Below are 72,089 nucleotides of genomic sequence, written 5' to 3'. Positions count from 1 at the left end.
TAGCTTACAGCCTTAATGAGGATGTACAATAGCAACTTGTGAAGCAAGTTGTTTGTACAGTAGCTTGTAAACTTGATTCGACATCCTGATAAAGTGCAAAATCAGTTTTCTTTATTTTGGCAGAGCTCCTGTGATTATTAATCCACTTTCTCATTTATATTCATATCATTTGGAGATCGAAGAGGGACCTACTGCAAAGTAGCAGGCACATTTCTACTGCAGGTTGGGTGAACCGGAACACCTAAAGCACAGCTTTATTTCGGTACTCGTGCAAGAGAATCTTGCCGCATGCAGCTGAAAATATAGCCCTCTTGTTCCTGTTTCCAGTCATCCCTCTTTATCTGCTCTGTTATTTTACATTTCTCCATATAACATCTCCTCAGTATTGTTATTTTGCCAGTTGGAGTAAACTCCGATCTAGAAACATAGAAACATAGAAATTAGGTGCAGGAGTAGGCCATTCGGCCCTTCGAGCCTGCACCGCCATTCAATATGATCATGGCTGATCATCCAAGTCAGTATCCTGTACCTGCCTTCTCTCCATACCCCCTGACCCCTTTAGCCACAAGGGCCACATCTAACTGCCTCTTAAATATAGCTAATGAACTGGCCTCAACTACCCTCTGTGGCAGACAGTTCCAGAGATTCACCACTCTCTGTGTGAAAAATGTTCTCCTCATCTCGGTTTTAAAGGATTTTCCCCTTATCCTTAAGCTGTGACCCCTTGTCCTGGACTCCCCCAACATCGGGAACAATCTTCCTGCATCTAGCCTGTCCAACCCCTTAAGAATTTTGTAAGTTTCTATAAGATCCCCTCTCAATCTCCTAAATTCTAGAGAGTATAAACCAAGTCTATCCAGTCTTTCTTCATAAGACAGTCCTGACATCCCAGGAATCAGTCTGGTGAACCTTCTCTGCACTCCCTCTATGGCAATAATGTCCTTCCTCAGATTTGGAGACCAAAACTGTACGCAATACTCCAGGTGTGGTCTCACCAAGAGACCCTGTACAACTGCAGTAGAACCTCCCTGCTGCTATACTCAAATCCTCTTGCTATGAAAGCCAACATACCATTTGCTTTCTACTGCCTGCTGCACCTGCATGCCTACCTTCTGCCTGCTGCACCTGCATGCCTACCTTCCATGACTGGTGTACCAGGTCACCCAGTTCTCGCTGCATCTCCCCCTTTCCCAATCGACCACCGTTTAGATAATAGTCTGCTTTCCCGCTTTTGCCACCAAAATGGATAACCTCACATTTATCCACATTATACTGCAACTGCCAAACATTTGCCCACTCACCCAGCCCATCCAAGGCACCTTGCAGTCTCCTAGCATCCTCCTCATACCTAACACTGCCCCCCAGCTTAGTGTCATCCGCAAACTTGGAGATATTGCCTTCAATTCCCTCATCCAGATCATTAATATATATTGTAAATAGCTGGGGTCCCAGTACTGAGCCTTGCGGTACCCCACTAGTCACTGCCTGCCATTGTGAAAAGGACCCGTTTACTCCTACTCTTTGCTTCCTGTTTGCCAGCCAGTTCTCTATCCACATCAATACTGAACCCCCAATGCCATGTGCTTTAAGTTTGTATACTAATCTCTTATGTGGGACCTTGTCGAAAGCCTTCTGGAAGTCCAGATACACCACATCCACTGGTTCTCCCCTATCCACGCTATTAGTTACATCCTCGAAAAATTCTATAAGATTCGTCAGACATGATTTACCTTTCGTAAATCCATGCTGACTTTGTCCAATGATTTCACCACTTTCTAAATGTGCTGCTATCCCATCTTTAATAACTGACTCTAGCAGTTTCCCCACTACCGATGTTAGACTAACTGGTCTGTAATTCCCCGTTTTCTCTCTCCCTCCCTTCTTAAAAAGTGGGGTTACGTTTGCTACCCGCCAATCCTCTGGAACTACTCCAGAATCTAAAGAGTTTTGAAAGATTATTACTAATGCATCCACTATTTCTGGAGCTACTTCCTTAAGTACTCTGGGATGCAGCCTATCTGGCCCTGGGGATTTATCGGCCTTTAATCCATTCAATTTACCCAACACCACTTCCCGACTAACCTGGATTTCACTCAATTCCTCCACCTCCTTTGACCCGTGGGCCCCTGCTATTTCCGGCAGATCATTTATGTCTTCCTTAGTGAAGACGGAACCAAAGTAGTTATTCAATTGGTCCGCCATATCCTGGTTCCCCATGATCAACTCACCTGTTTCTGACTGCAAGGGACCTACATTTGTTTTAACTAATCTCTTTCTTTTCACATATTTATAAAAACTTTTGCAGTCAGTTTTTATGTTCCCTGCTAGTTTTCTTTCATAATCCATTTTTCCTTTCTTAATTAAGCCCTTCGTCCTCCTCTGCTGGTCTCTGAATTTCTCCCAGTCCTCCGGTATGCTGCTTTTTCTGGCTAGTTTGTACGCATCATCCTTTGCTTTGATACTATTCCTGATTTCCCTTGTTATCCATGGATGCACTACCTTCCCTGATTTATTCTTTTGCCAAACTGGGATGAACAATTTTTGTAGTTCATCCATGCAGTCTTTAAATGCCTTCCATTGCATATCCACCGTCAACCCTTTTAGAATTAATTGCCAGTCAATCTTGGCCAATTCACGTCTCATACCCTCAAAGTTACATTTCTTTAAGTTCAAAACCATTGTTTCTGAATTAACAATGTCACTCTCCATCCTAATGAAGAACTCAACCATATTATGGTCACTCTTGCCCAAGGGGCCACGCACAACAAGACTACTAACTAACCCTTCCTCATTACTCAATACCCAGTCTAAAATAGCCAGCTCTCTCGTTGGTTCCTCTACATGTTGATTTAGATAACTATCCCGCATACATTCCAAGAAATCCTCTTCCTCAGCACCCCTGCCAATTTGATTCACCCAATCTATATGTAGATTGAAGTCACCCATTATAACTGCTTTGCCTTTGTCGCAAGCATTTCTAATTTCCTGTTTGATACCATCTCTAACTTCACTACTACTGTTAGGTGGCCTGTACACAACACCCACCAAAGTTTTGTCATTTTGTAGAGTTAAACCATACAGATTAGCATAACAATTAGTTACTGGAACTCCAGAGTGCAGCAACATTTGATTTCAGTTACATAGTATGTCTTCTGTGATATTCATATGATGATGTTTTTCCTTTGTAAATGAGCAATTGTGCAGATTGAAAGATGCTATCTCCAGTCATCCATATGTTATGGCAGATGGTGATCTCTGGTACAGACATAATTCTCTAGAAACCTGATTTGCCATTGAATAGGAAACCAGTATAAATTTAACACAAACTCATTTCTTGGCAATTAAGAACAAGTTTGATTGAATTTGTAATAAAATTATAAAAACTGGAAATATTCAGTACATCAGACAGGATCTGCAGAGGGAGAAACATATTTAACATTATAGGTTAATGATCTTTCTTCAACACAGAATTGTGGTCAAGGAAAGAGCGTTCACGTCACGGCCCTGTTTCCACCAATCTTTCCACCACCACGAACAATAAGCACAAGAAACGCAAGACAGACACCATTGTATGCAGATGCCGAGAAGTGTGTTCAGCTCTGCCTTCTAATCTTGTGTGTGGACCCGATAAGAAGAAGAACACAGAATTAAGGCCAGTTCTGAAGAAAGATTAATTGACATGAAATGGTAATGCTGTTTCTCTCTCCATAGGTGTTGTTTGAACTGCTGACAATTTCCAAAACTCTTTTATTTCAGTTTACCAGCATCTGAAATATTTTTCTTTTTGAATCAGTCCTGAATATGATTTCTATCATAGGCCAAACCCATTCAAAAAATCTTAGATATATAAAATAGCTCATTTAATAGAATTGCATTTGTCCCTAATACTACTGAAAATTATGTAAAATATTGTAAAATTAACAGTTATAAATGTCCTTGGGAAATTTGTAATAATTGTTTGTTATTTTACTTTGCTATTAATTAGAATTCTGTTTTATTTTACATTGCTGAAGTCTATTAGTACTAAAATGTGGAGTTAGATAAATAAATGTCTCTTTGAGTCAAAGAATCATATTGCAGAGATAAATGCCATTTGGCTCACCATGTCAATGTCAATTATTATCACTATTATATTAAAGTAAAAAATGTTTGTAGAAACATTTTGTCATAATAATCTAACAGTATATGTTATGCTGTAGATTTTAAAGCAGATGGGTTTCAATTATTGATAGATAAATCATGTACCACCTTATGTAAATTTTGTATGTTATTTCATAACATTTTATAAGAGCACAGACTGACAATTTGTAATCTTTGTTTCTACGAGTGCAGTAAGAGATGATATAACAAATATGGAGACATATTTATAATGGGAGTGCTCTGATTCCTGTGAGGGTTTACGTAACAATCAGATGGAGAGTTACAGCAGAAAGATGGAGGTAGACAATAGACAATAGGTGCAGGAGTAGGCCTTCGAGCCAGCATCGCCATTCAATATGATCATGGCTGATCATCTCCAATCAGTACCCTGTTCCTGCCTTCTCCCCATATCCCCTGACTCTGCTATCTTTAAGAGCCCTATCTAGCTCTCAAATGTATCCAGAGAACAACCCTCTGAGGCAGAGAATTCCACAGACTCACAACTCTCTGGTGAAAAAGTGTTTCCTCGTCTCCATTCTAAATGACTTACTCCTTATTCTTAAACAGTGTCCCCTGGTTCTGGACTCCCCCAACATCGGGAACATGTTTCCTGCCTCTAGCGTGACCAATCCCTTAATAATCTTATATGTTTTAATAAGAAATCCCCTCTCATCCTTCTAAATTGCAGAGTATACAAGCCCAGCCCCTCCATTCTCTCAGCATATGATAGTCCCGCCATCCTGGGAATTAATCTTGTAAACCAACGCTGCACTCCCTCAAACTTATGCTAAACTCCCGCAATAGCAAGAATGTCCTCCCTCAAATTAGGGAACTAAAACTGCACACAATACTCCAGGTGTGGTCTCACTAGGGCCCTGTACAGCTGCAGAAGGACCTATTTGCTCCTATACTCAACTCCTCTTGTTATGAAGGCCAACATGCCTTTTGCTTTCTTCACTGCCTGCTGTACCTGCATGGTTACTTTCATTGACTGATGAACAAAGACGTCCAGATCCCGTTGTACTTCCCCTTTTCCCAACTTGATATCATTTACATAATAATCTGCCATCCTGTTTTTGCTACCAAAGTGGATAACTTCACATTTATCCACATTAAACTGCATCTGCCCACTCACCCAACCTGTCCAAGTCACCCTGCATTCTCATAGCATCCTCCTCACAGTTCACACTGCCATCTGCAAATTTGCTAATGTTACTTTGAATCCCTTCATCTAAATCCTTGATGTATATTGTAAATAGCTGCGGTCCCAGCACCGAGCCTTGCGGTACCCCAATAGCCACTGCCTGCCATTCTGAAAGGGACCCATTATCCCTACTCTTTGTTTCTTGTCTGCCAACCAAATTGTTATCCATGTCAGCACTCTACCCCCAATACCATGTGCTTTAATTTTGCCCACTAATCTCCTATGTGGGATCTTATCAAATGCATTCTTAAAGTCCAGGTACACTACATCCATTGGCTCTCCCTTGTCCATTTCCTAGTTACATCCTCAAAAAATTCCAGAAGATTAATCAAGCATGATTTCCCCTTCGTAAATCCATGCCGACTCCTGTTACTGCTATCCAAATGTGCCGCTATCTCATCTTTTATGATTGACTCCAGCATCTTCCCCACCACCAATGTCAGGCTAACTGGTCTATAATTCCCTGTTTTCTCTCTCCCGCCTTTCTCTCTCCCGTGGAGAAGGCGTTTGCAGGTTTTGCAAAAATGTACACCGTTAAAGTAGTTTTAAATGATAAAAAATTGATACGTAACAATTGTTTGAAGAAAAAAATCTAATTCAGAAATATTGTATGAATTATAAGAGGGCCTCTGAGCTTGAATGATTTCCATATGCCATCTGGTGCCCCTGGTTATAAGCTCAACTGAGCACTACCTTCGTCTAATGATTGCAAATGGGCAATTATTGTACTGCAGCTCACTACGTTTGAAAGCTGTCAAACCTAAAGGAGGACTTAGTAATTAATCCATCATAGGGGCAGTTAAAGATATTATTTTCTGGCGATAATGGAATCTGTTTCTGTAATTTATTCCAATACATGCATATTGTGGTCAAGTGTTGAATTTTTGTGAAGACCAGTATCCATATGCTGAAGAATATAACTGAGTGTTATAAATAATGTATCAGTGCCATTGAAAAGCACTTAGAAGTATTGATCATTTACTTTAAATCCTAAGTGATTCACTAGAACAATTTTATTAAGGCAATGATTCTTGTATGGGTGAAACTTGAAATGTATTAGTACAAATTTTAAAATTAAGTTTGTAAATCATCCAGATGAGAAGCTGAAGAGCGAGAGAGCAGAATTCAAAAGAAACTTCAGAGAACTTCAGAGAAAGTGAGGAAGGATCGTTGTGGTGCCGTACTTCAATTCAATTCAACTTTAATGTCATCGCACAAATACAAGTATGAGTACAACGAAATGCAGTTTTGCGTCAGTCCGTAGTAGTTGTGCATAAAGAAATAAAAAAAATAGAAAGAGGGAAGATACAGAATAATCAAAAAATACAGAATAATTAAATAATGGGGACGGAGGGACCGGAGAAATCTATCGGCGGGACTCCGAGTTCAGCAGTGTGATTGTATTGTTGTAGAAGCTGTTCCTCATCCTACTAGTACGTGACCTGAGGCTCCTGTACCGCCTCCCTGATGGGAGGAGGGCAAACAGTCCATGGTTGGGGTGTGAGGGGTCTTTGATGATCTTCCCAGCCCGTCTCAGACACCGCTTTCGGTGGAGGGCATCCATGGCAGGGAGCGGGGCACCGATGATGTGCTGCGCGGTTTTCACCACCCGTTGTAGTGCCTTTCTGTCCGCAGCAGTGCAGCTGCTGTACCATACCGTGAAGCAGGTGGTCAGGATACTCTCTATGGTACAGCGGTAAAAGTTGGTCAGGATCCGGGGGGGACAGGTGGGCTTTCTTGAGCCTCCTCAGGAAGTAAAGGCGCTGCTGTGCCTTTTTGATCAGCTTGGAGGTGTTGAGGGACCAGGACAAATCCTCCGAGATATGTACTCCGAGGAATTTATAGCTGGAGACGCGCTCCACCTCAGTCCCGTTTATATGGATGGGGGTATGACTGCCTCCTCTGGTCTGCCTGAAGTCAACAATAATCTCCTTTGTCTTCTTGGAGTTGAGGACGAGGTACTGTTCATAGTCTGCCAATTGTGGACAACACATTTATCCCATGCCTTTTCTTTGTGTCCAATAACTAATTCTCAATCCATGTCAGTGTATTACTGACAATTCCCATGCGTTCTGACATGTCTAGCCAATGTCCTATGTGGATCTTATTGAAAAACCTCTAAAAATGGAAAAACACTATAGTCATTGATTCTCCCTTATCTATTCTGCAAATCACATCCTCATATATCCCAGGTTTGTCAAATGGATATTTTGATTCATAAATCCATGTACCTTTGCATAATTCTATTATTCTTTTTAACATCCTTAACTCTAGATGACAAAAATTTCCCCTAGCTGATGTTAGCCTAACAGGTCAGTAATTCTATTCTGTTCCTTCTCTCTTTCTTAAATAACAGGGTGACATTTAATGCTCCCTATTTCACAGGAGCAATTAGAATGTTAGAACGTAATATCCAAAAATCTCTAAAGTTAATCCTTTTAAACAGCAAGCAAGATCAGCTTCATCATCAGAGCGACTTATGACGTGCTTCCATCACCAAAGAACCTCCATCAGTGGTACGGCGAGGATCCAACCTGTGCCCTCTGCCCAACTCCAGCGACCCTCAAACACATCATGGTAGGCTGCAAGACCAGCCTCACGCAAGGGAGATACACGTGGCGGCATAATCAGGTACTAAAAAGCCTGGCATCAGCCATTGAGAACAGGCGGTGTGCGACCAACTCCTTGCCTCCGAGAGCAAGCAACCCCCCTCCCCCCCCTCCCCTAAGGGCACCAACCTTTGTCCGAGAAGGACAGAAAACATCTAAACATCCTTCCACCAGATCAGAAGAAGGAAACCTATGCAGGGCCCGTGACTGGAGGATGCTGGCGGACATCGGCGGACAACTAATTTTTCCACCTGAAATTGCTTCACCAACCTCAGGCCAGACTTGGTGTTCTGGTCCCCTTCACAGAAGACTGCTTACATCATAGAGCTCACAGTACCATGGGAGAACTCTGTTGAGGAGGCCTATGAGCGTAAGAAGCTGCGCTACGCAGAGCTTGCAGCAGAGGTAACGCAGCGTAGTTGGAACGCCAAAGTCTATCCAGTTGAAGTGGGATGCAGAGGATTTGTTGCGTCATCTACCATCAGACTGCTGAAGGAGCTTGGAATCCACAGTTAGGCTCTGCGGAAGACCTTAAGATCACTCTCCGAGGCGGCTGAAAGAAGCAGCCGGTGGATTTGGCTCAAGCGGAAAGACCCATGCGGGGCCCCAAGTACATCAGGGTGAATTTTGCAGTGGGCCGCCCTTGTGGAGGGTGTATAGTGTTAAAAGGCCAAAACACACAGTGATGCAAGGGTACACTACTGATGATGTGTCCTGTGCCCAACTGTCCTGAAGGTTACCCAGGCCAAGATATACGTATTCCCCCTCGCCCCCCACCGATGTTGAGTATCTACCACTCTCAACAATCAACGAATGTCGTGAAATGCTCCCCACCTATTGGCACAAGGTACTTCTTAACATCTTGTCCTGTGTACTTGATTCTGGGATGTGACTAAATGAGTCCTTGGGATTTATCAGTGTTGAAGAACACCATCTTCTTTTGACTTACACAACCTGGACATCCTTCGTCTCCACCAATACAAACAATTTTTTTTAGAAAGGACTCGACCTGAAACATCACCCATTCCTGTTCTCCAGAGTTGCTGCCTGTCCCACTGAGTTACTCCAGCATTTTGTGTCTACCTTCGATTTAAACCAGCACCTGCAGTTCTTTCCTACATAAACAATTTCTTTGTTCTTGCCACTCCTTCCCTTCTCTTCAACATGAAACACATTTGTCTTTCCCATTTCTCCAGTCTTGATGGACGATTATTTACATGAAATTATGTTTCTCCCTTCCCATATGCTGCCTGATTTGCAGAGTAGTTGCAGTTACCCCTGTGGTTATATCTATTTAAAAGGTACTGTATAGATGTCAGAAAATGGGCATGCAAGCAAGTGACAAGGCCTAGAAACCTTCACTGCCTTCAGCGTGTTGCTAGGTTTCTCATGAACGCAGGCAATTGTCATGCTTGCCTTCATTGGTCAAGGCAGGGCAATGAATACAGGAATTGGGATGTCATGTTATGACTATAGAAACATAGAAAAATAGGTGCAGGAGTAAGCCCTTCAAGCCAGCACCACCATTCAATATGATCATGGCTGATCATCTAAAATCAATTCCCCTTTCCTGCTTTTTTCCCCATACCCCTTGATTCCTTTAACCCTAAGAGTTAAATCTAACTCTTTCTTGAAAACACCCAGTGAATTGGCCTCCACTGCCTTCTGTGGCAGAGAATTCCACAGTTTCGCAAATCTCTGGGTGACACGTTTTTCCTCATCTCAGTCCTAAATGGTCTGCACCTTATTCTTAAACTGCGAACCCTGGTTCTGGACACCCCCAACATTGGGAACATTTTTCCTACATCTAGCCTGTCCAATCCTTTAAGACTTTTATATGTTTCTATAAGATATCCTCTCATCCTTCTAAATTCCAGTGAATACAAGCCCATTCGACCCATTCTTTCATCATATGTCAGTCCCGCCATCCTGGGAATTAACCTGGTGAACATAGGCTGCACTCCCTCAATAGCTATAATGTCCTTCCTCAAATTAGGAGACCAAAATTGCGCACAATACTCCAGATGCGGTCTCTCCAGGGCCATGTACAACTGCAGTAGGACCTCCTTGCTCCTAAACTCAAATCCTCTCGCAATGAAGGCTAACATGCCATTAGCTATCTTCACTACCCGCTGTACCTACATGCTTACTTTCAATGACCAATGTACAAGCACACCCAGGTCTCATTGCACCTCTCCTTTTCCTAATCTGATAACATTCAGATAATAATCTGCCTTCCTGTTCTTTCCACCTAAGTGGATAACCTCACTTTTATCCACATTATACTGCATCTGTCATGCATCTGCCCACTCACCAAACCTATCCAAGTCAACCTGCAGCCTCGTAGCATCCTCCTCGCAGATCACACTGCCACCCAGCTTTGTGTCATCTGCAAACTTGGAGATGTTACATTTAATTCCCTCGTCTAAATCGTTAATATATTATTGTAAATATTGCGGCACCCCACTATGCCTGCCATTCTGAAAACGTCCCGTTAATTACTACTCTTTGCTTCCTGTCGGCCAACAGTTCTCTATCCATGTCAATACCCTACCTCGCAATTTTGGACTAATTTTGCACACTACTCTCTTGTGTGGGACCTGGTCAAAGGATTTTTGAAAGTCCAGATACACCACATCCACTGGCTCTCCCTTATCCATTCTACTTGTTACATCCTCAAAAACTTCCAGAAGATTACGCAAGCATGATTTCCTCTTCAAAATACATGCTGACTTTGACTGATCGTGTCACTGCTTTCAAAATGGGCTGCTATTACATCTTTAATAATCGACTCAAGCATCTTCCCCACTACTAATGTAAGGCTAATTGGTCCATATTTACCCGTTTTCTCTCTCCCTTTCTTAAAAAGTGAAGTTACATTGGCTATCCTCCAGCCCACAGGAACTGTTCCTGAGTCTATAGAACATTGGAAAATGATCACCAATGCAACCACGATTTCTAGGGCCACCTCCTTGAATATACAAGTCATTGATGAGACCACAGTATCAGGTAGATAGGCTGGTAAAGAAGGCGTATGCTATGATTGTCTTCATTAGTTTGGCATTGACAATGGGAGTCAGGAGGTCATGTTCTAACTATAACATTTTTGTTGGATTTGGAGTGGGTGTGTAAATCTGTTCGCCCCATTGCAGGAAGGATGTGGATGCATTGGAAAGGTTACAGAAGAGATTCATCAGAATGCTGCCTGGATTAGAGGGTATACTGTACCTATCCTGACCCCAGTACTTCTCTTCTGACAGTTACTCACTGATAAGACTGTCCAGTCCGCTTACCCTAAATCTAAGGGTTCTTTCCCTCTGCAAGCTTTATGGTTTCTGAGCCTTAAAAACTATTGCTGCTGTCTGACTACCATAGGGAATGTTTCTTTAAAGGCTGATGCCCTTCTTACATTGATGCTCAACAAAGCTGCTTTGGTGTGAATCACACAGCTCCCACTTGCACACCCATTTCTGAGCAAATCACATTATGGCACTTTAGATTTTGGGGGCTAATGTCATAATATTTTGCAGTGAATCTGAATGGATATCAATTCTAACATGCACGATTTCAGTGTATGGAATATGGATGAAATACATTTTCTTAGCATTTTTCTTTTATTATTAAATGTTGTTGACAGCATTTTTTAATTGAATTGAATACATTTTATGAGCCAAATATGTATACATACAAGGAATTTGTATGTATATATATTTTAATTTGTGTGAGTGTGCCTAATAGTTTGAGAAAGCTAGATATCAAAGCTAATTAATGCAGAATCGTCCCTGGGTCTGTGATCATGAAACTGATTGTTTCCTCTTTACATTGTCAAGCTGCTTTAAGTCTCTAATCCAGCGAGGTCAACAAGCACAAGTGAATCCAAATATTTAAAAAAAATCATTGTAACCAGCTGTTTCCAGAAAAAATAACGATTGCTGATATTACAACGTTTAAGAAAGAATTGCAGATGCTAGAAAATCGAAGGTAGACAAAATGCTGGAGAAACTCATCATCAGTGGCGAAACTTTGCCTATTTCCTTCACTCCATAGTTGCTGCCTCACCTGCTGAGTTTCTCTACCATTTTTGTCTACCTTCGCTGATATTACAATGATTGCTTTTGAAACTGATGGGATAAATTAGGTCTTTGCAATTTGAGTATTTGAAGGCATGGAAATGATAGCAGTTACAATGATATTCCACTTGAGCAGTTTACAATCCAACAGATCTAACCAAGTATCACTTGCCTGGCTTTGTCACATTCTCACCTCTTTCACAGCTTTTTCCCTTCTACAACAATCAGTCTGAAACAACTTGACTGGAAACCATTTTTACTCCCTCTGCAGATTGTTGGGTAATTGCTGGTGTATCGCTCAAGATTCCAGCATCTGAAGATCTTGTGTCTCCATTGATATAAATCTCTTTTTCATGGTACATTTTATTGATTACTATAAAGAGCTTTGGCATTTATTGCGCCATTAAAATATGGGCTTTATTTAAAATATGCTTTAACCAATTCTTTAATGTTAGCAATTGGATTTTATTATAAACTCAGCTGCTTATATTGAGTTACTGTCATGCAATTATGGTGGCACAGTGGCACAGCGGCAGAGTTGTTGCCTTCCAGCGCCAGAGACCCGGATTCGATGCTGATTACGGGTGCTGTCTGTATGGTGTTTGTATGTTCTCCTTGTGACCCGCTCCAAAGACGTATGGGTTTGTAGGTTAATTCTAGGAATCATGGCCAAAGGGCCTGTTTCCATGCTGTATCTCTAAAGTTCCAATATTAATTATCCATTACAGCCTAGGTTTTAATATGTATGCATTATGGGTGAGTGGATAATGGGGGTGGAGATTTAGGACAGAACAAAATATTTGTTTTCATCAGAGCTGAACTGATGCACCACCACAGGTACACAAGGAACATATCTATAACAGTGCATTCTACATGCCTGGCCCACATATGAAGGAGTGTAACCAATTATTGGCACTACATTTTAGGATAAGTATCGTAAAGTATAGATAGAGAGTACAGTATCATGGATTTTATAGAAGACTCCAAGGGTTAAATTTTGAAAACAATTATATAAACGAGGAAAATATGAAGATTAAGGGGTAGTTAGATCAATGTTTTATGACGTTAGGGTGAAATTATATGGTAGATAGAGAATCTAATTTTGATTAAAAAATACAACAAAGTACTGGAGTAATTCTGCAGGTTCGGCAGCATCCCTGGAGAAAATGGATAGGTGACATTTCGGGTCGGGACCCTGCTTCAGACTTGCATACCAGCATCTGCAGTTCTTTGTTTCTACAATCTATTTCTGTTATTTATTAGGGAGTTACAGTAAATGTTGGGTTCAGTCTGGGGCTGGCGAACATAATCTATTAATGCAAGTTCAGAATTATAGTTAGAATGAACTCTACACAGAATTGTAGTTAGAATGCACTTTGCCAACAAAGGGCGGAAGAGTTTATAAATCTTGCAATGTATAAAAAATGATCCCACAATGATAGTTTATCCTCTGAGTTTCCTGGATTTTGTTAACCAAATGTATTAATTGCCAGATTGGGTTCAACTGGTCAGAACATAGGTTGACCATGATCTTATTGCAATGTGCAACGGGTTGTGAGAAAGAGAGCCTACCTCTATTGCTTTGATTCTAAATAAAAACATAGGAGGATCATCAAGCTATCTGACAATGGAATGAGCCTAACCTTGGAATATCCCACAAGGTTAGCCATTTGGAATATACTAGACTAAGTGGGACCCATTAGGTCCCAGCTTCACACGGCGGGGCTGGTCCCCCAACGCAATATTCCACCTCTCCACCAATTCCAATATTGCTGGCCATGGGGGAGGGGGCTGGGGCTTTCTGGAGCGCTAGCATGGTGTTGTGGGTCAAGTCAAGCACAATCAGTGCAGGGCAAACAATCCATTTCAAATCAATCCATTTCAAGTCAAGTCAAGTCAATCCATTTCAAGTCAATCCATTTCAAATCATGTCAAGTCAATCCATTTCAAGTCAAGTCAATCCATTTCAAGTCAATCCAAGTCAATCCATTTGAAGTCAAGTCAAGTCAGGTCAATCCCTTTCATCAAGTCAAGTCAATCCATTTCAAGTCAAGTCAATCCATTTCAAGTCGATCCATGTCAAGTCAAGTCAATCCATTTCAAGTCAAGTCAATTCATTTCAAGTCACACACACACCCTCTACCTCACACACACCCATAGCCTCTACCTCACACACACCCTCCACCCCACACACAGAGACTCACTGTCACTCTCACTCTCTCTCACACACACACACAGACACACACACAGACTCACACGCCACATATATGACAGTAATCTTTCTTGAATCTACTCACACAGCTGAGCGCGGCCTCTGCACTGTGGGGTTTCCATAGTCAGCGGCACTTCCGCTATCAGCGTGACCTCTGCACTTACGCAATCAGCGTGACCTCTGGACTTAGCGGAACTTACGCAATCAGAGTTACGGAATGGTTGGGACATTTGGATTAAACACAGTGGGGCTAAGGAACCATTTATTCCTTGCAAACACAGTGGGGGCTGACAAACCATTTATTCCTTGCAAACACAGCGGGGGCTGAGAAACCATTTATTGCAAGAACATTAAGAGCTAACCAATCATAATTTATTGCAACCACATTGCGGGGTAACAAAGCATTTATTGCAAGTACATAAAGGGTTAACCAATCATTATTTATTGCAACCACATTGTGGGGTAGCAAAGCACTTATTGCAAGCACATAGTAGACACAGCAGAATCACAATTGTGGCCTCTCCCTCACGATCTTCCAGAGTGACTGACACATTCAGGCATCTGGGGTTTTAGACTTCTGCCCCTCACCCCCCCGGAAGGGGCATTACCTTCATCATGGTGATTGACAAGCGAGAGGACCAATCAGCTGATCTCAAGATTTATTAAACATTCATTACTTTTTTATTTTTCAGCGATCGAAAAAATCCTTGGAGGAGGACTATGAGTAAGATGGCCAAAAACCATAGCGATATACAGTAGCATTTTTTTCTAAAATCAATTAACAGCATAGACAGGAAGTGATAAAGATGAGACTTTTAGTTATATAGATATGGGTCATTGTTTTTGAATAAGCTTTTGCATCATTTCTTATTTTACAGGACGGTAACAATGCAGTAAATAATTCATTACAGGAACATGGTTTATAAGTCCCTATAAAACAAAATAGGTGATTTATGCAGTGTGATTGTAGCAAAAATTACATGCCAGACTGAAATAATTTAAAACATTATTTAAAAATGTAAGCAGATTGTTACCTTGTTTTGGGGAATATGGAATGTCTAAGCTTGCATTAAGAATAATTCTACTTTTATGGTGACTTGGACCTGAAATGACTCTCTTGGCCTCTGAATGTCATGAATGTGTCATTGTACTATAATTGAAGTGTCACAGTTGATTCATCATCAACAATGTTACTCACTGGAAAAAGCCATAAAAACACTGAAATTACTGGTTTGGAATAAAGAACGTCAGAATGTGTTTTCATGAGTCTTCCATTTGGAAAATTCTCAATGATGTGCTTAGATTTGTTTGCCTGAGGTGCATGATTGTGGCATGGAATACAACTTTACTGGCCAACAATTCTTTTCCCTTCACGGATGAATCGGGTAACATGTTGGTGACTATATCTGAAAGAGAAAACTGAAGTGTAATGGGTCTGTCCCACTTAGGCGATTTATTTCGGCGACTGTCGGCGACTGTCATAATCGTAGCAAGCCGCTGAAAAAACGGCGACTGGACCCCTCTACGACAATATCTATGACAATGTCTACAACAACCTACCACCTAGTCGACGTCAAGCTACGGCAAGCTACCGACAACTGGCTACCCTAATGGCTACGTGGGCGTCTACCTACGACCACGCCTACGACAACCTACGTCCACCCGCGACAAGCTACGACAAGGTACGACCCTGCCGGCGACAACTGAAGACAACTTAAGACAATTCAGTTGCTGGTACCTGTCGCCGGTTGACGTCGGTTGACGTAGGTAGTCGCCAATGGCATTCACCAAAGTAAGCACTGGTGACAACATACATCATCCTGGTGACACCCTACAACAGCACCCAAGTCAGGAGAATTTAAGCCATGCTCATTGGTGTAAAATCCAGTGGCGACCAGAAAAACAATAGATTCTTTGGGCGACTGAGGAGACTACTCACGACCATACAGGTGACACCCCGGAGACCATGTGGCAACAGCCTAGTCACTTGTAGTCGCATAAAAAATCACCTAAGTGGGACAGGCCCTTAAGTGTCAGTTAAGAATATGAATACTGTGTTGTGTCAGATTTAGTCGGGTCCTTGATTTCCACCAATTTTCTAAAGCTAATATGAAACCACAATTAAAATTATCTGCGGAGTCCAATATATTGTTCCCCTGCCACATTTTGCCTTCAATGCCTGAATGTAAGCATTGCTAAGTAAACTGGGATCTAATGTTTGTTTTTATTTAAACCCGTTAAATCATATTGGGTTGTTGAAAAAATATCCCGTCACATTTATTGCATATACAGAATAACAAAACCAGGTGGTATATTTCAGTCTACAGGACCCTGCATCTTTTTGCATTCTAATGCTCTTAAACAAATTGCATTCTCCATGCTTTAGGGTTGTTTGCTGAGTGGTTCTTGAGATGTGGCTGAACTTAGAGAAGCCAGTAAGTGTGTATATAGAGGAAGAGGAAATTAGGTACTTATTGATGTATTTGGTTGTGACAATGTGAGGTATTTTCAATTAAGAATGTGGGGATCTTACTCTTATCCCTTGCATTTCCAGGTTCAACGATGAATTTGCTTTTACTCTTTAAATTTTAAGGATTGGACTCCATTTCTCTATGAGAATTCAACACAATGAAAAGTCTACTTCATTCCTTTGTTTTAACCCAAGATGAATATCAATTGGTATAGCTCCGAAATAGGTTCCAAGATGAAATATAAGCACAGCGAAAATTCCAATTGAGTTCAGTTGTTTTACGAGTACCCTAAGACCATTATGTAGAAGAGGTATTTGTTCAAGTTGCATTTACTAGATAAATGTAGTGTCAGTGATTTCACTTTGCATAATGCTGAAGTATGTTGTAAATCTAGAGCAATGGTCCAGCCTGTTTCCATATAGAAATGATTTGAGATCCACTGATGGGAAAAAATACTTCTTCATGCTAAGGTTGTCATTATAATGCAAATGGTACTTAAAAATAAAACCTAATGGACCATTTTTCGTTTGATGTGGAATAGCAAATAAATTCAATGTTCTCATCCATGCCACAAGGTGAGGTGCAGAAAGTTTATATTTAGATTAAAAACAAAATCAGCATTGAAGTTGGATTAACGTATGATGATCGTTTGACGGCAGTAGGCCTCTATTCACTGGAATTTTGATGGATAGGGGAGGACCACATTGAAACTTATCGAATAGTGAAAGACTTGGATAGGGCGGATGCAGAGAGAATATTTCAACGAGTGGGAGAATCTGGGACAAGGGGGTATAGCCTCAGCATAAAAGGGCGTATCAGCTATAGCATCAGCTATTTCTTCTGTAATGTGTTTTTTTTTTATCATGGAGGCTTTTTTTGAAAAATCCTAACCTTCCTCAGTGAAACTCTCACTACAATATAATTTCACATGAGTCCAAATGCCTCCATACATTGGTCCCCCCGCCTCAAACCCACCATACTGTGTAAAAAAACTTTAACCTTTCCCCTTCTCACCTTAAAGCTATTCCCTCTAGTTATTGAAATTTGCACTCTGGGAAAAAGGTTCTGACTATCTACCATATCTATGCCTCTCATCATTTTACATACTTCCATCAGGTCTCTCCTCAACCTCCAGCATTCCAGAGAAAACCCCAGTTATACAACTAACCACAATTTGAAACTCGTTCTCTGATGTTTGGTTAGGTAGGATAGGATGCAACATTCTGACACAATGACACTGACAGAGCAGGGGCCATGTATTTCCAAGTCACTTTTGCACCCCTGACCAAGTTGCCTACAAATATTAAATGCATACAGCTTCTACCTCTCAGTTTGATGATTTGTTTCACATATTACAAACATAACCAAATACAAGTTTCAGAGCATTGCACTTTATTCCATCACCACAATGAGCTAAAGCTGTTAACTGAAGTAATCCTTTGGCTTAGTTCTTAGTGAATGCCCATTACTGTATGCTTTGAGGGTCCCTCTCTCAAGATACAATCTACGAGATAATTTGTAGAATAATTTGTCTTCAAACAAAAAGTCATGTACTAACATTAACTGAAGTATTTTGCTTCACAGGTATGCTGAGATAAATGGAAATAAATAAAATGGAGGTCTATGTTAAAGGTAAAACTGACATATGAATGTTTTTGCATTTGAAGAACGGTCTCAACCCAAAACATTACGCATGCCTTTTCTCCAGAGATGCTGCCTAACCTGCTAAGTACTCCAGCTTTTTGTGTCTATCTTGTGACATGTCAGATCTTGCAGGAAAATTATTGGCTTGTTAATGTCTCACGCCATTATTAATGTTACAAATCAAATGATGTTTAAGTAATTCTGATATATTCTTTAAGTTGCAAATCTCTGGAACTTGCAGGTTGATTTTTGCCTTTTCTCTGTTTGCTTGACACAAACCCATCTTCCCCTTAATCGCTCTCTAATTTTTAAGACATTGTTTTCTTTCCGTATGCTATGGGTCTGCACTAAGACCTATTTAGGTTCCAGTGTCACAGAAATTTCAGATTCTGCATTATCAGGCCTTTAGACCAAAGGGACAGGTTGCCAAATCTCGTCCCATTTTTGAACTCCACCTCACCCCAGAATCTCTAATTGCTCTCTGGTAAATCCTGAGCTAACTGTCTGTCTACACAATCCCAGGCCTGAGAATCAGATGTTCGTACAACAGAAACCAAAACAATAACGCCCTTGAACTGCAATTCATAAATTGATATGTTCTGAACAAAAGAGTTTGGTAACTAAATGCTTTTGTGGTTTGATGCAAATGCATTAAATGCATTGTTTATTTAGTGAAATCTGTTTACTGCCACAGTGACCAGAGGTGTAACACAATAGTCGGTGCTGAGACTTGCTGTTATGTACATTTACAACCTAGATGCGAATGCGGGAGGTATGATTAGTACATTTGTAAATGACATGAAGATTGGTGATGATATTTATTGCAATGAATGTAGTCTTTGTCTAAAAAACAATATTGAACAGCCAGTAAGTTGGGCAAAGAAATGCCAGATGGAATTCAATCCTAAAAAAAAGTGAATGATAGGAAGATAAATAATGGCCAGGAAATACACTGTGAATGATAGGAAGAACTGAGGAGCAGAGAGCATCCTTACCAACTGTATCACAGTATGGTATGGCAACTGCTCTGTCTCCAACCGGAAAGCACTGCAGAGGGTGGTGAAAATTGCCCAACGCATCACCAGTTCCTCGCTCCCCTCCATTGAGTCTGTCCAAAGCAAGCGTTGTCTGCGAAGGGTGCTCAGCATCGCTAAGGACTGCTCTCACCCCAACCATGGACTGCATACCCTCCTACCATCCGGGAGGTGCTACAGGTCTCTCCGTTGCCAGACCAGCAAGCCCAGGAACAGCTTTTTCCCTGCGGCTGTCACACTACTCAACAATGTACCTCGGTGACTGCCAATTACCCCCCCCCGGACACTCCTCCCACAGGAAAAACACTATAACTGTATGCATGTAAATAGATTTATTTATTGAAATCATATTCTATGTCGCTCTTCCAGGGAGATGCTAACTGCATTTCGTTGTCTCTGCACTGTACACTGACAATCTATCTATTATATAAAACTCAAATCCGTCCGCCTGCCTGCAGTACGGATCCCTTCCTGCCTTTCGATTCGTTCCCGCCGTGCGATGTCACAATGCCCGATGCTCGCGGACATCCAATCGGAATGGATCCATTTGCATGTACGGCTTTCCGGCCGCATTTCTTCCTTTGATGCTCCGCAACTCCGAAACCGGACGCAGAATCGCCGACGTTTTTTTGCATTTCGGTAGAGATTTCGCTTTTCTTTCAAAGTATCCGCTCCTCATTACATTTCGTCGTGTTTAGGTACACTTTTTTAATCAAATCCTTCACCCCCCCCCCACCACCTCAAAATTTCAAAAAGAAACTGGATTCTCACCCACACAAGCAGAACCAGCCCATGGTGAATGTTCCATCGTGTGATGTCACAATGCCCAATGTTCACATATGTCCAATCGGAATGGATTCATTTACATATGCCTTTGCAGGAGCCCAGCCCATGGTGAACGTTCCATCGTGTGATGTCACAATGCCCAATGCTCAAATACATTGTTGCCATAGAGAACGCTCAGTGATTATTCAAATTCTTCACTAACTGTCATTCTGGTTTTGCTTGTGAAGTGAAAAGCCCTGAATTGCATTTGTCTGATGCAGGAAGATTGTTCCAGATGTTGGGGAAGTCCAGGACACGCGGGACACAGTTTAAGGATAAAGGGGAAATCCTTTAGTACTGAGATGAGGGAAACATTTTTCATACAGATAGTGGTGAGTCTCTGGAACTCTCTGCCACAGAAGGTAGTGGAGGCCAGTTCATTGGCTATATTTAAGAGGGAGTTAGATGTGGCCCTTGTAGCTAAAGGGATCAGGGGGTATGGAGAGGGGGGAGCTGTGAGGAGGATGCTAGGAGACTGCAAGGTGACTTGGATAGGCTGGGTGAGTGGGCAAATGTTTGGCAGATGCAGTATAATGTGGATAAATGTGATGTTATCCATTTTGGTGACAAAAACGGGAAAGCAGACTATTATCTAAATGGTGGCCGATTGGGAAAGGGGGAGATGCAGCGAGACCTGGGTGTCATGGTACACCAGTCATTGAGGGTAGGCATGCAGGTGCAGCAGGCAGTAAAGAAAGCCAATGGTATGTTAGCTTTCATTGCAAAAGGATTTGAGTATAGGAGCAGGGAGGTTCTACTGCAGTTGTACAGGGTCTTGGTGAGACCACACCTGGATTATTGCGTACAGTTTTGGTCTCCAAATGTGAGGAAGGACATTATTGCCATAGAGGGAGTGCAGAGACGGTTCACCAGACTGATTCCTGGGATGTCAGGACTGTCTTATGAAGAAAGACTGGATAGACTTGGTTTATACTCTCTAGAATTTAAGAGACTGAGTGGGGATCTTATAGAAACTTACAAAATTCTTAAGGGGTTGGACAGGCTACATGCAGGAAGATTGTTCCCGATGTTAGGGAAGTCCAGGACAAGGGGTCACAGCTTAAGGATAAGGGGGAAATCCTTTAAAACCGAGATGAGAAGAACTTTTTTCAAACAGAGAGTGGTGAATCTCTGGAACTCTCTGCCACAGAGGGTAGTCGAGGCCAGTTCATTGGCTATATTTAAGAGGGAGTTAGATGTGGCCCTTGTGGCTAAGGGGATCAGGGGGTATGGAGAGAAGGCAGGTACGGGATACTGAGTTGGATGATCAGCCATGATCATATTGAATGGCGGTGCAGGCTTGAAGGGCCGAATGGCCTACTACTGCACTTAATTTCTATGTTACCCTCTCCTCACCCCTCTCCCTCTCCTCACCCCTCTCCCTCACCCCTCTCCCTCTCTCCCCTCACCCCCCTTCCCTCTCTACCCCACCCCCTTCCCTCTCTCCACACCGCCCCCTTCCCCCTACCCCTCTCCTCCTCCCTCTCACTCCCCACTCTTTCCCGTCTCACCCTACACCCCTCTCCCCTCCTTTCCCCTCCCCCCCACCCCCCCCCTCCCCCCACATCTCTCTCCCCATCCCCCTCTCTCACCCCCTACCCCGCTCTCCTTTCCCTCCCAAGTCATGTTTCCTCCTCCTCCTCTCCCCTCCCCTCCCCTCCTCTTCTCACCCCCCCCCCCCCTCCCCCCACCTGTGAGTTTGGGGGGTGGTTAATTTGAGTGTGATGCCGCAGCCTCTACTCCCCCTCCCCACCCCCCCCCCCCCCACGCAAACGCTGTTGGGGAAACAGACCCAACGGGTCTGCACTTGGTCTAGTGACAATTAAAGAACCTGAATCTAAATCTGAGAAATCTTTGTGTACATTTTCAAATATGTCAGAAGTAGATACAGTGTGCAAAAGGGCATACATGATATTTGCCTTCATTAGCTGGGACAAAAGATAAAAGCAGGGAGTTCATGGCAAAACTACGTAACAACAAAAGAAAACTAGAATGCATGAAAAACTCTGTTCTGCCTTTAATTTGTTAATGGCTATCTCCTCTGGGCATAGTTGCCCTTCTGCCAGTTCCACATGGCCTAAAATTTCCATTATTTTAAAAATGTAACTAGTTTAGTTTTTAGAGATAAGAGTTTTTCATAAATTCATAAGTGATAGGAATGGAATTAGGTCATTTGGCCCATCAAATCTACTATGCCATTCAATCATGGCTGATCTATCTCTCCATCCTAACCCCATTCTCCTGCCTTCTCCCCAAAACCCCAGACATCCGGGGCGGCACAGTGGTGCAGCAGGAAAGTTGCTACCTTACAGAGCCATAAACTGGGTTAGATTTTGACCACGGGTGCTGTCTGTACAATGTTTGTATGTTCTCCTGTGAACGTGTGGGATTACCTTGGGTGCTCTGGTTTCCTCCTACACTCCAATGACATGCAGGTTTGTAGGGTAATTAACTTTGGTAAAGATTGTAAATTGTCCCCTGTATGTAGGATAGAGCTAGTGTATGGGAATCGCTGGTTGGCACGGACGGTGGGCCGAAGGGTCTGTTTCCATGCTGTATCTCTAAATTAAAACTACTCTCTCTTTAAATAAATAAATGATTTATCTTCCAGTGCCTTGGATTAAGGAATTCCTGAGATTCATCACTCGCTGCACAAAGAAACGCCGATGCTCAGCTTTAAATAACTGTCCCTTATCTTGTTTCAGAAGGAACTGCAGATGCTGGAAAAATCGAAGGTAGACAAAAATGCTGGAGAAACTCAGGGGATGAGGCAGCATCTATGGAGCAAAGGAATAGGTGACGTTTCTGGTCGAGAACCTTCTTCAGACTGATGTGGGGGTGGGGGGGGCGGGAAGAAGAAAGGAAGAGGCTGAGATAGTAGGCTGTGGGAGAGCCGGGAAGGGGACGGGAAGGAGGGAGAAAGCAAGCACCTCCTGAAATTGGAGGTCAATGTTCATACCGCTGGAGTGTAAACTACCCAAGCAAAATATGAGGTGCTGCTCCTCCAATTTGCGGTGGGACACACTCTGGCCATGGAGGAGACCGAGGACAGAAAGATCGGATTTGGAATGGGAGTGGGAGTTGAAGTGCTGAGCCACTGGGAGATCAGGTTGGTTAATGCGAACTGTGCGGAGGTATTGGGTGAAGCGATCTCCAAGCCTGCGCTTTTGTCTCACCGATGTAGAGCAGTTGGCGGATGCGATAGATGAGGTTGGAGGAGGTGCAGGTGAACCTCTGCCTCACCTGGAAAGACTGCTTGGGTCCTTGGATGGAGTCGAGGGGGGATGTAAAGCGACAAGTATAGAATTCCTGCGGTTGCAAGGGATAGTACCAGGGGAGGGGGGTGGTTTGACCAAGGAGTTACGGAGGGAGCAGTCTCTGTGGAAAGCCGAAAGGGGAGGAGATGGGAAGGCACACAAAAATACTGGAGAAACTCAGCGGGTGCAGCAGCATCTATGGAGCGAAGGAAAAGGCAACGTTTCGGTCCAAAACCCTTCATCAGAGATGGGAAGATGTGGCCAGTGGTGGGGTCCACCCCCACATCATTCTCTTATCTTGTAACTATATTCCCTCATTCAAAACGCTCCCATTAGTGGAAACATCTCTGATTCTAGCCTGTCATGAACCTAAGGATCTTTTATATTTCAGTAAGAACACCCTCACTTATCTGAGATCCAATTTCATTTGTCATTCATGACATACCAACCTTCTTCTCCCCAGCATTAGTCTGATCAACCTCTTCTGGATTTTCTCCATACCGGTATTGTACTAAGTAAGGGGATCAAATTCATACACAGTACTCCAGGTGCAGCACGCAACACCCTGTACATCTGCAGCAATACCTTCCTATTACCAAATTCCAACTCACGTGCAATAATGCCATTACCTTACTACACATTTCTGCTAACCTTTTGAACAAGAACACCTCGATCCATTTGTATTCAACTAATTTGCAATTTCTCCTTGCTTGGATAAAAATCTGCCTTCTAACTCTCTTTTACAGAAGAGCATAATCTCACCATTTCCCACATTAAACTCCACTTGCCAGTTTCCCACCCATTGTCGCAACCTCATTATATATTTTGCTAAATGCAAATATGCTCATCACAGCATTATCTCCCACCTGTTTTTATATCATTTGCAAACCTGGATACCACACTCTACCTCTCCCTCCAAGTCAATAATATAGATAATAAATATTTGTATTCTCTATCTCTATCCATATTGTACATGCGCTGTTCCGGTTTGAAAAATAATCTTTATTTTGATATTCTGTATTCTAGTTGATAACCAATTCCACTGGCGGTGAGGAGACGAGAACCGCCAGGAATTTGTTGGTGATGGAATGTTTCAAGGAGAGAGCGGATAGACTGGGTATGTTTTCTTTAGAGTGGAAATGGGTAAGAGCGAACCTACCTGAGGAGCACAAATTCATGAGGGACACAAATGTTAGTTAATGAAAAATGTTTCCATAAGTAGAGGTGTCCACCACAGAAGGCATGTTTAAGGTAAGGGGTGGAACATTTAGAGGGGATTTGGAAAATAACCCCATTATATCTATTGCTAAATTCAATCTCTGCACACAGAGGGTAGTTGAAATCTGGAATGCACTGCCTGATGGAGGCAGATAAGCCCAAAATAATTATTAAGCTATATATCATGGTATGGAAGGCTAAGAGCTGAGAGCTGAGAAATTGTATTAGTACAGATGGGGACTTGATAGCCAGCATGGACATAGTAAGTTGAAGAGCCTATTTCCATGGTGTTAACGACTGTGATCCAGAAAGGAATATATGTATCAAATATTTTGAATTATTGCAATTAATAAAAGTTAATAATGCATTTCACAATTTCCCCCATCTTGTCAGCATTTCAGCTACAATTGTATAGTGCTCAACTTACAAATTAGGCAAAGGTTCGGTCTATATTTCATGATTATCAGACAGTTGTTGCCTTTGTCGAATAGTAGCTGCACTCGGAATGACAGGTTGAATGGCATGTTGAGCATTTGTACTCTTTCTATTAGATTTCAAAGCACTCATCATTATTAATTTGTCCATCAACTGTGATTAATGAGTCATGAAGCAATCATGAGCACTGCTAACCTTTTTTTTTTAACAGAACCCCTAAGCAGGTCTCTTTAGCATTGAGGAATATTACATTATATATCTGGCAACTGTTCAAACCTGTCTGTATCTGCCCATAGTAATTTGCCTATTGCTTGTCTTTCAGTTAGGGTATAAAATGTGTGATAAATTTCAAAGTAACGAATATCACTTTTGATGACATGATACCCCACTGATGAAGATCAGAAAGAAAGTGGGATCGAACATATTCTAATTAATCCTTATAGGGTCATACTATTAAGCAGTTGAAAGTCCATTTATCAATAGTAAATAAAAATGCAGCCATTGGTCAATGCTTCTTGAGAAAGGCTGCTTATTTTATGATTGGCAAGAAAAAAAAATATTAGTCATGAGAGCATAATTATTGCCCCTGATCATTTTGGCAACATGAACCATTTCTACTGGTGAGGCATTTGCACACTTCTCAGGTATACAGGATGAACTGTGATGCAGTAAATTAAAGTTATGATATTGATAACGATAATAGTGAAAGAAATAGCTAATTTGGCTCCCTTATTGCTGGATATTATTTTGTGCAACAGATTCAGTTCATGTAAAATAGAGATGATTTTTAATATCTCTGATCTAATGTTCTCACTGTTGTCACACTGGGGACATGGATTGAAGATTAGTTGTGTTTTTATAACTTGTGTTATTAGTTGTGCATCGGTCTGAGCCAAACGTATTCTTTTGACATTTTGTATAGATTGTTCATCTTTTAACTCCATCTTCCAAGAGCACATCAAATCAATTTGATCAAAGTAACATCTGCACTTCTTCTTCAGAAGATCTATTTCTTGATGTGACACACGTGCTGGAATCATGAGTAAGAAATCAACTGCTGGAGCAACTCCACATGTCAGGCAGAATCTATGGAGGAGATCTATAAGATCTGTGGAGGATCCTATAGAGGTGTATAAAATCACGGGAGGAATAAATTGGGTAGATGCACACAATCTCTTGCTCAGAGTAGGGGAATTGAGGAGCAGAGGACATAGGTTCAATGTTATGATGAAAAGATTTAATAGGAATCTGAGGGGTAATTTTTTCATGCAAAGGGTAGTGGGTGTATGGAACAAGAGGAGGTAGTTGAGGCTGGGAACTATCCCAACATTTAAGAAACAGTTAGACAGATACATGGATAAGGCAAGTTTGGAGGGATATGGACCAAACGCACCCAGGTGGGACTAGTGTAGCTGGGACATGTTGTTCGGTGTGGGCAAGTTGGACTGAAGGGCCTGTTTCCACACTATCTCTCTATGATTCTATGAAACAGACAGGCAGAGGAGACAGCTGATAATGAGTGGTGGGGCGGGAACAAAGCCTGGCAAGTGACAAGTGGAAGGTACACAAAATTGCTGGAGAAACTCAGCGGGTGCAGCAGCATCTATGGAGCGAAGGAAATAGGCGACGTTTCGGGCCGAAACCCTTCTTCAGACTGATGGCAAGTGACAAGTGGATACTGGTGAGGGGGTGGGATTTGGCAGATGAGTGGAGTAAGTCACAAAGACTAAAGATCGAATGGAAACAAAAGAGTGTCAGATAGGAGAGAAGATGGGTGAAATATAAAGCTAGAAGGAGGTGAAACGGTGTTGAGAGAACACAATTTGTTTGAAGGAGATTGCAATGTACAACAAGATACACCACACTATAACTGCAGAATTGTAGAGAAAATACAGCCTGCTTTGTTCTGTTGTTGGATTTCAAGGGGGTATCCAGTGGCAGTGCACATCCAGGAATTCTCCAGTGGTGCTTCGATTTCATGATTGGGAATCGTGTTTGGGACTTGTGCTTTTGTGCAGGCATTCCATAACTTGCATTACGAAGATAGGAAATGGTGCTGGAGAAAGTGATTGCTTTGGTGCTTCTTGAGTGAATCACACATCCTGATTATGTATTTTCTTTAGTTTGGAGATACAGTGCGGAAACAGGCCCTTCGGCCCACTGACTCCGCACCGCCCAGCGATCTCTGTACATCAACACTATCCTACACACACTAGGGACAATTTTTAATTATACCAAGCCAATTAACCTACAAACTTTTACGTCTTTGGAGTGTGAGATAAAACCGGAGATGCCGAAAAGAAACCCCATGCAAGCCATGGGGAGAACGTACAAACTCCGTATAGACTAGCTCCCATAGTCAGGATCAAACCCAGATCTCTGGAGCTGAAAGGCAGCAACTATACCAAGCTGCGCCATCATGATATTATTCCAAAACATGTTGGGAATTCTATTTATGTTGAATATTATTTTAAAGGCAAGCTGTTATATATTATGTGAAATAGCTATGTGAATATGTAAAAGCAGCACTGGACATTTGGCAACCCCATTTTTCCAGTTTACCTGAGCCATGTGGGTCCAATAACATCAATCCCCACACCTCCACAGGGTTTGCTTCCCAATTGAAATTCATCCCGAAGACCAGGTGAATTATACTGAGTTCCAGAGGGAAGTGATATCTCCAGCATACCGTTAATCTTTTAAGATCCAACGTTTCAAATGAGGATGTGCCTCAAGGAATCTAAGGTTCTTCTACAAGGCAAAAACAGAACCAAACAGACTTCTTCGAATAGTATTCAGAATAACCTTTACAACATGTCTGGATCTGCTGATCCATGAATTTTACAACTTTGTCAAAATTTTATGTCACATCTTCTTACCAGATATCAAGGGACAACTTTAGTGATCCGTCATGCTTCAGTGCGGACTTGTACAGATCACTGATGCATTATTGAACTAGAACAGTGAATTCATTACTGTCATTGGACTACAGCAACCAACATCGGTACTTCCTTTCACTTCTATCAATAAAGTTACAAGATTCACTAGATACTGAGCACATTTGACAATATTCATGTGGTTACACTTTGCTATTTTCCATCTGTGTACAGAAAGGTTATCTTTGCAATAACCATGGGGGCATTATTATGTGCATTAAATCGTTTTTTATTCTGCCAGCTTGAATAATTTCTCTGCTACGCTAGTCAATAATACGGAGGCCAAGAAGATTACAGGTAAGGGTATTGAAGGATTTAAGATAAAAGTGCCATATAACATCACTGATTAGCTTGTGCAGAGTAATAGTTGATGGAAGTTCTCGTATGGATTTGGATAAATCTGCTATTTGAATCCCCAAATTGAATTTTTAAAGATAACTAGGCAGGTTGGCACACTGGATAAGTACTACAGAATAGTGTGGACGTGTTGAGTTTGAGTTCAGTTTATTATCTTGTGTAACGAGGTACAGTGAAAAGCTTTTGTCGCGTGCTAACCAGTCAGCGGAAAGACAACACCCGATTACAATCGAGCCATCCAGTGTACAGATACATGATAAACGGAATAACGAGAATAATGTTTAGTGCAAGATAACGGCAGTTAAATCCGATCAAAGATAGTCCGATGGTGTCCAATGAGGTAGATAGTGGTTCAGGACTGCTCTATAGTTGTTGGTAGGATAGTTCAGTTGCCTGATAACAGCTGGGAAGAAATTGTCCCTGAATCTGGAGGTGAGCTTATTCACACTTCTATACCTTTTGCCCAATTGGAGAGGGGAGAAGAGGGAGTGGCCCATGTGCGACTCGTCCTTGGTTATGCTGGTGTGCCAAGGCAGCATGAGATATAAGTTGAGTCAATGGAAAGGAGGTTGCTTTGTGTTTATTATCATGGTATGATATCATAACCAGATACATTTTCTGCAGACATCCTGTTATTATGATAGAATATTCAGAAAACTTCTCTGTGGATTTTCACCTTGTCATGGTGGAGAAGCTTGTGTGGACCTGAGATCCTGAGAGCGATGCCGTCTAGAGCTATGCTCCTGGTAGGGCCACGCATGGTGGTTAGGTCAAGCGGGAGGTCTCTGACAAAGCAATCAAACCAAGACCTCAACGGTGGAACAGGCGGAGGATGATGGCTGACCTTAGTGGAGCGTCACAATGGCTGGGAAGGCAGATGAAGGCTGTAGTCGTCTCCGGTCGTCTTGGACTCCATGCCACTGGATCCTGACCAAGATCTGTGGGGTGGCTGTCTGTGCACCAGTCTCCCCACGTTAAACAAAGTCACGCACAGGCCTCCATATAGGGAATAGCACCCTTGAGACACCCATGGTCAGTCATGACCGAAGGGGGCCTAAGAAAAAAAAGATTCAGGAAAAATAGGCATAGCAAAAAGACAAAGTCCCGAGTCAGAAAACTTGACTGAGTGAAAGTCAGTACAATGCATGTTTTAAATAATTTATTTAAATGTCTTGTACCATCAATTGACAGTCATTTCAAGCTGAGCAAAATGTCTTTGGAAAATCGAACATTGCCATTACTGTGCCCAGCCTGGCTGTATATCAACAGCCAGAAATGCCATTTGGTTTGTTTGCATTTTGACATTTTTTGCCAGGCATGTGGATGGGCTGTTGGATGCATTCACTGGGCTTCCAAATTAAGTACAGTACTTGTCTTTCTCTTTCTTATATTGTTTATTCTCATGAATGTTTACGATGACAGAACATATTTTATGAGCTGATGGAGCCTAATGATACGTTTGATCAACATATCACAACAGGTGTTGCCAACATGTGATGCACAGGTAAAGGGCCTGTCCCACTGTACAATCAATCAATCAATCAGTTTTATTCGTCACATTGCACATAAAGTGCAAGTGAAATGAATTTGCCAGCAGCGGTACAATGCGAAAGAACACACAAAAACACAATAACATTTTAACACAAACATCCACCACAGCATTCATCACCGTGGTGGAAGGCACAAAAATTTGCCAGTCCTGCTCCATTGTCCCTCGTGGCCGGGACCTCCACCCTCCGCAGTTGCCGCTGCGGGCGTCCAGATGATAAACGTCAAGGTAAGTCCTGAATCGGTGCCTCCCCCACCGGAGACCGTGGCTTCAGATTGGTGTAGGCCGCAGGCCAGCGGTCGGTGGTTTAGAGTTCGCGCCGCAGCCAGAAGCACCGCAGACTGCAGGGCCGGCAGTCGAAGTCGAAGCTCCAGGGATCCCCAGCGAGGAACCCCGCTCCCGATGGTAAGTCCATGCCGCGCCCGCGGTAAAAGTAGTGTGAAAGCTTCTTCCTCTCCCGGGTCGCCAACATGAGATCCCGGGCTGTATACGCCATGCCAGCTGGAGCTGTGCAGACCGCGGTTTCAGGCTGCCGACTGCCCCGGTCCAGCGAAACGGAGCGCTCCCCTCTGGTGAGCCGCAGCGAGGGCTCGCCCGCTCCACGCCGAAAGTCCGCGCTGCGCCCACCGCTGAAGCCCCGGGCGCGTCTCCAGGAAAGGCCGCACCGATCGTCGTTGTTAGGCCACGGGAGAGGCGACCTGGAAAAAGTCGCCTCTCCATGGAGGAGGCGACCAAAGCAGTTTCCCCCTCACCCCCCCCTCCCCCCCACTACCCCCAACACAAAACACACAAAGAAACATTAAAAACATACATTTAAACACACTAAAAAAATTAAAAAAGGTGAAAAAAACTGACACGCTGCTGGCAAGGCGCGGTAATTCAAGGTAATTCGGGCGAGGTAATTCAAGAACTCTCCCGAGTTAAAAAAATAATCAAACTCATGGTAAGCATGTAGAATGTACGTAGCGGGTATGTCGGAGCTCGGGACGTCTCTTAACGGCTCGTAATGCTAACGGCAGGTACTCGGGAAATGCGCTAAGCTCGTGAAGACTTGTGAAACATTTTCAACATGTTGAAAAATTTCCACAAGAGCCCCGAGTACTTACTGTTACTGTAATTCTCCGAGTTTGAATCAGGGGAAACTAGGGAGAACTCTTGAATTAGCTTGTACAGTAGGACAGGCCCTTACCTGGGATGACTGCATATTTAATATAATGAGCTAATCTTGCTTGTAGAGCAAAGATAGCCTTTGTGCTCATGACTACATTATTTTATTTATCTCTCAGTCTCTCATCATAATGTGTTCAGTATTTACAACAAATCTATATGTTATAAACAGGGGACTGAGTATTTACAGTAAAGGGAGGACTATTTCAGATAGTTGGAAAGGGAAGATACTCTAAACCAGGCAAGGTTACATGGCCTTATTTAGTCTTTTCACTGACTGGATAGCATGCAACAACATTGCTTTTCACTGTACCTGGATACAGGTGATAAAATAAAATAAACTAAAGTAAACTTTCATGAAAATGATGCATAAATGCATTCATGTTTGTAATCCCACCGCAACTGTGGAATTCCAAAACTAACTGACCATTTTTAGCTGAGAGTTTCCCAATTCTGCTATAACTGACAATTCTCTGGATTTTACACTGGAAAGTTAGCACTTGGAACCTTCAGTGAGTTGCAGTGAGACCTAGAGCAAGAAGTCCTTTCATTTCAAAGGAAAGAAATAGTTATGAGGAATAACTGTAAGTATTAGATTTTTTTCTGAATTAACTGACATACCAGGACTGCACTGGAAAAAGGAATCAAGGCAGCGAAACGTGCCTATGCAGAGAAAATCCAGGGACACCTCTGTGACACAGGAGACACTAGGAGGATGTGGAAGGGAATCCAAACACTGACGGGGTACAAGGCAAGGCAGCAGGTAACTGACACCGACACTTCTCTTCCAGATAAACTGAACAATTTCTTTGCACGTTTTAATGCGGCTAACACCACACCCAAGGGGAGAGCCAGCCCCTGCTTACAAGTTGACCAGCCAGTCCTGATCATAGACAAATGGACACATGGAGAACCCTGTCCAAGGTCAACCCGTGGAAAGCAGTCGGACCCGACAACATCCCAGGACGTGTGCTCAAGGAATGTGCTGACGAGTTAGCAGATGTGCTAACAGACATCTTCAACATCTCCCTTAGTCAAGCCATTGTCCCCACATGCCTCAAAACTTCCACAATAATGCCAATAGCAAAGAAATCAGTTGTGGCCTGCCCAAATGATTAGCGCCCTGTCGCCCTGACCCCCATAGTAATGAAGTGCTTTGAACACCTGGTAAAACTTCACATTACTGCCAGCCTCCCCTCATGGTTAGACCCCTTCCAGTTCGCCTATCGCCCCAACCGTTCTACAGAGGATGCCATCTCTACCCCGCTGTACACAGTACTCACTCATCTGGAAAGCAAAATCACCTACGCCAGAATCCTGTACATTGACCAGCCCAGCCTTTAACACCATCATCCCACAGAGACTTGTGGAGAAACCAACCCTGCTGGGCCTCAACACCACCCTGTGTCACTGGATCTTGGACTTTCTGACTGAAAGACCGCAGTCAGTCCGTGTTGGCAAGAACACCTCGGGCTCGATCATGCTGAGCACTGGCTCCCCTCAAGGCTGTGTGCTCAGCCTGCTGTTCACATGCTCACACATGACTGTGCTGCCAGATTCAGGGACAATAAGATCATAAAATTTGCAGACAACAGTGGTGGGACTCATCAGCGGAGATGATGAATCAATGTACAGGGAGGAAGGGAAACAACTAGTGGACTGGTGCGGCAACAACAATTTAGCATTCAACTTCGACAAAACAAAGGAGATGATTGTCGACTTCAGGAGGGCGCAGCCAAAACACACACCCCTCAACATCAGTGGCACCACGGTGGAGAGAGTGGAGAGCATAAAGTTCCTCGGAGTGCAAATTACAGACAGTCTCACCTGGTCCAGGAACAACACTGGGATTGTCAAACGGGCCCATCAGCGACTGCACTACCTGAGGAAACTCAAACAGGCCTCACTCCCCACCAACATCCTCAGGACTTTTTACAGGGGTACGGTGGAGTCTGTACTCACGTACTGCATGAACACGTGGTACTCCAACTGTAACTGCTCAGACAGGAAGGCTCTGCAGAGGGTAGTGAGGGGAGCAGAAAGGATCATTGGCGTCTCCCTACCCTCGGTACAAGAACTGTTCCAGAGCCGCTGTCTGAAAAAAGCTCTGAGAATAGCTAAGGACAAACTGCACCCACTCCACACACACCTGGATCTCCTGCCATCAGGCAAGAGATACCGTAGCATCAAAGCCCGGACTACCAGACTGCTAAACAGCTTCCTGCCACAGTCTGTGAGGCTGCTAAACAGTCACTCCACCTGATTCTGCTGCTTTGCACTGACAATTTAATAACTGTGGCACTGGCCACTCAAATCAGCTGCCCTGGACATTTTAATGACTGTTTTTACTGTATTTTAATGTTGCTGTTTTTACCTGCTTTTAATTATTTATACTGTTTCATCAGGGGCTGGATTGTTTTTACTGTTATGTGTGAAATGTTTAAGTTTTATGTGCGATGCTCCGGTATTCCCTGGGAAACGTCTTCTCATTTTGCACTGCACAATTGTTGTTTTGCAAGATAACAATAAAGGTTGATTGATTGATTGATTGATTGATTGGTCAGTTTTTAATTTAAAAAAAAAATGTTTTGTTGATTTATAATAAACTAACATATTTAATATTTCTAAACATTCAGTACTTTTGACAGGGGTCGCTGCTGGCCAAGGCAGCTATCAATTTTTTTTTTCAAATACGTTATTGGTGGGTGGAGTGCTGGACATCGCTCCCACATAGTGGCATCACATCATGCAAAGCACTGCCACACTGCTGTGCATGTACACAGAACATAGAACAGTACAGCTACAGGCTCTTTGGTCTACAATGTCTGTGCGGAATATAATGTCAAGATAAACATCTCATCTGCCTGCGCACGATCCATATTCCCACCATTCCCCGCATTTCCGCCTACCTATCAAAAAGCCTCTTAAATGCCACCATCGTATTTGCTTCCACCTCCACCCCTGACAGCGTCTTCCAGGCCCTCATCCCCCTCTTTGAAAAAAAAAAATTACCCAGCACATCTCCTGTCACCTTTGCCATCCTCACCTTAAAACTCCGATTTAGGATTGGCATAGGTTTGTGGAGCCAGTTCAAAATGGCAGTAGATTGGTGGTGAGTGCAGATATGTTTACAGCTTGCAGCAAGTTGTAATTTCACAAAACAGATTTCAGTCCTATCATTCAAATAGATAATTACTATTTTCTAAAGTGTTTTAAGATTGCTTTGATTTGTGATGTTACATTAAAACAGAAAACACTCTTCCTCTGTCTGTCCCTCCACAGGCTTCGTGCTAAGTGAAAATTGCCATTCAATCTGTCAGTTGCACAGCTTGGTGGCAGTTGCTTTGAAACCATGACAGCCAATTGACAATGGACACGGTTTCCATATTGAGTAAAGCAAAGGAGAAAAACATTCTCAACTGCAAAACCAGGGAACCTTTTCATGGTTTGCTTAGTCCAAAATATTCTTGGATGGCATATCCCCTAATGGCATTCAGCTGGTCTACCATCTGGAGAGATTTGATATACAGACTTTGGTATAGTCTTTGGATAGTTGCCCACATGTTGCAGTTGTACAAGAGTTGAACATTTTAACTCCCCTTCCACATGAAGTGAGGCCGCATGCAAATTGGAGAAACAACATCTCATATGTCGCTTGGGCAGCTTACAACCCAGTGGTATGACTTGATTTTTCTAATCTGTCAGTTCCATTTTTCACATCCATATAGCCCTTCATTGTCACCTCTTCCACAGCCAACAATGGACATCAGTGCCATAGTGGACCCAAAACATCATACTACTTTCCTTTTCTCAAGAGAGGCTGGAGTGCGATCCACTGTGGCAGAGTTCTGTTCCAGAGATTCACCATCTTCTGCATCTTTGTGAAAAAAGTTTTATTGAGATCACCCACCTTTCCTTGGTCATCAGTGCCAGCTCTGATTTGTTCTGAACCTTTTCATAACTCCAGTTTCCCTCCTTGACTCTCAGTCTGAAGAAGGGCATTCAATTGACCCAACTCAACACCAACTATCCCCTTCCTTTTCTCAAGAGATGCTGTGGCGTGACCACTGAGTTGCTCCAGCATTTGTGTGTCCACTTCCCTTCACAATCTTCCTGTACAAGATGTTAATGAGGATCCCCTCTGCACTAAATAGAGAGTATAAACCAAGTCTATCCAGTAGTGCTCAGGAATTTTGGTCTCTGCACTCCCTTATGAAATAATGCCATTTGGAGACCAAAACTGTAAGCTGGGAAGAATGCAGCAAGAATGAATTACACCAGGATGCCTGCTTGACAAGTCATGACTGGGGAGGTCTGAATTATATCGGCCACCATTTAGAGTGCTTTCCCGTTTGCCAAAATGGCTAGGACATTTTTATTTCTGGTAGAGCTTGAAGTGATATGGAGGGCCTTCAATTCCCTCATCCAGATCATATTGTAAAAAAGCACTGAGCCTTGAGACTGGCCATGAAAAGGAATAGGGTGACGAATGCACACAGGATTTTTCCCTAGAGTGTTGGGGAATCAAGAATTGGAGGACATAGGCTTAAGGAGAAAGGAAAAACATTTAATAGGAACCTGAGGGGCAACCTTTTTCAAATAAGGGCTTGCATGTATAAAGAATGAATTGCCAGAGGAAGTGGTTATGGGAATATCTGTCCTCAAAATATTTTAAATATATTTGTACACGTATGTGAATAGGGAAGGAATAGACAATAGACAATAGGTGCAGGAGTAGGCCATTCGGCCCTTAGAGCCAGCACCGCAATTCAATGTGATCATGACTGATATTCCCCAATCAGTACCCCGTTCCTGTCTTCTCCCGATAACCCCTGACTCCGCTATCTTTAAGAGCCCGATCTAGTTCTCTCTTGAAAGTATCCAGAGAACTGACCTCCATCTGAGGCAGAGAATTCCACAGACTCACAACTCTCTGTGAGATAAAGTGTTTCCTTGTCTCCGTTCTAAATGGCTTACCCTTATTCTTAAACTGTGGCCCCTGGTTCTGGACTAACCTAATACAGGGTATCGGGAACAGGGAATGGGTCAAACAATGGGACTCACTGAGATGGGCACTTGGTCCAATGGATGAGTTGGGCAGAAAGGTGTGATTTTGTGTTGTATAACTCTGTAACAATGAATGTAAGTGGAAAGTTTTCACTTATTCAGCACCTGAAAAAAAATGACTTGTTTTATAATTAATCAATGCTTCTTGAATGTTAGAAAATAATAACCAAAGAATTTCGATTGATTAGTAGGACTGGATGTTACAATCCCTATGATTTCACTACAATTGTCATTCTTGGGTATGACCACTAGGTGAATTTGCTAACAATCAGACACATCTTCAGTTGTGTTCCTCAACATCACTTGGTGTTTCGGCCTTTTATCACAAGACACCCTCAGTCGAGGCAGGCTCACCACAGGTTGATCAGACCTGGGTGTGTGTCTTATTGTTTGCCTCTAGATGGTCACGTGGCAGCCCAGACAGCATCTTTCCTCTTCAGCCACAGCCAGTGACTGCTCCGTTCGGCGGCATTGGTAAGTTTTTTTATTGCCCTCCTTTGTACCTGCCCTTTGACTCCTACTTCCCTCAAGAGCCTTGCGGTGGAACTGGCTACAAAGCCCCTGCACCCCACCTCCACTGGACACACCCCTACATTCCAACCTCTCTCCTCTGCCTCTGCTGCAAGGTTTGAATATCAAAGCTTTTTCCTTTCATAAGCATCGTCCACAGCCTCTTCCCATGGGACCGTCAGCTCAATGATTAAAACACGCCGACAGGAGTTGGACCAGAGAACAAGGTCTGGTCGCAGGTTGGTAACTGCGATTTCAACTGGGAACGATAGCCTCTGGCCCAGGTCAGCACGCATTTCCCAGTCCCTGGCTGCATTCAGTGGGCATGAGTAGAGAGGCGAGGGGTTAGTCCTCCGTTTCTCTCCTTCCCGGATGAAGGATGGTATTTGCGGAAATGTTATCTGGGCATTGATAGGCATAGCGTTGGTGGTAACTCTCTTGCACTCGAGTTCAGCTGCCAAACACCTCAGCACTTGGTTGTGTCGCCAGGTGTATCTGCCTTGTGTTAGGCTGGTCTTACAACCGACCAGGATGTGCTTGAGGTTTGCTGGAACTGCACACAGGGGGCAGGCTGGATCCTCTCCCAGCCAAAGATTTAGGTTTGTGGGAGAGGGAAGGACGTCATATGTGGCTCTGATAATAAAGCTCAACTTATTTGACTCCATGGTCCACAGCTCTCTCCATGTGATCTTCCTCCGCTCAACGCCATCCCACGTCATCCAGCGGCCTTGTTTGGCTTGGGATATGGCTTTGGCACACCTGGCTGCTTCTTCCTGGTGGCACACCTCCTCCACCACCAGGTGCCGACGTTCAGCTGGAGTAGCCTTTTGCCAGGTAGGTTTCATTGCTCCCAGGCCAAAGCCCCCTCGGCCTTGTTGGACATGGCCCACTATGTCCCGGTGTTGGAGGGCGGATTTTGCGTCCTGTACCACTGCTACTGGAGTCCATTTCTTCCCTGTTGCTAGGGTTGGAGTGCCACCTCTTATTATTGGGTCCATGGATACTGTTAGTGTCATGTCCAGCCTCACTTTGGCACATTTGTATTCCTCCACCAGGCTTGAGACTGGCAATGAGAGGGCTCCATTCCCATAGAGCCCTATGCTGCTGAGGCATCTTGGTAGCCCAAGCCACTTCCTCACTTGTGAGTTCACCAGTCTCTCCAGCTGGTTGACATGGACAAAGTGACATCGTAGATGGTAATTGGCCACATGAGTCGGGGCAGTCGACCGAATTGAAGGCACCAAAGCTTCAGCTTCCCGGGGAGAGCAGTGTTGTTGATTTGCTTGAGGCCACTGATTGTATCCTGCCTGAGTTGTTCCACTTGCTCTGTATCCTTGAGGTATGCGGTGTACCATCGCCCGAGAAAAAATCTCATAAACATACTCTTCAAATCTTGTTACAATTCATTTGTCTCCAATCAGGCCACCATCATTTTCACAGCTTTCTAATTTAGCTACCTCTTCAATGGGGAAACATTTCCCACTATTTACCTCATCAATGCCCCACATAGTTTTATATATTGTAGCGGTGCCTGCTGGCGCACGCAGGTATCGAACCCGGCGTTCGGAAGCCGTGGTCACGTGACTCGGGAGGGGCTGCTTGTTTTCGTGTGGTTTTGCATCCACGCGGCAGTTCAGTGCTGACCACCGTTGTGGCCAGATGTGTTGTGAGAGCCTGTGAACTGAGAAGTTATTTTCTGAGTAAAAATACGTTTGAAAACTCAGTAGTCGTTCTTGCGACCGCCAACTTGTTGACCCCGACCTGCCTGGCCGTCATTAGACAAGCAGATCATGCAGGAGGATTACGTTCCCGCAGAATCGGCCGGCACATGGCAGGGCACACCGGGCTTCAAATTGCCATTGTTTTGGCCCGATCAACCTCAGGTGTGGTTCGCCCACGTTGAGGCACAGTTTCACCTCCATTGTATCATAGCAGATGATACCATGTACTTCCATGTGGTGGGAGCTTTGCCACAGGACTGTGCCTCGAGGCTGTTGCCTTACATCAGGGACCCGCCGACCATCGCCAAATACGAAGGACTGAAGGCCCTGCTGCTCCACACTTTTGGTCTCAGTCACAGAGACAGGGCAGCGAAGATACTACACATGGACAGTGTCGGCGATCGGTGGCCATCCACCATCATGGCTAAGATGTTAGCCCTGATGGACGGGCACCGCCCATGTCTGCGGTTCCTGGATCAGATGCCTGATGAAGTCTAACTGATGCTCGCCGGAGCTGATTTCAGCGACCCCCAGCACCTCGCCGAGAGAGCCGACGAACTGTGGGCACACAGACGGCGGGACGTTTGTGCCTTCACCCGCTCCCGTCATGGCACGGGTCCAACCGAGATGGCATCAGGGGGAAGAAGAAGCCCAACCCAGCACCGAAGAAGCATCGCCGCTTCCAGTGGTCTACAGCCGACGTCGTTGGTGCTACTACCATCAGCACTACGGACCCGAAGATGCTGGAGCCCCTGCTTGTTTCAGGGACATGCCTCGGCCGGTCGCCCATAGAGGCAAACGCGATCGGCCCAAACGAACGCCTCTATGTCCACGATCGTCATTCTGGTGACCGTTTCCTGGTGGACTCCATTGCCATTGCCAGCATTCTGCCTCCGAGCGCTTGACATACTCGTGTTGGTAAGATAGGGCCCGTCCTCTCGGGTGTTAATGGGAGTGACGTTCGAACCTACGGTACGCGGACCCTGGACTTAAATTTCGACTCACACCCGTATAGGTGGAAGTTCAACATTGCTGACATCGCCCAGCTGATCCTGGGGACCGATTTCTTGCGCGCGTTCTCCCTGTTAGTTGATGTACGAGGCAGACGCACGGTCCCTGTGTCGGACCTGTGCCCTGCCAAGCCGCGCAATCCGTCAACGCCCCTACAGCAACTCGACGAGGTAGCTGAGAGCCAGCAACCTTTCGCAGCCCTGCTTGCTGATTTCCCAGGGTTTCTCACGCCCCGGTTCGATGTGGTCCACCAAATTCCCACCCAGGGCCCAGTGGTTCACGCCCGCATGTGGCGCCTCCCGCCTGGTAACCTGCGCATCGCACGAGACGAGTTCCAGCTTATGGAGGACATGGGAATTGTCCGGCGGTCGGATAGCCTTTGGGCTTCCCCGCTGCATATGGTACCCAAAGCGTCCGGGGGTTGGAGACCTTGCGGTGATTACAGGCGTTTAAACACGGTAACCACAGCAGATCGGTACCCAGTCCCGAACATCCAGGATTTCTCGGCTCATCTGGAGGGCACAACCTTTTTCTCGAAGGTCGACCTTATTCGCGGGTATAATCAAATTCTGATCCATCCTGACTACGTCCCTAAGACAGCCATCATCACCCCTTTTGGGCTTTTCGAATGGCTAAGAATGCCTTTTGGCCTGAAGAACGCTGCTCAGGCATTCCAAAGGCTAATGGATCAAGTCGGTCGGGGGTTTGCCGTTCATATTCATCTACCTCGATGATATTCTGGTGGCCAGCAGCTCACAGGCAGAGCTCGTCAGGCACCTCCGCTTGCTTTTCGAACGGCTGCGTGAACACGGGTTGGTGATCAACCCTGTGAAAGTGTCAGTTCGGATTGCATTCCATTTCCTTTTTGGGTCACAGCATCACCTGCCACGGCGCACAGCCGCTGCCCGAGAAGGTCGACGCTATTCGTCGCTTCCCGAGGCCTTTATCCGTCAAAGGCCTACAGGACTTTATCAAAATGGTTAATTTCTACAACCGATTCATCCCGTCAGCAGCCGCCATCATGCGGCCATTGTTCCAATGTCTGGCCGGTAAGCATAAGGACCTGACCTGGTCCAAGGAGGCGGAGACGACTTTTTAGGGGGCTAATACAGCATTTGCCAAGGCCACTATGCTGGAACACCCGAGGGCGTCAGCCCAAACGACCCTCACCGTATACTCTTCCGGCGTCGCGGTAGATGCTGTCCTCGAACAACGAGTAGGTAGCCGCTGGGTGCCACTGGCATTTTTCAGCAGGCAGCTGCGAGCCCCCGAAGTTAAGTACAGCGCTTTCGATCAGGAACTCCTTGCGCTCTACCTAGCGATCCGCCATTTCCGTTATTTCCTAGAGGGGCGCGCGTTCACCGCATTCTCGGACGACAAGCCACTCACGTTCGCTTTGACCAAGGTGTACAATCCCTGGTCAAGCAGCATGTCTGGAGAACATGTATCCATGCAGTTTGCCAGCTGTGGCCGAAACAATATTTCATATTATTTTACCATAAAGTGGACATTTAGTCACTTCTGAATGTGAGGTTAATTGTCCTTCAAGGTTCATGAAGCATTGTACTGAACTAAACAGGTCAAAATCCAATGATAAGTTATGAATTAGAATTAGATATCAAAATATTTAAAGACAAACTTTTCCCTTCAATTGGCATGGTGAAAATTTAAGAATTTGTGCTAACTTGATATTATATACACAAGTGTATCATGCATAAAAATGTCCATTGAACTGTTCAATGTTAATTTGACTACTTGCATTAATTATTATTGAGCTGTCCTTAATTGTTGGAATAGGATGAATGAGCATCACCCATCGTATGTAAGAATAGTGGCATGGAATAATTATTGTGTTCTCATGGATGCAGATTGCGACCATGATAGAAGCTAATAAAAAAAAGGCACCTAAATTACCAATCAAGTTACTTACTGCTTTCCATTATTCCTACACATTTAATCACTATGAATTGTTATGTAATTGCTTTGGTATATATCTGACCACTTTCCTCCTTGCCTGACCAATTTCTTTAAAGTTTGGATTTATGGCAAATAATGTCACCAGAGGAGCAGTTATTAATTAATACAGCCTATTCCACTGTTCTGAACTAAATAATTAAACAATTATTTTGAGGAGTATTTTATGCTGAAACCAGACTTATTGCAAGACAACTCAGATGGATTAATTAGCTGATCAGTGAAGGCTCTGACAGTGAAAAAGCATCTACTGAGGAAAAACTGACAGTAATTATTCATTTTAATGTCATCATGATGAAATAATGACATGGCTATTGTTTAACCTGTTTAAATTTGCATCGACTACGCCCATGTACTTTTCAATTTTTTTTTTCATTCTTTATTATGAAGACTTTAAAAATTAAAACATTTCATTGATGGGAATTTTTTTTTAAGTAAATGAGGGGAAGAGGAATTTTTTGCAAAAAAGACTACGTATTAACTACCTGAATTCTATTCTAAAAAACACAGACATACCTTAATAATAGTTGAAATTGATGTGCAGAAATGGTCTTTTCTAAATATTTCATGTTTGAATTCTCATTGTTGGAGTATTCCCTGACACAATGAACAAGGCAAATTCAGGGTGGTACAGTGGTGTAGCGATAGAGTTACTGCAATATAGCGCCAGATACCCTGGGTTGATCGTGACTGTGGGTGCTGTCTGTATGGAGTTTGTATGTTCTCACTGTGACCTTGTGGGTTTTCTCTGGGTGCTTTGGTTTCCTCCAACAGAGAGACATGCAGGTTTGTGGATTAATTGGTTTCTGTAAATTTCAAATTGTCCCTAGTGTGTTGAGGTGATAGCTGGTCGGCATGGACTCGATGGGCCAATGGGCCTGTTTCCACACTGTATCTCTAAAGTCTGAAGTCTAAACTTTCCTATGCGGAAGGATCAACACTATTTTAGAAAGGACAATGCATTTATATGATGCGATATGAACAGAAAAATGCTGGGAATACTTAGTAGGTCAGGCAGCATCTGTGGAGAGTGAAATATAATGAATGTTGGAGGTTCATGGCTTTGAACACAGTTTTATCAAAGCCCTAAGTAAGTTCAAGGAACCGCACACAATCATCCAACTTGGTAGTTCTGATGTGATGCCCTTAACCTCTAATCGGGCTCATGTTGTCAGTGAGCGCTGTCAACTGGCCTCAGTCAGGCGAATGACAACAAACAGAGACAGCAGCAGCGCCCACAGCATAGCACCAACCCGGAGCATGTGCCCTTTTAAGGATGGGCACCTACGGATGTCGAACCAGATGGCAGCACCCTGCTGCAGACTTCTGCTGCCTCAAATGCATGAAGAAGAAGAAGAACCTCTAATGTTTTCAAAGTGATGGATGGAGTAAACATGCATTAGTTTATAAATCACATTATGTAGATATCGATGACGTCCAGCAGGTACTATTTGTCCCTAATTGTTCCTGAGCGTAGAGGCTTATTAAGTCATTTCAGAGGGCTGTTAAGAATCAAGCAATGGATGAATGTGAGTTGTGAGTGAAATATTTACATCATTGGGTCACGTCATGGCCACCAGTATGTATGTATGAATACCATTTTTATATTTGCTGACTTGACTTTAATTGTGCAGCTGCCATTTTGGGATTTTAATTTATATCTCTAAATCAACAATCTCAGACTATGGCTGGTATGTCCTGTAATTTAGCTAATTGTTTCTGTCCCAGCAAAAATTGTAGATTACCAAGTAAATCTGGAATTTTATTTTATTGTACTTGCTATTCACACTAACAAAGAGTAAATCAAGAGTTAGAGAGAAGAGAATGTAAACACCTTGGTCAATTACCACAATAATACACCCACATTTCAATAGACATGTGCTTGCCCCTTTCTGGTTGGCAGCAGTATTTGATTATTAAAAGAGGAGCAGATGCTTCATAGATGCAGCTAAACTGCCTTTAACATCTCCAAGCTAGGCTTAGCAGCTCATTCTGCAATCCTTTCCTTTTTTAGTGGCTGCCCTAAGTTGACAGAACATAAATGCAGCAACACACCAGCAATGGGAAATCTGCAAATGACAACTGCATAAAAGGAAATGGATGCCATTCCTCAGCTTGTCATATAATTGGGGTGCAATGTATAATATAAGCACATGGGTTGTGGTACATGGTTAACTCATGTCTGTTAATTAAATTGCAGGTAGAATGGCAGCTTAAATCTTTGTGCAAATTAGTTAAAAATTAAGCATGCACTGGGATATAATAAGTCAATATATGTATCACAGGGTTACCTTTCATTCATTTTCATTGCACCTTTAGGTCTTCAGTACATTACTAATCCACCACTGTTCTTTATCAAGTCTTTGACACGATTTGGCATAACATTGATCAGATTATGACAGTTTCCCAGGATTTTTTAATCTCAGTACAACTGAATTATGGGCTCGACGAGCTTCTGTCCCGTGGTACAGTCCTTTACTTTCAGTCTCTAAGATAATTGACTACATACTCTAAATCAGTTTCAGACCAGGTGATTTACCAGGCCAGTCCAAGACACATATCATCTTCTGCTGGAAAAACTTACATTTATACCAAACCAATTAACCTACAAACCTGTTTGTCTTTGAAGTATGGGAGGAAACCGAAGATCTCAGAAAAAAACCATGAGGTCACAGGGAGAACGTACATACTCTGTACGTAATCAGGATCAAACCTGGGTCTCAGGCGCTGTAAGGCAGCAACTCATCCGCTGCACCATTGTAAACCAGTATTTGCAACCCCTCATGTTTACATTTCCCTTGTGGACATCTGACAGACTTCCATCCCTGTTTCAGTTCAGAATACTTTACTAGTTAGCACATCTCATGCTGCTTTACAAAATCTCACAACTGCTCATTGGACCAGAATATGAGGTAGTAATAATGAAGAAAATCTCAGAATCCTATACAATTATTATGTGAATGAGGCAACAACTTCTGTTGTCCACACATGCAATTGAATTCAGCAATTCTTCATGCAGCTGGGGTTTAGATTGCATTCCTCGCATCTGAATTTCTTCTGTCACGTTGGACCTGCCTCAGCCTTTATCTAACATTTATCCAAGGAAAATTTATTATTGGCTATTTATTTTCATCTTTTTTAAATCTTGATATTACAACATACCTTGTCTGGCCCATATAATCTGCCTTGGTATGGAAAACACAATAGTTAAGGCAGTAAAAAGTGTGAGCTAGAAAAGAAGTGTGGACCCTAGAGTCTGCGTTTTAATAAATCATGATTAATACTGATCTTTGGCCTCCCCCACTCTCCTGCTCACTTCATGTAACTTTTGATTTCCCTGTGGTCCAAAAATCAATCTATCTCAGCCTTAAATATATCAAAAATCTCAGCATTCACAGGTCTCTGGGGTAGCTAATTCAAAAGATTCACAGTCCTATGAATGGAGAAATTCCCCCTCATCCCAAATGGTTGATCCCTTATCCCTTGGCGATGAATGTTTCAATAAGATAATTTCTCATTCATCCTAATCCTGCAGGGAGTCAAGATCAATATGCCTCTTAATACTGGATCCTCCCACCCAGGAAAATTATCCTTGCAATATCATCTTGTCAAGATCCTCAGTAGGTTATATTGAACATCTCAATGAGACAACCTCTCATTGTTACAGGTGTCAAGGATAAACGACCCATTCTGCTCAACCTTTAGAAACATAGAAACATAAAAAAACAGGTGCAGCAGTAGGCCATTCGACCCTTCGAGCCAGCACCACCATTTAAAATGATCATGGCCAATCATCTAAAATCAGTACCCCATTCCTGTTTTTTCCCCATATCCCTGGATTCTTTTCGCCCCGAGCTAATTCTAATTTCCTTATAGATTAACCCCATCACACTGGGTGGAGGCAAAAACAACCAAGGAACGGTTACTCTTAGGGGTGGACAGGGACAAGGCAACTTTGCATAAACAGCTACGTAGAACTGGAGAATTACACTATAAAATGAAGAGTTGACTAGGCGTGAGGTATTACAGGACTTGACCACATTCTTTAGCTTTATAGGAAATCCAGCAGAGCTTCATTATCAGTGCTAAGACAGCCACGTTGAGATTGTGAGGTTACTAAGGCCATTATTCAGGCCATTGGACAACAGTTAAGTTACTTTATGACAACCGTCAGCATCCCATAAGATAGTTAAACCATCTCCCTATATTTTATTGGACACCTGATTTAACCTACATATAATTCATGGAATCTATTGTTAGTCTCATTGATCTGTGGCCAAATGAAGTGGGCTGATGTACATTAACAAATGTTTCCCTTTGTTTTGTTTCTACTCGCCAGCATATTAATAAACCTTTGCAAATGACCTGAGTGTCTTACGATTCATTAATCGTTTGATTTCCCCAAACATTACAAAGTTATTGATGTAGTTTTTATTCTTAATCATGCACAAGTCTATCAGAGGCTGCAGGTAAAATATTGATGTCTCATTGGAGACCCTTTAATTCGTTGCCCATTGTTACCTTTTTGCAGGTTTTGATCATTGTTTTAATGCTCGTGAAAAAAATCAGGTCTTAGGTCACAAGTTTGAAATGCAGTAATCACCGAAAGAACTGCCGCATAATGATGAGGTAATTAGATATGCACCTATTGCCTGGAATACACTAGAGTAGGCCACAAATTGAAGTGCCCAATCCTAGTTGATGAATGGATGATACAGAGAATATAGACATCAGCATAATGTTACCTGCATGAAAATTATTTGCATGCATTAATTGTGCATAAAACAAAGATTGTGAATACCTCATATTGTAGATGGGGCATCTTTGTTGGCATGTGCAAGTTGGGTCGAAGGGCCTGTTTTCATGATGTATAACTATGATTCTATGACCATCAATAACCCCTGTGGTGCCCATCAAGTTGCACCCTGTCTCCTGGAATATGTCCCCTTTAATCCCTAATTTTTTTATTTCTGTAAAGAAATGTTTTCCACGTTATACCGAGCACCGTGAATCTTTATCTTGTGCAGTAATGTGGCATTTTAAAGAATACCTTTTCGGAATATAAAAACAGAATTTCTTCTAGTTTCTCTTTACTTACCCTGCTAGTTACATCTACAAATAAATTTTTGATAAAAATAGCTTAATTTTACATTAGTACACATACTTGTAAGGGCGGCATGGTGGTGTAGCGTTCGAGTTGCTGCCTTTAAGCGCTTGCAGCGCCGGAGACCGGGGTTTGATCCTGACCACGGGTGCTGTCTGTATGGAGTTTGTACGTTCTCCCTGGGACTGTGTGGGTTTTCTCCAAGATTTTTGGTTTCCTCCCAAACTCCAACGACATACAGGTTTGGAGGTTAATTGGATTGGTGTAATTGTAAATTGTCCCTAGAGTGTGTAGGATAGTGTCAATATGCGGGGATCGCTGGTCAGCTCGGACTCAGCGCTGTATCTCTAAACTGAAACTAAACTTGTCCGGCACCATGGAGACAACACCCACCATGGAGACAACACACAACTGCATTGCTGCCACATAATCTCTCGTCTATTCCCCTAATGAGTCCTAGCATTGCGGTTTTGCCTGACATTACCCTTAGATAGACACAAAACACTGGAGTAACTCAGCAGGACAGGCAGCATCTCTGGAGAGAAGGAATGGGTGACGTGTTAGGTCAAGGCCCTTCTTCAGACCTTCCCGGCTGTGCCTCAGAGCCTCAAGCAGTGCCTCAAACCTGACTGTGGCTGCTGTTCACCCCTGCCCCTCAACAGTATCTAAAAGGGTATACCTGTTTGGAAGGAGAACGGCCAGAGGGGTCACGTAAACTCTCTGCCTAGTCCTTTTACTCGTGGTCACCCATCCACTCTCTTCCTGTACTTTGGACATAACCATCTTGCTCTCACTCCTAGCTATGAAGTCCTATGATGATCTTGAAGATTGTCCAGCTGCTGCTCCAGTAGCCTAATGCAGTCATAAAGATGGCTGCACCTGGACACCATTCCCACTGGTGTAGCCATCAGGAACACCAGCAGTTTCCCTGACCTCCCACAGCCAGCAGGAGGAACATTGCGCCATTCTACCTGCCATAATTACTGTACTAAAACCAAGTGCAAAAATAAACACAAATCACACACAAGAAACAACAAACTGTACCTTTACCTCATGTGACCCTCTGTTCAGCCTCCTTGCTGAAAAGATTTTTGAGCCAAAGTCTCACACACAGCACTCTCTCTCCACATTGTCTCTCCCAACATGGCTGCTCCCTATAGGATGCTCCACTATAATAGACTTATTTGTTATAATAGCTGCTGAATGAACTTATTTATTGGCCCCTCACTTATTCAATTCAACGGCTGCCCTTTGAAATCTTCTGCTGCTTCTCTGACACGAAAATAGACTGAAAAATGTTAGCTGTTTGAAAGATCTATAAAATTAGTATCGTTGCATGGCACTTTTATTATAGTCCAATGTTTTCTGCCCTTCAAGTTTTTATCCAATTCCCATTTGAAGTATTCCAATCTTCTTCTGCTACTTCATTTTCTGGGAGTGCATTCCATATCATAATAAAGAATATTGTAAAGGAAAATTGTCCTCATCTCACGTTTTTGCCAATTACGTTAGTTCTGAAGCCTCTGTTTACTCTCCATAATTAGAATGTAAATAAAAAATGGGGGTGGGTGGCACAAGCGGTAGAGCTGCTGCCTCAGAGAACCAGAGGCCCGGGTTCGATCCTGACCTCAGGTGATGGCTGTGTGGAGTTTGCATATACTCCCTGTGACTGCGTACGTTTTCTCCAGGGGCTCCAGTTTCCTTCCACATCCCAAAGATGTGCGGGCTTGTAGGTTAATTGGACCCTGGTGTGTAGGTTATAACTAATTTAGTTTTAGTTTACTTTAGAGATACAGCGTGGAAACAGGCCCTTCGGCCCACCGAGTCCGCACAAACCAACGATCCTCGCGCATTAACACTACCCTACACAAACTAGGAACACTTTTACATTTACATCAAGCCAATTAACCTACAAATTTGTATGTTTTTGGAGTGTAGAAGGAAGCCGAACATTTCGTAGAAAACCACGCAGGTCACAGGGAGAACGTACTAACTCCGTACAGCCAAGCACCCCTAGTCTGGATTGAACCCAGGTCTCTAGCACCATAAGGCAGTAGCTCTACCGCTATGCCACCGTGCCGCCTACCTTGTACAAGTGATCATAGGTTGGCATGGACTCAGTGGGCCGAAGGGCTTTTTTCCATGCTGCAACTGTTAAACTAAAAAATAAAATTGGATATGATAACTATGCCATGGTAATGTTAAATCCATGGTATCTTTTTGTCTTAGCTTCAGTAGTGCACTGTGACCTTGCATTCTTTCTGTCAGCAGCAAACTCTCAAAAAGCACATCACTTCCAAGTTCCCAGAAACTGATAAGCCAAACATTTGTTAGTTTGAGATGGTCTGGCTGCAGAACTACAAAACTCCAAGAAAAATCAATATTGGGCTAAAATGTTCTTGTCTTCAAACAATTTATCTTTCTACCGTTGGTGCTTTGGGCTTGAAAAAGAAAATTACATAGTTAGTGTGAGCTTTGCAGGTCAGTTGACTGTATAAAGGTTGAATTCATTTTCTATCTGTTTAGATTAACTCTTTTCAGTGTTTTGAACTTCCCAAGATTGCTCCATTGATTTTTCACTTAAACACTATTCAGTTTTGTTGATGTGAACATCAGCAACAGGACTTTCTTTTTTTGGACATTGATGTTTAAAAGTGGAATGTAACAACTCGGTCCTGGGTAATGCTAGTATTTAAAAAAAAGTTAGCCTTAATCAATTATTTTTAACTTAGCGAAATAGATCCTAAACAAGGATTTTGATCCATGTTATTGATATGTGAACTGTGAAAAATTTGACAGGGTAAATGCTGAGAGAACTACAGGGAAGAATCCTAGATTAAAAGATTGGCCATTTGGAACTCGCATGAAGTGATATTTCTTTATTCAGTTACTTAGAAATCAGTGGATCTGTACATTCAAGACTGAGATTAACAGACCTTTGGAAACCTGGGAAATCAGATGATATCAAAATTAGCAATGAGCACAAATTTGAGGAACAGGACCAGCCACAAACTCATTGAATGGTGACCTGATTATTATTTTGCTAATAATAAATTATTATTGATTATTTTGCATTCTAACTGTTTTTCTGATCCTAATTTTGCCTGAGAAGTGTGGTGAAGGTATACTTGTACTGCCACAATCCTTCTGGTCAAGGTATTTGTATAAATGTATCAAGTTCGTGTTCCAGGTCTTTGGTTCTGCAAAAAGTGCATGATTGATGCTTTACAGTATCTGAAAGTCAGAATGGAGCATGGCACAGAAAGGAGCTTGCAGTTAAGGGCATTCTCACAGTTAAGGGCGTTATTACTTTTGATGGTAAAAGTCCTGCTTGGTAGTAGAAGTCGCAGTGGGGAGTGCTGCTGAAGAAGTATTGGTGAGTCATTTCTGTTTATTTTGCAGTTGGTCATGTGGCTGCCGCCCTGAGCAGCCTCCAACCAAAGATAGACCCTAGTTTAAGAAGGAACTGCAAATGCTGGAAAATCGAAGGTAGACAAAAATGCTGAATAAACTCAGCGGGTGAGGCAACTCAGTGGTGTGCTGGCCTTTATAAATCAGAGCATTGAGTATAGAAGTTGGGATGTAATGTTAAAATTGTACAAGGCATTGGTGAGGCCAATTTTGGAGTATGGTGTACAATTTTGGTCGCCTAATTATAGGAAGGATGTCAACAAAATAGAGAGAGTACAGAGGAGATTTACTAGAATGTCGCCTGGGTTTCAGCAACTAAGTTACAGAGAAAGGTTGAACATGTTAGGGCTTTATTCTTTGGAGCGCAGAAGGTTAAGGGGGGACTTGATAGAGGTCTTTAAAATGATGAGAGGGATAGACAGAGTTGACGTGGATAAGCTTTTCCCACTGAGAGTAGGGAAGATTCAAACAAGGGGAAATGACTTGAGAATTAAGGGACAGAAGTTTAGGGGTAACATGAGGGGGAACTTCTTTACTCAGAGAGTGGTGGCTGTGTGGAATGAGCTTCCAGTGAAGGTGGTGGAGGCAGGTTCCATTTTATCATTTAAAAATAAATTGGATAGTTATATGGACGGGAAAGGAATGGAGGATTATGGTCTGAACGCAGGTGTATGGGACTAGGGGAGAATACGTGTTCGGCACGGACTAGAAGGGTCGAGATGGCCTGTTTCCGTGCTGTAATTGTTATATGGTTATATCTATGGAGCAAAGGAAATAGGCAACATTTCGGGTCGAGACCCTTCTTCAGACTGATAGACCCTTGGTCACTTTCTATCTATCTTCGACAAAAACCAGCATCTGCAGTTCCTTTCTACATGCATGGTTCCAACCAAGCTGGGTGCTTTGTCTTGGAGGGTCTTAAAGTTGAGTTTTGTTGGAGCTGCTCTCACCCCGGCAAATGGAGAGTAATCCAATGCATCTAAACTTCTGCTTTGGAAGTAATTAAAATGTTTTTGAGAATCCTGAGGCGATTCACACTTTGCCAAATACTCTCGTAGCCACATATTTAGTGCAGTTTGTTTTCTGATCAATTGTTAGTCCCAGATGATTACAAATAAAAGATAATTAATGGTTGCCAAACAATTAATAACATTTGCTAGCAGATGTTGCAAACATTCAGTTAGCCTCATGGTGATCAACTCCATATAGAAATGTAATTGATTTATCCTATCTTCCCATCTGTTGTTTCATCAACTCTCCTGCAATTGTCACTGCTTTGTGCCCAATGAGCTAAAGATAATTAAAGCACTACATTCTCTCGTTAATATTCCCTGATAGCCAAAACAAAATTTGTTCTCCTTTTAATCCGAGCTGGCATGTTATCAGTTTAACATAGATGCACTTGGAATAACTGTCATCTTTTTCTGAATAGATACATTCATGTTATTCCTGAGGAATTTTTCAATGTGAACTTACCTTCTATACTTGTCTACAGAGGTAGCTAGTGAGTTCCATAACTGAGGCTGTTACCAAATGCTGAAGTGTATTAAGATGTAAAGACGAACAATGGTAATTCCCTCCATTCAATTTGTAAACCCGTGCATTGTATATTGAGGGCCAACTAACCTACAAACCCACTACAATATACAATTTAATGGAAACAATTTCAATGTTCAGTCTTTTCATTGATAGTCTAAGCCTTGCAATGAATTACTTTATTTTGGACATTTATCCAATCCTTTACATATCTCTTGAATATAAAATGTGATATGAAATAAAATCAGAAAATGCTGGAAAAATGCAACAGACTTATTTCAGATTTTTTTGCATCTGCAGTTATTTGTTGATTTTCATAAAATGTCATCTGTCCCTGTATTGAAGTTAACTGGAATTATGCTTTGATCTATTAATTTTAAAGATTGAGGCTGAGCTCAAAAAGCATGGTAGATTTTTGAAAGTACCTATATATAAATATTTGTAATGTTATATTGAATATAACAATAATACAAAAACCAAAACAAGGACTATAAAAGAGAATAGTGAGTAAAAGTGCAGGAAATACAAAACAGAAATAGCAAACTAGATTTTCAGCCCTATTTCCACTGGGAACTGTGTGTAATGAGAGCTCCAGTGTCTCTGAGCTTGTTCTAGCTATTGCCAATCTCACCTCCCTGATTAATTTTCCTGGTTTTCACCTTTCTAAAGATGTGCTAGACATATTCAGACAGCATACAAAAGATGGAAATGTAATATGTAGGAAGGAACTGCAGATGCTGATGTAAACCAAAAATTTACACAAAAAGCTGGAGTAACTCAGCGGGTCAGATAGCATCCTTGGAGAAAAGGAATAAGTGATGTTTCGGGTCGAGACCGCTCTTCAGACCAATATACATGTACAGGTTAATTTCCACCAATAGTGATGTATGTATTTTTTCTTGCACTGAACACGTCCAAGGATGATAGAGTAGACATTAAATAAACACAAAAATCAGGTACAAGGTAATTCATTCCATAATCCAAATCTAAAATCGCAATACCAACTATCACGTTCATTAACACCTAATCCACTGTGTTCACTATCGTAGCCTGTGGAACCTGCCACACATTTAGCTCATTGATACAGAGAACCAGGTTCGATCCATTTTTGAGCCACACAGTGATAATTGGAATTTGTCCTTGAGTCCGGCAATCAAGAACCACAATGCCTTTCTGCAGGCATTAAGGCTGCCTCATGGGAAAAAAAGCTCAGTGAAGCACCAAATGCCTGAAATAGGAAGCAGCAAGGCTATCAGCACGTCCTCTATTTAACAATTTCCATTTAATCCTCCTTTTCTTCACTCATTCTAGACTCCCCCCAACCCACCCAACACCATCTATTTCTTCTGTAAGGAGTTTGCACATTCTTCCTGTTTCCATGCTGTCTCTTTCAATTCAATTCAGTACTATTTGTGAACTTTTCTGCTTGTACATGTTGTAATAGTTCATAAGAACTGGAACATTGATCAAAGCAATCAAAATGTAAAGAGAGCAATAAAATAAAAGGAACAGTAACATTCACATAAGCATGAAGAATAGGTCATAAGTCTATCACATGCATTTGGGGCCTGTCACAAGATGAAATGTGGAAAGAATCCTGGTGTAGAAATTTGCCCAAATATGAACAATGACAACAATGGCTTCAGAAGGTTTCCCTCAAAGGTTTGCTGGACTAAACACCGGAATAAATCTTGCAAGTAGGAAGAGGTAGAAACACGGAACTACATATACAGCGGACCTAGCAGCATCTCTGGAGAACATCTGGACTTCTATCTCATTCTCCCCTCCCACCTCCTCTCCCCTTCCACCTACGTTTCTTTCTCTAGTTTCACAATTAGCAACTCTTCAATCCTTTTGTCTCTGGCCTTCTGTCTTTTCATCTCCAGCCTTTGTCCAACCATCTGCGTAAAAAACCCCTCACCTGTATTCATCTATTGCTTGCTCCTCTTTGACCTGCCTCTCCTCTATTCCAGCTTTTCTGCTGTCCCCCCAGCACATTCAGCCTGAAGAAAGGTCCCGAACTGAAAAGTCAACAGTCCATGTTCTCCAGAGATGCTGTTTGACCCAATGAGTTACTCTCGCACTTTTCCGGCAATTAGGAAGTAGTTCCATGTTCATCAGATAGGAACTGAATAAAATAAACAGGAAAAAGTTCTCTGGCGAAATAATTATCACAAACATTATTCACCACCAAGTCTTCACAGTCAACCATTTTTTTATCAACAGTGAGTCAAGCAGCATCAGTGAAGGCAAAGGGATAGTCAATGTTTTGGGTAGAGACCTTGCATCAGGGCAAGCAGGTGTCCTAATGCAGGGTCACTACCTGAAAGGTTGACCATCTCTCTTGTAAAAACAAGGAACCACAGATGCTGGTAAATAACGCAAGAGGACACAAAGTGCTGGAGTAACTCTACAGATCAGGCAGCATCTCTGGAGAACATGGAGAACTCTGAAGAATAGTCTTGACCAAAAATGTCACCTATCCATGTTCTCTAGTGATGCTGCCTGACCTGCTGAGTTACTGCAGCACTTTGTGTCCTTTTGACCATTCCTCTTCTTCCACTGACACAGTAATTTCCTCCAGCAGTTTGATTTTTGTTCTTGAGTCCAACAACTGCAGTCTCTTATATCTTATGTCAGTCATTTTGTTTAAACAGCTCTTGTCCCTGAAAATACATGAGGCAAAATGTCAATAACACGCAGGCACTTGTTCCTATTCTACTTATTATTCCCATTGCTTTCACCAGTTTCTCTAAACCATTCACATATGTTGACATGGTGTGTGTTTTAATTGGTAACCTGGGTAAGTGTCTTGTATAATATCTGAAAACTGAGGAAAACTGTACCTGCTGCATCCTGACCTAAATCTTTAAAATTTAGTTTTAATTTTATTTCTATCATATACTACACTAAGTGGGACCCGTTGGGTCTTCTCTTAGAAACATAGAAACATAGAAAATAGGTGCAGGAGTAGGCCATTCTGCCCTTCGAGCCTGCACCTCCATTCAATATGATCATGGCTGATCATCCAACTCAGTATCCCATACCTGCCTTCTCTCCATACCCCCCTGATCCCTTTAGCCACAAGGGGCACATCTAACTCCCTCTTAAATATAGCTTCACACAAGAGGGCTGGTACTCCAACGCAATATTCCACCGCTCCACCAATTCCAATATTGGTGGCCAGTGGTGGGGGGGGGGGGGGGGGGGGGGGGGGGATTTCTGGAATGCTAGTATGGGTGATGTGGGCTAAAGGGACTGGTTTCCAGAGATCTAGTATGGACATCGTGGGCCAAATGGATTTTTGGGGTGTCAGCTCAGTCACTCAAGCCTGATGTGCTGGCAGCTCACTCACGGCTGGTGGGCTGGCAGTTGATTCATGGCTATTCCTTGAAATTCCCTTTCATGCAGGGTGCAAGGCCACCAAATTCAAATGCAATTTCCAACCATTTCAAGCAGGGTGCAAGGCCACCAAATTCAAATGCAGTTTCATACCATTTCATGCAGGGTGCAAGGCCACCAAATTCAAATGTAGTTTCATATCATTTCATGCAGGGTGCAAGGCCACAACATTCAAGTGCAGTTTCATACCATTTCAAGCAGGGTGAGCCCACCATAAAGCCACCAGAAAACCACACAAAACACCACATAACCACCTCACTAACAGTTCAGTAGATATTCAGTGTGTTCCGTTGATTCACAGCTCAGTCAAAGTCATGATCTCTCCCTCCCCCATCTTGCAGAGACTGAGCCACACCCACACTTCTGGGTTTTGTAATCCCTCCCCCCTTCCACCAGTAAGGGCTTGGCCTTCATGGTGTGATTGACAGGAGAGAGATTCTCACTATTTTTTAAACACTTTTAAATTTCATTGATGGGAAGAATCTTCTGCACCTGATGAGTGGAGGGAGACTGAGTATGATGGCCAAAACTCACAGCCGTAAATGGGAACATTTAATCTAAAATCAATATACAGTGCAAACAGGAAGTTGTCAAGTTTAGACACCATTTGCTGTGCTTTATTTCGAACCAACCACCACCAACAACCATTTGCTGTGCTTTATTTTCGAACCAACCACCGCCAACAACCATTTGCTGTGCTTTATTTCAATCCAACCACATTTTCATTTTCAAACCACATTAAGGACATTCAAGGTCAGTAAAACCACACTCACAGTTTAGTAGAAATGTGTTTAGTGTTATTCACAGCTCAGACTGAGAGACGTGACCATCTCACTTCCCCCATCTTGCAGCAACTGACTGAGGCACTCAACACTTCTGCATTTTATAGTCCCTCCGGAAGTCACAGCGGTAAGTGGCAGTGTATTTTCTAAAATCAATATACAGAACGACAGGAAGTGGTCAAGATCAGACTTTTAGTTATATAGATTTTCCTCGTCTACTGAAACTGCAGGACTTACTGGCTTTGATGTTTCCAAGGAGCTGTAGGATCATTATTGATGGCCCATCCCAAATGCCCTTGCGTGGTTGTGGACCTCTTCTGAAAAGGTGGTGGTTATCAGGAGCTGCAGTGACTGGACGAAGGAAATTGAAATGGTCAGAAGTTGGAGTTTTGAGATCAAAAGAATTAAGAGAGGAGGTTTGGAAGCTAATGTCAGAGGGCAAATGAGGAGAGCTACTTGAAGTGCAGGGAGAGGGGAGATTGCAAGGGTTTGGTCTGTGGGCTAATCATTGCTAAGAGAACTGTGACTCAAGGTGTAATTCTATGGTGGAGTGCAGGAGAAATGATGTGTAAGTCTTGCTGGCCAATGGATTCCGATAACCAACATATGTAGTTATACAGATAAGGCAAAAGTACTGTCAACAAAGAATGAGTGGTTTATTCAAGCAATCTCCACAGACTACCTGTGAAACTTGCTGCAGATATGTTTGTAACCCAGAGTCACATGACACAGTTCAATAGGTACATGGATAGGAACGATTTAAAGTGATAGGGGTCAATCATGGGCAAATGGGACGAGCATCTTGGTCGGCTTGGACGAGTTAGGCTGTAGGACCAGTTTCTTTGCTATATGACTCTATGACACAAACCAGTTTGTTTCAGGCAAATGTTTTGGTTTGGACTAACACTTTCCTGGAAATGGTGCAAAGCATGTAAAATAAATAAATGATCCATATGATTTATTCAAGAGATAGATATAGCTCTTAGGGCTAACGGAATCAAGGTATGTGGGGAGAAAGCAAGGATACTGATTTTGGATGATCAACCATGATCATATTAAATAGTGGTGCTGGCACAAAGGGCCGAATGGCCTACTCTTGCATCTATTTTCTATATTTCTATGTTTCTATGTTACTCTTGTTGCAAATAATTGTTATTTTTCTTATTTATCGAAATCATTTGGTTTACTCTCATTGATAAAATTGTACATCGTAGCAATATGACTAATATTTGAGAACTTAGATACTTTTCTTTTGAATACTTTTTAGAAATCAAATTTACTGGCAGCAGTTTTTTTCAGGACGATAAAAGACCAAAGATTTCCAAGCGCTGAAGAGTGCACATATATGTGTCTTTTGGTAACTGGGTATCTTTTGCTTGCATTGGGCTTGGCTGATAAACCAAGATGAAAATCAACCCTGGGATAGCACCCTGACTGTCTGACTCAGCAGATACAGGAAGTACTGAACTATTCCTCATGGTCGAGTTATAATTTGTGCATCAATATAAAGTTTGTGCTATTGGCTGCTTTGCTTAACCATCAACAGCATCATGTAATGGAAGTTCAGTGAGTTATCAAATAGTTGCTTTTGATTCTGAATCCTAAATTGATCCAGTGCTTGTAGCCCTAAAAGTCGCAAACACCGCTGTCTTATTCTTCAGCACTTAGAACTATGCAATTCAACTTTTCTCGATAAATTAGACATCTAAAATAGTGCGATTAATTTGAAAGATAGTATAATTTATGCAATACCTTTCCCTGAAATTTATTTTGGGGTTGTGATTATGAAGCCACATGTTTTTGCATCAATGAAGCTCATGTTTGCAAAATGATAGTTGACCAAATTGACATATGTGTTGGATACACTGGCATCAGTAATAAGATTACACAACTCAAATTGGGATGCAACAGAAAATACAAGAATTTCTCCCCAACCAGACAACATTTGTTCAAAAGGAACCGTGTAGCAGTATTGACACACAGCGGTGGGGACAACAAGCAATGAGTTGTCCTACATGGCATACTCACATAAAAAATAGTGCTCGTTCGTATGAGGAAGCTAGTATGGAGAGAGCAAAGAGGAAAAGCGAATCTCAAAAATCAGGAACCATGTGCTACAGCATCTGTACACCTCTGTCGCCTATGTGGAAGGAACCTTTGACCCTAGATTGGGTCAATGAGCCATCCCTGCACACATTGCAACACCGCAGAGCTTATGTCATGGTGTAACAATAAAGAGTGATGAATTACAATAGCACCACGATGTTCGTTATCACTCTTTGATGCAGCCTATACTATGATGCTATTACATTCTTTCAACAGCTTCTGCTCCTGTCTACTTAGGGTGCAAGAACCACAACAAAAACTGGCATTCCTCCAATGCTCCTCTCTAGATTCCCATTCCTGCCTCACATTTAGTTAGACTATTGTGTGCTTGTCCACTGATCAAGTCTACAGTATACAACCTAAAGGTAGGATTGCTTCTTAACAAAGTATTTTCTCGATTCTGATTTACTACAGTGTCTGTAGCTTGGATGCTGTTTAGTTTAGTTTAGTTTAGATCGTGGAAACAGTCCCTTCGGCCCACTGAGTCCACGCCGACAGATAATCACCCATGCCCTAGTTATAACTTAGACTCTAGGGACAATTTACAGAAACCAATGAACCTACAACTCGCACGTCTTTAGGATGTGCGAAGAAACCGGAGTACCCGGAAGAAACCCATGCGGTCACAGGGAGAACATGCAAACTACACCCAGACAGCATCTGTAGTCAGGATCGAACCCAGGTCTTTGGTGCTGTGAGGCAGCAGCTCTATCGCTGCGCCAATGTGCTGATCCATTTGCATTGAGGTGGCTGAGTCCAAGGAACTGTAATATCTAATGATTTTTTCTACCCTTTGTCCCAGTAGTGTGCTGCCTAAACTGAGAAGTAGCTTGCTGCACTCTGCAAACCATTCTAAACACAGCTGGAGCCGTTGAACCAAAACTAATCCTTCAAACCTCAAGAATATACTTACGGGTACTGGTCATTCAAAAGTAATGATGCAGGAAATAAATCATAATTACAATGTCAATGAAGCGCGTCTCTGGTGATGAGCTGCAAGCGATAGTCCATTCGCTTCAATGGCAACTATTCACTGAGTCTTCTAATGTCACAGCCTTTGTCTGATTGTTGTAATACCCAGCCATCTGTGGATGTGCATTATAGTAAAGCTAAATATGACATTGGCATTCATTGCATTATGTAAAACTATATTTTTTCTAACTAAAAAGGGTGGTTAGAAGAATAATGAATTGTTTCTCTGCTGATGATAATTATTGCTCAAAATTAATACTAAAAAAATAATATTTTATTTACAATCAGTTCCTTGATTGAATGAATTAACAAAAGAAAATCCCCTCCCCCACTCAACACAGCAACCCGTATTTAACCCCTAAAATTAGTTAGCTCCAGAAAACTATGAAATATATCTGAAAGACTACACGTCCTCTCTGCAGTGATAAATGAGAGAGATTTCTACAAGTAACTGCGGGATAAAACAGTGGTGTGGAAATAAAAAAAGTAGTGTAGAGATCTGTTCAAACAAATACTTCTCATTTGTTTTTGAGAATAAGTGGATGTGATCTTGAAAGCTTTTCGTCTTCTGGGGATGTCACTTTTAGTAGGCGTAAAGTTATCATTTTATGGATATCTTGACTTTTTTCAAATATTTTTGCTTTCATTTTTTTTTCTTTGTAGAGCCTGTAGGAGTTTGAGTTACTTCAAAAATGCTATTTATGGGATGCAAGGACATGTGGCAAAAATAGCTTTCTGAATACTGAAAAAGAATTGGATACACACTATTGCATTATTGCATTGTATTACATTGTAGATGAAAACTGGATTATTGGCTCAACAGATCCATTTCATCGTCTTTGTGGTTCTCTGTAATCCTGTGTCACTTGCAGGCACAAGCATCTTTATTTTGACTTTAACAAACATTTCAGGGATTTTAAAGACTCTTCATCAGATGCCTCTCTTTATGCTCTTTTTTGAAAGATGAGCCGATGTTAATGCAATCATTCCGGGTATGTCTGAATATTGATACCATTCTAATAAATATTTTTTGGCTCTTCGCCAGGTTGTCATTGTCTTTTTTATAATATGGAGAACAAAAATGGTCAGAGTTGCCATGTGGGTTCTAAACAAAGCAACTGTTTTACCATCATCTATGTTTATCTCATATACTGTACCTTTAACATCTTGCCTAATTTGCCCTCTTCATCGTCTTAATGACGTGCTTTGTTCCTTTTAATACAGTATCTACTGGTGTCACCCCACTCCTCCACCACAACTCACAAAGATTATCCAGCGTCAATACCTACGCTTCAACCTCCGATCGTACTTTGATTAATCTGATCTCCTGCTGTGCTTCTACTTATTGCTCACAAGCAGAAACTGAAATGGGAAGACTCGGTACAGAAAGCCACGCAGTGCTGAGGAAACAGATGAGACCTTTCGTGACAGTCGGTGGACTGGCCCATATTCAAGGACAAGCTGGTGTCACAGACTTCATCAGCAAGTACGAAGAGGATTGTGTACTGAAGAAGACGATACATGTGCTCCCCAACCGGAAACCATGGTTGAACCATGCTGTTCACTCCCAGGTGAAGCCTAAATCTGCACTGTTCAAATCAAACGACTCCAAACTATACAATAAATATATCTAAGACCTTTGCAGAGCCATGAAGGAAGTCAGGAGAGAATTCTGGACCAAGCTGAAGTCCTGAGGGAATGACAAGGATAACTGATGACATTTGCACACTATATTGGGCTACAAAGTGAAGGTGGACCGTATTGATGGCAACAACGGATCCCTCCCTGAGGAGCTCAATGCTTTATATGGTCTCTTTGAACAAAAGGTCAATGGAGGAATATCACCCACTGAGCTCTCTCCCACCTCCCCCCCACCCATGGTTACTATATGATCAGTCTTCCTGAGGGAGAATCCACAGGAAGCAATTGGTCCGGATGGAGTCACTGCCTGCGTCCTCAAGATTGGACCAGCTGACAGAGGTATTCACACACATCAGGTTCTTCCCTTCTGTTATCAGGCTTCTGATTCTTCCATTACCGATGGTATCATTCAGTTTTCCTCTACCTTATTGTGGACATTGGACTTTGTCTCTGCAACTGTTGTGCAAGCATGCTATGAATTATATTCTGCACTCTGTACTTTTCCCTTTGCTCTACCTACTGTACTTGAGTTTCACTTGACTATATTTATGTATAGTATTATCTGATTTGATAGGATAGCATGCAAAACAAAGCTTATCACTGTATCTCAGTCCATATGACAATAATATACCCAAATCTCTCTTCTAGATTTGGAAACGGATTTTCCAAGGAGTATATGACCTCCTTATTCTCCTTGTCAAAATATCTCCTTATATTCATCTGTAGTTACGTTCAACACCGAAGTGTGAAATTGGTAATAAATTAAGTATAGCTTTCTATGAATTTAAGACCAAATTAATTATTTGCCAATTATTTGTTTAACTAATATTTGTTCCTATCAGGTAAGTTCCCACAAACCTGTAGAAGCCTCTATTGGTAAACCCTACATTGTACATTGTGCCCCAGGCCTTAACTTCTCATTTGTACCAATTTACTTCAAATGTAATAATGTAGTTACTTCAAATACCTCCAATGTTCAAGCATCCACAAACCTTGGAGAAGAGAATTACAAAGATTCACACCCTCTTCACGAAAAAGAGAAGAAACTGTTACACATTTCTCAGCTCTTATGAATTTTGGTAGCTCATAACGATATTCCTCAGGGCAATTAGTGTGGGTGATAAATGCTGACCTTGCCCACATCTCATATAATGAACAGAAAAATTAATTGTCCACATGCTCTTTACGTTTGGTGCTGTGTTACGGTAAGTTTGGGAAATTTGTGGTCCCAATACTAAATGCATAGTGTAATTGAACAATTTTGCTGCAAGATAGATTTTCGTGAGGCTTAAATGATGAACAGTTTCAGTACAAATTGCTTGGCATATCTGAACTGGCTTGATAGCATGCATCACCAGGCTTAGGAACAGCTTCTTCCTCTGTACAGTCTTTCCATAAGCTAAGATATTGTCCTATTCACCTCTACCTTGGAGTTTGGACTTTGCCTCTGGAACTAATGCGCTACAATGCTGAGAACTATATTCTGCACTGTATCTTTCTTTTGCTGACTCCTGCCCCCCTCCCCGAGATACCCCTCCTCCAACACAACCCCGTCTTACCTCTGAGCTCTCCCCCGCCGCACACACCGCCGCTCCCCCTACAACCCGTCCCCGCCCACCATAATACTACAGATGTGGTCTTACGAGAGCCCTAAACAACTGCAGAAGAACCTCTCCTATACTGAAATCCTCTTGTTATGAAGGCCAACATTCCATTAGCTTTCTTCACTGCCTGCTGTACTTGCACGGCAACTTTCAGCGACCGGTGTACAAGGATACCCAGGTCTCGCTGTACTTCCCCTTACCTAACCTAACCCCATTGAGATAATAATCTGGCCCCTTGTTTTTTCCACCAAAGTGGATAACCTCACATTTATCTATATTGTACTGCATCTGCCACGCATCTGCCCACTTACTTAACATGTCGAGGTCACCCTGCAACCTCCTAACATCCTCTTCACAGTTCACACTGCCACCCAGCTTTGTGTCATCCACAAACCTGCTAGTGTTGCTCCTAATTCCCTCTTCCAAATCATTAATATATATGGTAAACAGTTGCAGCCCCAACACGGAGCCTTGCGGCACTCCACTCGCCACTGCCTGCCATTCTGAAAAGGACCCGTTCACTCCTACTCTTTGCTTCCTGTCTACCAACCAATTTTCTATCCACGTCAACACCCTACCCCCCAATACCTTGTGCTCTAATGTTAGTCACTAGTCTCCAACCACACTACATCCACTGGCTCCCCTTCATCTATTTTACTTGTCACATCCTCAGAAAATTCCAGAAGATTAGTCAAGATTAAATCCATGCTGATTTAGACTAATTCTTTTACTGCTATCCAAATGCCCCATTATTACCTCTTTAATAATTGACTCCAGCATCTTTCCCACCACCGGTCAGGCTAACTGGTCTGTAATTCCCCATTTTCTCTCTCCTTTCTTGAAAAGTGGGATAACATTAGCTATCCTCCAATCCACAGGAACTGATCCTGGATCTATTGAACATTGGAAAATGATCACCAATGCGACCACTATTTATAGAGCCACCTCCCTGAGGACCCTGGGATGCAGTCCATCAGGTCCCGGGGATTTATCATCCTTCAGTCCCATTAGCCTACCCAATACTATTTTTCGCCTCATGTAAATGTCTTTCAGTTCCTCGACCCTCTTAGATCCTCTGTCCTCCAGTACATCTGGGAGATTGTTTGTGTCTTCCTTAGTGAAGACAGATCCGAAGTACATGTTCAACTCTTCTGCCATTTCCTTGCTCCTAATAATAATTTCACCCGTGTCTGCATTCAAGGGACCCACATTTGACTTTGCTACTCTTTTTCCCTTAACATATCTAAAGAAGCTTTTACTGTCCTTCTTTATGTTCCTGACCAGCTTCCCTTTGTACTTCATCTTTTCAGCCCGTATTGCCCGTTTTGTTTCCTTCTGTTGTCCTATGAAAGTTTCCCAATCCTCTGGCTACCGGCTACTCTTTGCTGTGTTATATATCTTTTCTTTTAGTTTTATTCTATCCCTGGCTTCTCTTGTCAGCCACGGTTGCCTCCTACTCCCCTTAGAATCTTTCTTCCTTTTTAGAATGAAATGATCCTGTGTCTTCCGGATTATGCCCAGAAATTCCTGCCATTGCTGTTCCCCTCCCCCCACACACACCCCCCCCCCCCCCCCCCCCCCCACCCCCCCCTCCCCCTCCCACATCCTCCCTCCCCCACACCCTGCCCACACACACACCCTCCCCCACACACCCCTTTCACCTACACACCCCCTCCCACATCCCTCCCCCCTTCCACACCCTCCCGCCCACATACACACCTCCCCTCCCACCCCACACCCCCCAGCACACACACATCCCCCTCCCCCACACCACCCCTCCCTCCGCACAATGCTCTCTCGCTCCCCCCCACCCCCCCTGCCCACACACACCGCCACTCCCCTCTTCCCCTCCCACCCCACACCCCCCTTCCCTCCCCTCCTCCCACACATTAAGAGGAGGGTGAGGAAGTGCTGGGGGATGAGGGGAAATGAGCTGTGCCTGCACAGTTAAGGGCTATGGGTGATTGATGGAATATTGCATTGGGGAACTGGTTGCTTTGGGGGAATGGGTGAGTGGTCAAATATTGCGTTGGGGAACCAGCCCTCCCGTGTCACTGGGACCAAGTTGAAACTAAATATATCCAAGAAGGAGTCAGAGATATTGTACTAATGGCTTTGACTCCAAAGAGATCAAAGCACGGGGGAAGTAAGCAGGAACAAGGTACTGAAATTGTATGGTCAACCATGATTATATTGAATTGCAGATCAGGCTTGTGGGCCAAATGGCCTACTCCTGTTTGTAATTTATACATTTCTAAGGGAGAATCACACACAGCAGCAGAATGTACAATTGAAGACCTGTTCATGATGTTCAAGATTCTTGATGCACCTGTAGAATTGGTGTTAACAACAGACCTCAATTAAAGGCATAAATGTTTGAACACTTTGTAAGGAAGGAGTAACATTAAATATTCATTAATCCTGTCACAACCATAATAGCACAGCTGAAAATTCTACATTCATTCTTAAGGAAGCGTTGAAGACATTTTCCAAAGTTGTTTAGGACTATTGTCAAGCTAATTTTCAAGTCAAATATTATACAATATTATATGCCATCACATGATTCACCTAATAGTGTTGATGCTGGATCATAGACTTCCTCTGTATTTGGGTTTGGACATCCAATTTAGAGTAAAGTGTGGTGTACAGCAGTTACAGAGTCAAGAGTCAAAAGTGTTTAATTGTCATATGTTCTGACAATGGAACGATAAAATTCTTACTTGCTGCAGCTTGACTGGTCCGTAATCGCAATAACACCTAGGTCGTATGTAATAATCACTAATACAATAAAATAATAAACATAATACGAGGTAACCGTAATAGTGCAAAAACAAAGACAGAGTGCAACCAAAGTCACAGTCCATATGAAATCATGGTTGCGTAAATCAGTGTTGTGTAATGTTTAAGAGCCTGATGGTTGCTGGGAAGAAGTTGGTCTTGAGTGGTCACTATTTTCAGGCTCCTGTATTTTCTCCCTGACATTAGTCATGATAGGAGAGCATGGCCAGGATGGTATGGGTCTTTGATGATATTGGCTGCTGTTATGAGGCAGCACTTCCTATAGATCCCTTTGATGGTGAGGAGCAAGGTACCTTTTATGGACCAGGCAATGTCTACCACTCTCTGAAGTTTCCTTCATTCCTGAACATTTGAGTTGTTGAATTAGGCCATGATGGAACCAGTCAGTATGCTCTCTACTGCACACCTGTAGAAGTTTGATATGCTATTCGTTACCAAATCTCCTCAAGGTTTGAAGGTTGTAGGTGAGTTTTCATTGTGTTTGCATCGATGTGCTGGGTTCAGGACAGATCTTCAGATATGCACACCCAGGGACTTGAAGCTGTTCACTATCTCCACTCTCTTCTGTTGACGAAGACAGGTTCAAATGCAAATTCATGATGCACAATCCTTGCAACCTATTGGGAAGAGGTAGAGTGAAGCAGTTCAATCAAGTTGAGAAAGTGAAAATATTAAGACTAATGAACAAGAACAATATGTAAACATGGGATATTGGTGAGATGGTAGAAATCTGCAATATTGGTTGATTTACTGTTTGAATTGAAGGAAAGGCCATAAATGTCCACAGTGACATAATTGTTAAAAAAAAATTTAAATCAGAAGTTGATAGAGAACCAACGAATAAATAGATGACATGAGTGAGTTGAGTTAAGATGTCTTCTGCTCTGCAAATCATGAAATAATTATAATAGCAGGGACTGAAACAGCTAAGAAGGTCTAAGCTCCGGCAAAACCAGTGAAAAGACTGAACCCATAACAATGCAAACAATAGAACCATTTTATTTCAAAGTCTCATGATGAGACTACATGAAGAACCCACCAGCCCACATGCGCACCAAATATGTCGTCACATGGCGCGAGGTACAGATGCATTCGGAAATGCTCCGTCAGGTAAGGTGTTTTATTTTCAGGAACGGTGCAGCAGGCTCTGGGATGCTGACAGGCACGACCTGTACAGCAACCACCGTTAAAGCTCTGGAAGGGAGCAGGTGGCCCAGCCTGGTCTCAGAGTAACTGGCAGGCGCGACCTGCACAGTAATCTCCTCCAAGGCTTTGAAATGGAGCAGCCTGTCAAACCGGGCTCGGAGAGGTGGGCAGGTGCGACCTGCGCAGGTACGATCTGCGCAGCAACCTCCGTTTAAAGCGTGGGGTCGAAGAGGTGAACAGGCATGGCCTGCACAAGTAACTCCGATAAGGAGCAGCTGGTCGACCCGGGCTCACAGACGCTGGCAGGTAAGTTCTGCATACAAACCTTTGCGAAAACTCCAAATTGGAGCAGTTGGTGACCCAGCTCGGAGACACTGGCAGCATAGCCTCTAAAGTAACCTCCGCTAGCTCTGAAAAAGAGCAGGTTGGCAACCCGAGCTCAGAGACGTTGGCAGGGTGGCCTGCCCAGCAACCTCTGAAAGCTCCGAAAAGGAGCAGCTTGTCGACCCCGGTTCAGGGAAGACCAACTGGCTGTCCAAAAGGACCATATTGGCCAGAGAAGCACTGCCTCAACATCTAAGATTGAGGTTATCAGGCTGCTCACAAGAGTGAGGATAACTGAGTGAGAGGGGGAGGTGCACTGCACTGATACAGGTAGTTAAATTCAGATAATTGAGGATATCTCCTGCTCAGCGGCAGGGAGTTTGAGGATTCCCTCAACACATGCAAAATACTTTCAGCTCACGGCTAAAAAAGAGCTGCCAGCACTCTGGAACATAATTTGCCATCCTCTCGGGATAGGTAAACCAGTAAAGGCCGAACTGACAAGTAGCATTATTACCTGACTTGCAGGTTCGTGATGTAAAAAGCAAATAAATTAGTAAATAAATAAATAAACAAATAGATAAATGAATAAATAAATAGCAAAAGCTCTGACAGGGAGCAGTTTGGTGACCCGAGTTTAGGGAAGGCCAAGGCCAAAACGGCAAAATATGTCCAAAAGGACAATACTGGGCAGGAAGTTACGGCCTCAACAGCCATTGAGGATATCATCTGTCGGCTCTCAAAACTGGAAAACCTGATTGGGAGGCTGGTTGATGGGAATGTGCTCCGCGACCGATACAGGTAGTTCCAGTCAGATGTCCGCGGCAGCAATACCTGGTTCAGGGTTGCATTATGATATCTCCTGCTCAGAGGAGGGGTGTTTTGAGGAGTATTACATGGTAGACTCTGACAGTGAACTCGAATTCCCTCAACAAATGGATGATATGCTTCAACTCAAGACTAAAAAGGAGCTGCCGGCATTTGTGATGAAATTTGCCATCCCCTTGGCGGTAGGAGAACCGTTAGAGGAAGAACTGGCAAGTAGCACTGGTTACTTGACTTCTCATCAGCTGAATGTGAAGAACATGCAGGACACTGCTGGAAAGTATGCTAGTCCTGATAACTCCAGACACTGGAGATTCTGAAGGTTAATGCCACCATTTGGGGCAATCTGAGTGGCAAAACAAAGCCAAACGACTTAAAACTCCAGCGAGTTCAGAGATCTCTCACAAGAGGGATTACGGCCTTTGCTATGTCGGTGGAGAGAACTCAGCTGTCTGATTTGCAGTAGACGCCTTAGCACTTCTGTGTAATGCACAGTTTGAGCTCAATTGTGTTGCAAAGAATGTATAAGGTGTGAGATCAATCCAATATATGCTCATTTGTGCAAGGCAAGTAATGTGCAGTCTGCAAGTGTCTCTTTGGAGAAGATTTGGGCAAGCAAGTAAAAGACTTGCAAGAAGAATTCAAGGCTGTGGTAAGTGTGGTAAAGACACCCTTTGTGGGTAAGACTCCTGGCTACTGGAATGCATATCATCCCTACCAAGCTAGCGGCAGATACCGCTACACTGAAGCTGGTTGGAGAACCAGGCCTACACAATTAAAACAAAGCCAGAGGCCTTTTTTGTGTGCAGGTTCACAGCGCTCACCATGGAGGCAGCGCACTACACATACTCAGTATCATTTCCCAGCAGGCCACGATGCCAGAGCCAAAGGGACAGAGCAAAATCTAGGGTCAGTTGACTCTATTGATCAACTGCCTAAGGCCATTTTGGTGGTGTCAGTCTCAAGGTTTGCTGGATCTTGGTGGCTGGTGGTGATAATCACCTCTTGCCTATTATTTTATTGGCAACCTTGGTAGCAAGTTCTTTCTCAGAAACTGCCTTGATCACGCCTACAGCCACCGTCTGTCTCGTCATGGACAGCAAAGTGACCAAGAGGTGGAGGCCGTTGAGATATGTGAATATTATTCCATCAGTCGCATGAGATGCGCTGACGATATTCAAGTTGGAGGTAGATTGAGCGTTCAAAAACAGGTGGGGACAGATAACCTCTGACCCTTTCAGCTTACAAATCATAAATGGTTATAAGATTGAGTTTCTGGCTGATCAATTTCCTCTGCGGGTAGAGAAGCCAAGGCTCCCCTACATACGGTTTAAAGAGGAAACTATAGCTATCCAAGTAGAGAAACGACACACAAAGGGTGTGATTGAGCAGTCTGTCCATGAACAAGACGGGTATATTTCTAATATCTTCTGAAGGTTGAAGAAAAATGGAGGATACCGAATCATTCTAGGATTTGGCTAGTCTGAACATGTGCTTGGTATAACCATTTTAAGATGGATATTTTTCATTCAGCAAAATAGCTGATTGCAGAGGATTGCTTTATGGTCTCAATCGATCTCGAAGATGCATACCATTCAGTACCAATACACGTGAGTCACAGGATATATCTGAAGTTTATGTGGCAATTTTAGGCTCTACCTAAGGGGTTGAGTTCAGCCCTAGGCCATTTATAAACATTCTGAAGACAATGTTGCCCTACTCAGAACTAAAGGACACATTGTCATGGGGTTTATAGATGACATGCTCATTGTAGGGAAGAGATTATGTGTCACAGAGTTAGCTGTTTCAGCAACCAAGGTACTCCTACAATATCTAGGGTTGGTTATTCATCCAGAAAAGTCCATACTGGAGCCGGCAAAATCTATTATATACTGTATCTAGATTTTGTCATAGACTCTGCAGATATGTCTGTGACACCACCCACAGATAAGAATCAGAATATTGTAGAGGCATGCACAGGGTATAAATATTGGAAGATGCCTCCAAAGATAATTCAAGACGAGGCAACATGAATTACAGTAGTGCCAAATTGGCCGACTTAACCCTGGTTTCCATTGTAAATCGGGCTGCTGAAAGAAGCTCCTATATTTGCTCACAGACACGAGCAGTGGTTAGTTCAACTTATCACTCGTGCACCTATCACTACATGGTTGTATGGAAAGGTTTTGTGAAGAGACACATGTGAGCTATTTTTAAATAGAAGTAGCAGATGTTTGTGGGTTTCTTTCAGTTTGGTTTTATGAGAAGCGACTATGTTATAGCGCAATTAACACTGCTCGTAGTGCTTTGTCATCGTATCTAGTGCTAGAAGTGGGACAATAAACGATTGGCTCTCATCCACTGGTGACAAAAGTTATGGAAGGTGTATTTTATATGAACCCTCTAAAGCCTAGATACAAAGTAGTGTGGAATGTGTATCAGTATTAATTTTTGACATCAGCTGTATCCCTAACGTTGGAGCAGTTACTCTTAAGTTAGTCATGCTTATGACACTTATTTCAGCACGAAGAGCACAGACTTTACGCAATCTCCGTCTGGATACTCAGTCATATCTGACAAGAGGGTAGCATTTTATGTGAATGAATTCATAAAGCAGAGCAGGCACGGTGGGTCAAGTTGGAGTTGACAGCATACCCACCAGATCGGAGATTGTGGGTGTTTATTATGTGAAAAGGTACATTGAGGTTACTAATATGCTATGAGATGAAGGAAAAGTTTCTTCATAGTTATAAAATAGTCTCACAAGAGACTGTTGGTGCAGACCATTTCAAGATGGATAGAGTGTAAGCCGCTGAAAGCAGGAGTGAATACAAATAATTTCAAATCACACTCTACCAGGGCTGCAGGCACGTCAGCAGTCAGTAGAATGGATGTTCCTCTTGATCACATTCTTGCAACAGCAGGAGGCTCAGATGAACGCACTTTCGGAAGTTATAAAATATCATTTAACATGTCTGGACGATTGCAGATAGAATTCTGGACAGTGCTACATGAGCTGTTGTCTAACTCAAAGGCAATTGGGACTATGGCCCAATTAAGGGCAATGCACATGTATGTAAAGTTAGCATCATGTTGTTAATGGCCCATGTCTTTTCTACCATTTATGGTTTATCTGTTTAGTGTGTTCACATACAGATTGGTTTACTGCATGAAACCACAGAGCTTCAAAGGCTTCATGTAGTCCCATCATGAGACTTTGAAATAAAATAGAAAGATTAAACAGGAACTTACCATTTGCAGTTTAATTTTTATTTTATGAGAAGTTGGAATGAGAGACTACATGCCCTCTATTCCCAACCCTGAATTTCATAAATTTCATTCGGTAAGTCAAGGGTTATTAATCTATAGCTTGATTCTGGTTTAAGTGGACTGTGGTTTCATACAGTGGCTCTGAAGATTGATGCGCTTGCGGGCTGGTGGGTTCTACATGTAGTCTCTCACTCCAACTTCAAACGGTAAGTTCTCGTTTGATCTTTCTATTAAAATGAAGTTTTTAGTTCTGTTCGAATTGTGCTGGTAGCAGAAGAGATTGTATTTGCTTTGCATACTTTTCTGCTTTATAGACACAGATACATATTTTTGATCCCCTTTGACCACAGGCAGACAGGGGATCCTGGGTTCCTGAGCTCTTTGTTTAGTTTACTCCACATACTGTGATTCAGAAATAAACATTAACTTACAATAATACAACTGTTAATAGCTAGCGTAGACTGAATTTTGAACTACCATACGAAAAATCAGTGCATGATAATTTTCCTCTAGTACTCACTTTCTGCCTCATCTTACTTATTTATAAAATGTAACATTCAGTTTTCATTGAATGTTTTTCTTTGCATCACCATTGTCAGCTTCAAATGGTGATTTTCCATTAAATTATAGGTTTACCTAATAACAATTAGGCTGTTTGTAATTTTCTAAAGTGTAGAAGTAGAATTAGGCCATTCAACCGATCAAGTCTACTCCGCCAGTCAACCATGGCTGATCTCTCTCTCCCTCCTAACCCCATTATCCTGTCTTCTCCCCATAACCTCTGAAACCTGTACTATGGGGAGGTTGTGGTGAGAAGGCAGGAAAATGGGGATAGGAAGGAGAGATGGATCAGCCATGATTGGATGGTGGAGTAGACATGGATGGCTGAATGGCCTAATTCTGCTCATATCACATGATTTGGGGGTACTTATGAAAATATTCCAGTACAAGTTGATTTTACAAGCTAGTTTCTGCTGCACATTTGAAAAATAGCAGAGCCGTAAGCATTTATGACACATTGTGTCAGTTGCAGGGCAATTTTTAGAGGTGAAAACCATAGGGTTGTTTGACTTAAGTGAATATGAATCTTTTGGACAGAATATAATTCTGGAAACAAGTTTTAAAAACATGAGCCTCAAAACTGTTGGGGAGGCGAGGACCAGCTGGCCTATAAATCTTTCCAAAACACCTGCAAAGTCAGATACTGCTACACATCTTGGAATGCATTCACTTTGGCTGTTACATTCTATCAGCAATGTGCTGTACTAGTTCAGCCCATCTAGTTCCTGTGGCCAACGCTTACTTGTATTTCAGCTTCGTCAACAATGATCTCAAGGTCAGCTGCAACCATTTGTTTCTTGTACCATATAATGCCATCTGTTATGGGCTCTCTGTACTCAGGAACCATTAATTCAACTTCAATTCAATTGCTTCTTCCAAACCCCATGTTGTCATTCGCTAATGGCCAGAGTAATCTTGGCTTCAAACTCAACTAAAATCATCCACATGAAGCAAATTATTTTCCATTTATGCCTCCAGATTTCTTTTTACTGGTTGAACTTTGACTTTCTTCCCAAACTTCACATTCAGCAAAAGAATATTTCACAAAGTTTGAGAAAACTGCAGTGCTTATAAATTGTGAAATGCAATATGCTGCTTGCAAATATCTAGTGGTGCATTAATAGCTGAAAACATTTTCCTCATGCAGCACAGTTAACTACTTACTTAAATCGCAAGCCCTTGTCCCACTTAGGAA

The sequence above is a fragment of the Leucoraja erinacea genome, chromosome 11 (genome assembly GCF_028641065.1).
Source record: "Leucoraja erinacea ecotype New England chromosome 11, Leri_hhj_1, whole genome shotgun sequence".
Classification (NCBI taxonomy): domain Eukaryota; kingdom Metazoa; phylum Chordata; class Chondrichthyes; order Rajiformes; family Rajidae; genus Leucoraja; species Leucoraja erinaceus.
Note: the sequence above shows the minus strand (reverse complement) of the source record.